The 72,089-nt window shown below is 44.7% G+C and overlaps 1 protein-coding gene across 1 annotated transcript; it reads left to right on the top strand.

Moving 5' to 3' along the window:
* Nucleotides 1–23,098: 23,098 nt before the first annotated feature.
* On the top strand, nt 23,099–52,191 carry LOC138301502 (keratin, type I cytoskeletal 47 kDa-like). The gene is made up of 8 exons (XM_069242015.1): nt 23,099–23,350; nt 24,111–24,616; nt 27,647–27,656; nt 41,670–41,752; nt 49,283–49,439; nt 51,069–51,230; nt 51,358–51,435; nt 51,955–52,191. Exons 1-8 carry the CDS (start codon nt 23,099–23,101, stop codon nt 52,189–52,191), a joined length of 1,485 nt encoding a protein of 494 aa, XP_069098116.1.
* The last annotated feature ends 19,898 nt before the right edge of the window (nt 52,192–72,089 follow it).

Here is a 72,089-nt window from a genome sequence, read left to right as displayed (position 1 = left end):
TCACGACCTGGGACGGGTATATGTTAAATTTATCCAAGAAATTACACACACTTGAGGACGACTGATACTATCTGTGGATGGTCCCATGAGGTGCCCAGCTAGCATCAAGAGTATGTCTGAGACATTGCTTCCAGTGCCGGCTAGAACATACTGTTTTATCCCTAATGTACATACCTCCATGCCATAAAGGATGCACCCCTTTTATCTGGGTTTTGTAAAGTTACATATCTTTACCCTGCCCCCTTCTCTCCAGACCTCTGCAAAATTTAGACATATTTTACTTGCTTCTTCCTCCAGACAGATACTTGTTGCATAAAGGTTATATTGTTTCTTGGTGGCACTATTTCTGTAATGAGATTTCTTTTATTGGCTTATCCTGTGATTATCTCGCTGTTTTGAGACCTTTCTTTCCTCAGGTACACTTATTTCTACTACATTATATTGGCTTTGAACTCTTGCTCGGCATTTGCTGTGATGCCAGCTGTCCTCAATGTCACTTGAATTATTATGCTGCCCATATATCATGGACTTTGCATGACTCCTCTGTATATGTTTATGGACTAAAATGGCAATAAAGAATTATATTAAAAAAATAGATGAAAGGGGGAAAACTGGATGGGATCAGAACTATAAAGGACTGTGGCATGAGGAAGAAGCAAAACAGAGATTTAGGAGTTATGCCTGCACTACTTATAGTTTGGAAACATTAAGGGAAATTATGTGCGAGTAGGAATCAGTCTTCCCTTGACACCAAGTTCATGGTTTAACATACTTATATTTCGCTTCTGTTCTTTGAAGGATGTGATCCTGTTATTCCTGGAGTTTATTTTGTTTGTGGGAATCATGCATATTTCAAATTGCCCAAGGGATGGTACAGTACGCTTTTTTTAGATGTGGTTTTTCAGAGGATTTATCATGTGGAGCAGTTGAATGATCCTATCTGGGAAATGAAACACAGATCCAAACAAGACACTGCTAGTGCTGAAATCGTGGGAGATATCGTTGGTGCAGTGATTCCATCTAGAAGGGTAATCTTGAATGATTTCAAGATTAGAAAATTGTGCACCGTAGTGGATAAGTTGTCCACAAGTACAGGTAGTTCCTTATTGGGCATACATACTGAAATGATTGCCAAAATCATCAGACAGCACGGACTAAACATTGTCTCCTATGCCAACGATACCCAACTGATCCTCCCACTGAATGAGGACCCATCAGCAGCCAAGAGAAACTTCCATAATGTATTGAGTGCAGTCGCCGCCTGGATGGAAGCCAGCTGCCTCAGGCTCAACTCATACAAGACAGAGATCCTTGTACTCAGCTCCACCCCCTCTGCCTGGGATGACTCCTGATGGCCAGCCGCCTTAGGAAACGCCCCCACAACCACGCACGCAATCTAGGCATCATCCTGGACTCCACGCTCTCCATGACACGTCAAGTCAACGGCGTCTCATCAGTCTGCTTCCACACCCTGCATCTCCTTTGGAAGATCTTCAAGGGAATCCCCACGAGACTAGAAGGATGGTCACCCACGCTCTGATCAGCAGCAAATTGGACTATGGCAACTCACTCTACGCCAGCATCACAAAGAAGCTAGAAGCAAGGATACAGAGAATTCAGAACGCAGCAACCAGATTCATCCTGGACATCCCCCACCACAGCCACATCTTTGCCCACCTCAGAGACCTCCACTGGTTCCCGATCGACAAAAGCATCACATTCAAGCTACTGACTCACACCTACGAGGCACTTCACAACATTGGACCAGACTACCTCAACCACTGCCTGACCTTGTACACTCCCTCCAGGCAACTCTGATCATCCTATCTTGCTCTCGCTTCCATTCCCAGAATTAGGAAAAGCACAGCCGGAGGCAGATCCTTCTCCTACCTCACAGCCTGGACATTGAATACTCTCCCACTCAATCTCAGACAGGCCGCATCACTGAAGCAATTCAGCAAAGAACGCAAGACCTGGATATTCAAGTGATCAGCACGTCCACAACAGCACCTTGAGCCCCAATGATGATATGCCGCGCTCTACACGTTCCGATTGATTGACATGAGATCCATGGTTTTGCAGAATCTTCCTGCGTTAGATATCCTTTGTGTGAAAGGGGGCAGAGTCTGCAAAGTATTAAACGTCCAGCATTGCTGCACCTATATCTCGGACAAGAGTGAGGACCTGAAGTATTACTGACCTCAAAGGTGATCTGAAGGAATTTGGAGCTACAGGTGTTTTGGAAGCAATTGGAGATGGCTTTTCTTGGATTGGTAGATGGTTTGAAAACCTATGAGGTGGAATATTAGGCTCTATCTTGAGACCTTTTATCATTATTGCTATCTATGTGATATCTCCGTTTATTAGCTTTAAGGGATATACATATGTAAAGGCAAGGAAGAAAAAACAAGATATGAAGGGATTGAAAATAACTAGAAGAGATTTGGAAATGGAGGAGAGTCAATGTAGATCTTATGATGACATGAAACACTTGGAAAATACTAGACCAAAGTTGCTGAAAACTCCAAGGCTTTGACTTGTTCTCAACTGATATGGATTCATATGTGTGTTATTGTGATGGTTAACATCGCCATCAGAGGGGGGATTCGAGCAGTGTAATTTAGGCTTAGATTTACATGTTGTCATTGCACAAATACGCACAAATATGCATTTATATTTGACATTATATTTTCTAATATTAACATGTGTAACTGTTTAAATGTATTAATGACATGTACCTATTGAGAAACTGAAAGGTTTATAAATATGTGCACTGTTTATTTCAGTTTCTTATGCATTCATCGTTCATGTTTTACAATTACATTTTAAGTTGCATCTGTTGAGGTAACATGCATTTCTTTTATTCACGTTCGTATTTATTTTGAAAGTTGAAAATGCGCATGTATACCCATGTATTACAAATGAGCATTTAATGTTTACTTAAAGTTATTCTGATTAAAGCCCTTAATTCTAAAATGCTTTCTTTGTTTGGTTATCAGGTTCTTTCTTTGCATGTGCATTTCAAGGCTTCAGTAGCTACAGAAAAGGAGTATAGTTCTGTGTATTAGAATTGCTGATAGTAAGGCCTGAGAAGAGAAATCTTGGCAAGAGACGTGAAGGATGAGCTAAAGTCTCCTATTCATCACGTACCAGGAAGGGGGGATGTTCAAGGATGCAGTCGATGTTCGAGTCCTGTTTGATGAGAATTTAAGTGATGGTGCAATTTCATATGACGGACAAAGAGATAATTAGTTCCTGAAGGGGAAGGAAAAGATACCACTGATGTTGAAGATTTTGTTTGTTTTAATTAATGCTTACACTGTTAGAAGTAGAGGCAGATTCCCTTGACTTTTGACAGGCACAAACCGCTCTGCTTCCTTTTCTTGCAAGTGTGACGTATTCCTTTTCTGAAAGACTTCTACTGAAGTCTTCACTAAGCTGACACCTTCTCCAAATTTTCTTAAACTGTCTTTCAAATCATCCTCATTCTATACTCAGAATTCTGACTATCTAATTTTAGAATTATTTCACATTTGGGAGAGAGAACAGACGTTGCTTTACGAACACCTATTCCTAATTCTAAGTTTCTGTACTGCAGTGGCTGTTATTGCTTTGTATCTTAAACTGTTAGGGGTGAACCAACTTCAATATTTCAGCATTCCAGCTGTAATCCTGTATCTTTGTAATATTTTCATGACGTGCATATATATATTGGATTGATTATTAACTGGAAATAAATTACCTAATTTTAATCAACGATTCCTGGTCCTTATTGTGTTGTCAAACGGGCTTCACAAAATTTGAAATGTTTTTTTTATTGCTAACTCTCTGTGTGTCTCAATCCACTCAAAAAGATCCATCAGATGAGAGATTGTACATCACGCCTTTCACAATGATGTGTTTGAAAAGGTAAAACAGTTGATTGTTACTGAACCTGCTCTTTCACCCTACTCAGCTGGTCAGAAATGCTTTGTCACTGTGGATGACAGTCACTGAGGGTTAGGTGCAGTTTTATCACAGTGGGTGTCTGGTAAAGAAAATACTATGGCTTTTGCATCAAGGTCTTTGAATCCGGCTGAAGTTCACAACAGCACAATAGAAAGAGAGGCTCTTGCTTCTTCATGGGCCAGAGAGATATTCAAAACCTTTCTATGGGGGGCCAAATTTGAGATTTTAACTGCCCATAAATCCCTGTCATATATTTTTTGGTAATGGGACTGGCAAAGCCTCTGGGAGGATGGTGAGGTTTTTGTCACGTTTACAAGAAATTAATTCTTCCATTAAATACATTTCTAGGAATGAAAGATCTGTTTGCCTTTCAAGAATGCCAGTACAAGCACTCTCTCAGAATGAAGACTCAGATTTTTTAGATTGTGTAGTGGCCACAATAGAAGATGTACTAGAATCCATTGGCATTGTACAGTATAGAGATTGGTTAGCTGTGATGGAAAAAAATTAGGTACTGTGAGCAGCCATCCTAAGGAGAGGTCCTCTCAAACCATATGCTCAGCTTTTCGATGTGAAAGGCATCCTTATGCATAGTGATGTTTGCTACCACCTGTGTTTTTTCATGAGACACTCAATGAAGCCGCTCAGGGAGGCCACCTTGGAGGAGGTGGAACTTCAAGAAATAGAAAACAACATATTTGGTGGCCTTCAAAGGACACTCCGGTATTTAACTGGATAGACAATTGTAACACTTGTCTTTTATTTGACAAACATTGGAAAACAAGTCACACCCCTCTGCATGTTGTGCCATTACCAGTAGATGCTTGGCATAAGGGAGCTTTAGATTTCACAAGACTATTGAGCTGTTGATAAAAAAATACCTTATAGTACTGATGGTCTTTTACTCCATGTAGGTCTATTTTGAGTTTAGGTTCGGCCCAATCTACAGTGGTTGTAATAAAATTCTTAAACAGAAGTTTTAACATTGAAGGCTTTCCTAAAGAGCTGGTGCCAGGCAATGGCACATACTTTTCTTTGGTGCATATTCAAGATTTCATTCAGTCACATCACATAAAACATTTGAAAGCAGCTCTTTATTCACCATCTTCCAACAGCTTGTAGAACATTGAACACATTTCTGAAGGAGATAATTCAGGAGGTTTTGGCAGTGAGAACTCCTCTGTAACTCTGTAGGAAAGTTTCTAAGACAAAAGGTGTGGTCATATCTAATCACACGATACAACACAACAGGCACTTCTCCATTTTGCTTATCGTGCAAAAAAGAATCATAGATCCAAAGTGTGTCTGGACTGGCTTACAAAATTAAATGGTAATAATGCTTGCTGTGCATGTGCAGATAATAAGAAATGTGCATTCGCTACTTCATGTTAGAAATGGGGTCTCTAGTTGGCAATCGGTTTGCACCCTGTCCAAGTAGGGACCCTCACTATAGTCAGGATAAGGGAGATACCCGCTCAGATAACCCCTACTCACCCCCTTGGTAGCTTGGCACGACCAGGCAGGCTTACCTCAGAAGCGATGTGTAAAGCATTTGCACATAACGCACAGTAATAAGTGAAAACACTACAAAAGGACACCACACCAGCTTTAGAAAAAGAGCCAATATTTATCTGTGTAAAACAAGATCAAAACAATAAACATCCAACATACAGTGTTAAAGATATGAATTATGCAAGATTTACTCAAAAATACAGTTCCTTGAAGTCGATAGCTCCACCTGGGGCTATCACGGCATCATGATCAACAAAACCAACAGTTCAGACTGACCCGCAAACAGTACCTTTGGAATTGCAGGGTGTTGTGATCCTCACGGTGAGCTCCGGAGAGCGGCGTCATTGGTGTCTCACTGTTGGTTCCAGAGTCAGTGCTGGGGTCATTGGGTCCTTGAAGTCACACACGTTGCAGATCGAACTCAGGGCTGATGAAGTCAGGAGCGCTGGAGTGGATGGCTTCTGGGCCGTGGTTCGAAGCGGGACGATGCGACGTGACGTTCCCACAGGTCACGGTGCAGGCAGCGGCTCGGTGATGGCGTCGAGTGGCAGTAGTGAGACCAGGGCTGTAGTGTGAAGCGGGATGGTGCGACATGCAGTGTCACCAGGTACTGGTGCAGGCAGCGTTGTCGTCATTGCTGAAATGCTGTTGTGGGTAGGCCCAAGTCAGCGGTGCTGGATGGGACGGTGCTTTGTGTACCTCACAAGCGGTATCCACAGGCCTCAGTGCAGGAAGCGACGCCGGTGTCAGCACGAATGGCATCGTCGGGGATGCCCAGGCTGCGGTGTGAGCAGGCGATGCCGGAGTGCAGGGCCCACAGGTTGCCGTGCGAGCAGCGGCTCAGTGAAGTAGTCCAATGACGGCTTCGGTGAGACCAGGGTCGTGGTGCGAAGAGGGAAAGTATGGCTCTGAACAGCATCAGCAGGTCACAGTGCAGGCCAGTGGTGTCATTGACGGCATCGCAGTGGTGTTTCTCCTTGAACAGCACAAAACATACAGTTCCCAGTGCTGGTGGAAGAGGAAACTGAAGTCTTTGATAGCCCTAAGACTTCCAACAGGAGGCAAGCTCTACTCCAAGCCCTTGGAGAACTTTCTCAAGCAGGACACACAGCAAAATTCACCCTTTGCACTCTTTTCAGGCAGAAGCAGCAACTGCAGGCCAGCCAGTCCAGCAAAGCAACACAGCAAAGGGATGGTGCTCATCCTCCAGCTCTTCAGCTCTTCTCCTGGGCAGTAGTTCCTCTTGATTCCAGAAAGATTCTAAAAGTCTGGGGTTTTGGGACCTCTTCTTATACCCCTTTCTGCCTTTTAAGTTGGCAAACCTCAAAGCAAAGTCTTAAGTGTTTGCAAGATCCTTCCTTGTCCAGGCCAGGCCCCAGACACACTCCAGGGGGTCGGAGACTGCATTGTGTGAGGGCAGGCACAGCCCTTTCAGGTATAAGTGACCACTCCTTCCTCCACTCTAGCCCAGATGGCTCATCAGGATATGCAGACTACACCCCAGCTCCTTTTATGTCACTGCCTAGAGGAGATGTGTGAACAGCCCATCTGGCAAACTGACCCAGATGGGGAATCCACAAACAGGCAGACTCACAGAATGGTTCAAGCAAGAAAATGCCTACTTTCTAAAAGTGGCATTTTCAAACTCACAATCCAAACACCAACTTCACTAAAAGATGTACTTTAAAATTCTGAGTTCAGAGACCCCAAACTCCATATTTCCATCTGTCCTCAAAGGGAATCTGAGCTTTAGAGTTATTTAAAGGCAGTCCCCATGTAAACGTAGGAGGGAGATATGCCTTTGCAACAATGAAACCCGAATTTGGCAGTATTTCACTGTTAGGACATGTAAAACACACTAGTACATGTCCTGCCTTTTAAATGAACTGCACCCTGCCCATGGGGCTACGCAGGGCCTACCTTAGGGGTGCCTTACATGATCCAAAAGGGAAGGTTTGGGTCTGGCAAGTGGGCACACTTGCCAGGTCGAATTGGCAGTTTAAAACTGCACACATAGATACTGCAGTGGCAGGTCTGAGCCATGTTTACAGGGCTACTAATGTGGGTGGCACAACCAGTGCTGCAGGCCCAATAGTAGCATTTAATTTACAGGGCCTAGGCACCTCTAGTGCACTTTACTAGGGACTTACTAGTAAATCAAATATGACAATCAGGAATAAACCAGTCAACAATAAAATTTACACAGAGCATATGCACTTTAGCACTGATTAGCAGTGGTAAAGTGCCCGGAGTCCTAAAGCCAACAAAAACTGGTCAGAAAAATTAGGAGGAAGGAGGCAAAAAGAATGGGGATGACCCTGCAAAAAGGACCAAATGCAACACAACCCCCCACCAGCCTAAAGCCAGGGGAGATCAATAAATACCTTGATGGACTTCCCTGATTGGGGCGATAGAACAGGGACCCTCGCCAACAACAGCAGGGGCAAGTTCCAGTTCTATGCCTTCCTGACTCTACATGGATCCCTCTGTCCATACTCTCAGGTGCCACTAGATTAACTCATGGGGAACTCTTCTCCTCACCTGGGGATACCATCTGTGCAGCACCCAACCTCACTTTGCTCACAGATGCATCCCATGGGGCAGATAGTACCACCAGGGCCAACACAGTGGTGTGGCCCACTCCACCCCGGGGTGTGACTCCTGTCTCCTCCACCACAGGGGCAACTCTGAACATGAGGATAGCAGGCCACAGTGGCCACTGACAGCTGTCAGGGATGAGAGCCAGGCCCCAGGTCTTTCAAGGCTCTCCAAGCACTGTGTCTGTGGAGAGCAGGGGGCTGTAGCCCCAGGTGCCTGACACCCTTGTACCACTCTCCCTTTTGCCAGATCAGGAATGACTCCCTGACACTGGTTCTCACATCTGGGGCTCTGTACTCTCCCCCTAGAAGCGGCACTCCCAGAGTCCAGAATTGCCAGGTTGCTTATGGAAGCAGTCCTGCACAATCCTCCCACCAGTGCAGGGGTGTTAACCTGCAACTGGTCTTTCAACTTAGGGTCTGTACCCTCAGGTTGGACCAAGGTCAGAGGTGAGGCTTCTCTCCCCCTGCCGTCCTTTCTGGGGTCCTGCACCCCGCACTAGGAGTGAACCCCCCAGAATCCAACATAGGAGGGGCACTGTTAGCAGTAACAAACACTCTAGGTCAGGGGGCACCCTGAACCTGGCCATTCAATCCAGGGTCTTCTGTACCCTTGAACTGATCTGCAGTCACAGGTGAGTCTCTCCCTCCCCTGCCCCTACTCCCAGGGTTCTGCACCCCCACACCATGGAGAGTACCCCTAGAAGTCACACGGGGGATCATTGGACAACCCACCCCCATCAGGTCAGGGCTTACCCTCTACAACTGACCATCCAGCCTAGGGTCTATACCCATAGACCATTGCCTGGCAGGCCAGGACTTCCTGGGGAGCAACCTACCTCCATCAGGTCAGAGCCTACCCTATGAACCTGACCATCCAACCTAGAGTCTCCACCCTGGGGCTGGACCACTGCCTGGCAAGCCATGACTTCCTGGGGGGCACACCTAACCCCCACAAGTAAAACACCTTCCCTAAGGGCCACATGAGAGTCTGGCTGCCACTGGTCCCCTGACCAGTGCCCACCTCACAGAGCCTGGATCCACCCCAACCCAGAAATTGTATCACCAAGGTCATTCCTGGGGAGCTCTGACCTCAGAGCTGACCCCTGGTCCTCCAGGTTCTCCAATGGGGCCTGCAACCCCCTCCTAACCCTTTGTCTGGACTTCTGCACCCCCTCACTAAAGGTGATACTGCCAGGCATCAGAACTGGTGGGACGCTGGCTAGCCGCCCCCAGGTTTTCCTGACACTATGGGGCCTTCCTCAGCAGATGGCCCTACGGTACAGGCTAGGCACCCTTCCTGGCGTTCACTCATGGAACCCTCCAGGACCTGGGCTGGGTCTCCTGCACTCTGGAACTCAGCCCACCCCCATTCCCTCTCTTCTGACTCTGGACATGGGATCCCTCACCCACCCCACTACACTGGGACCTACCTGGAATACTGCAATCCTTTCCCACCTCATCTGGTTGGGAAATACCTTGACCACTCCCTCAGGAGCACCCCCAAATGCCTCTTCAGACCCTGTGGTACTCACCCAGATGTCTGCCTCCAGTGCAAATTCCCTGGAGTCAGAGAACTCACAGTCCACCTGGTATTGGCATAGCTCTGGAAAACAAGGGCTGTACATATTCTCTCCAGCAATCACATCACACAGCCCCTCAAATGTGTTAACCAAACTACTCCTCACCCAACCTCCATTGATTCAGCCTTGAACAAGTACCCCACATCCCCCTCCTGAGACTAGTGAGACAGCACATGACTGTCCCTGTCACTCAACCCACACTCTTCTGGGGTGTTGCCACTTCTACCTGCGAGGCACCTCTCTCCCTGTCACTCTCACCTGGAGCCAGTAGAGTGTCCCTCCCACCACTAGGAATATGACTCCCCATGCCAGTTCCCGAATCCACCTCAGGGACCCTGTGCACTACTGGAGCTACCTCATACCGCTGAACTTCCTGGTGTGTGTTAGCCCCATCCTTCAGGTTGGACACCAAATCTCTGGGCATGTGCACTTCTTCAGCACTGAACATAAGATTTGTGCTGCCACCATCTGAACTGGACTCAGCCTTCATGGCTACCAGCTTCAGCTCTTCACAGCTCAGTTCATGAGCTACGGACATTCCTTTTTCCTTAGCTAAAGCTCTCTCAGCCTCAGCTTATCTTGAGCTGTTCATCCAGCTCTCTTATCCACTGCTCCTGGGCTAGGAGCCATCCTTCTCTCTGGTTCCCTTTCAGGGCCACTGCCCTCCTCCTCAGAGTGGTTCATCTCCTCAGAATTATCTGATAGTGTCTCCTGCCAGTGTTTCAACTCATAACAAAACAGAGCAGACTCAAGATCCTCCCTTCTGGACCTCTTCTTTACAGCCAGTCCCCTTCCTTGCAGAATAGGTTTAGTTCCCTTATTGCATAGATGAATAGGCGCCAGAAGTTGATTTCCATTCTGCCAAGGACTCACAGGTGCAACCCATAACCAGAGTGCAAGTATCAGCAATATATCCAGGAGGACACCAGAGAACAAAAAGGGAAAAAAAGTATGTGGTGACGTAATGGTCTGTGATATGGTAGTAGTGTACACCAATCACTGTAGGTCATGAGGAAAAGCAAGTCCGATCCTCACCGCTGACAACCAATGTTAGAAATTGTGTCTCTAGTTGGCAGTCGGTTTGCGCCTTGTCCAAGTGGTTCTAGTCAGGATAAGGGAGATACCCACTCAGACAACCCCTGCTCACCCCCTTGGTAGCTTGACAAGAGCAGTCAGGTTTATCTCAGAAGCAACGTGTAAAGTATTTGCTCATAACACACAGTAATAAGTGAAAACACTACAAAAGCACATCACACCAGTTTTTTGAAAAATAGCCAATATTAATCTGTGTAAAACAAGACAAAAAAACGTAAAAATCCAACATACAGGCCCTCATCATGACATTGGGGGTAAATCCCGCTTATTGCCGTGGTGACGGCCGCCAACATACTGCCACGGAGGCGAACATCGGTTCGCCAAATAATGTTACACGTACACACACCAATCCGACAGAATACTGCCACATACACAAATCCGCCAGCCCAAAGATCAGTGTTAAAGTGTTGGTACCAACAGCCATACCGTTACGCCAACAAAACTACGACCACCACATCATGACCCACGAATCACCACGGCAGACATTCAATGGTGCTAAACCATTGACGGTATACACCAGCGTGCTCAGAATGGACACCCAAATACTAAACTACACAACATTGGCCCATACCAAAAACACACACCTGACGATAATACACACACCAAACCCACCCACCCACAGCTCTATAAAACACACACCCACATTACCCACAACCCTTTACGAATACAAATTATTGCCACCAGGCTGACACCAGCAACGATAGATGGGAAGCTAGGGATGCACAATATGTCACAGACATGAAGCATAATACATCACTTCCATCCCCACATATGCCACAGCCAATGTCAGCAGAGAGGAAGTGCCACGACTAACCAGTCCCCCAACAGAAGATGCCCCCAGTGATGACAGTAACTCTGGACTTCTGGATCTGGATGAACTACCTGGCCCATCAGGGTCCACTGGTCAGTTGGTCACCCCAGCCCACTCACAGTCAACCACAGAGCCTCCCCCCTCTGTATCCAACACCACAGCAGCCACCTAGTGCCCCCACACCTCTATCCCCAGGACACGTCAATCAGCAGTGTGCCCACCTGTACAGGGACCCGAGTCCACAACTCACCCTCAAGACAATCAGGGACCTGGGGTCAGTGGCAGTGGGCACATCTTTCAGGGGACACAGGCACAGGGGAACAGGAACACTGGGAGGACCACTGTGTGCCAGGGGGAGAACAGGCCCAGGGAACTGACTCTCCAGGAGGCACTCACCAATGTCCTGGTGCCTTACTAACAATCCCAGGACACGATGGGCCAGATCCTTACCAATTGCAGGAGAAAAAGCAGTTGCAGGAGGAACACCAATAGGAGCTCAGGGAGGACTTGCAGGCCCTCAACACCACCATGATCTCCATAGCGGGGATGCTGGCAGGCAGCACAGCAGTGGGCCCCTACCACTAGCCAGTCTATTGACCATCCTTCCATTCCGCTGCAGCTAGTGGGCAGGAGACCCCGCCACAGGACCCACAGGCCACCAGCACCCCTCCCCATGCACCCACACTGCAAACGTTCCCTGCGACCCTGACAGAAGTCAGACATTTGCCAAGACCAAGACAACCACGAGGAAATGAGACTCTCCTGATTGTCCCCCTTGTGTCCCACCCTGTCACCTTGCCCACTTTGAACAGCCTTTGCTCCCCTTCCTATAGTCCCTTGGACACTGAACTTGAGCCACAGACTGGAACAATACCCTGGACTTTCCTCTACCATCATCCCATTGCATTGCACATTTGCCTCAATTATTTGCACTACAATAAACACCCTTGAACACAACTTGAGTGTCACTGTTTTATGTGTTGAAAATGTGCATTTATGGGAACAGTCACATCTAGTGCAAATGATCTGAACACTGTGATAGCACACACATAATGACCTGTAGCTGTCTGTAGTAATCACATCAGGACACTGTTGTCATATCACCAACATCTGTAAAATGACAAGCCACAGGTGAAAGTGAGTTGAGATGCAAAGGAAGTGAATGCCTTCATGCCACAGCCACACAGATAAAATCAATAGTCAGAGTAATGGTCAGTTCCACTGTCTCACCTGTGTGTCATTGGAAGTATTGACGCATAGCTGATGTTTTGTTGTCCACATCCTCATCCTCTGCCTCCTCATCCTCACTGTCCTCAGGGTCCACTGCTGCCACAGGGGCATCTACAGTCTCCTCCTCCTGAAGAAAAGGCACATGTCATCTGAGGGATAGGTTATGCAACATGCAGCATGCCACTACTTTCTGGCAGAGCTTCTCGGGTGAGTAGCACAGGGATCCACCTGCCAGATGGAGGCATCTGAACCTGGCCTTCAGGAGGCCGAAAGTCCTTTCGATTATTCTCCTGGTTCACCCATGTGCAACATTATAACGGTTCTCAGCCCCTGTCCTGGCATTCCTCACAGGGGTCAGGACCCACAATAGGTTTGGGTAGCCAGAGTCACCTGCAAGTATTGAGGGACAAACATTAGCCTTACACAATGGTATGGGGATAACACCTGAAGGCATACACTGACATACAGTGGAAAGGGACTCTGGCTCACCTATTAGCCACACCCTGTGCCTCTGTAGTTGAGCCATCACATTTGGGATGCTGATATACCTCAGAACAAATGCATCATACACTGACCTAGGATACTTGGCAGTGATGTGGGAGACGTACTGGTCAACCAGGCACACCATTTGCACATTCAGTGAGTGGAAACTCTGCAGATTCCTGAACACCTGTTCATTCTGGCGGGGGGGGACAAACGCAATATGTGTACCGTCAATCGCCCCAATAATATTGAGTATGTGTCTCATTGCATAGAATCCTGCCTTCACAGTGGCCAAATCTTCCACCTGGGGAAAAGCAATGTAGCTGCACATGTGTTTCACAAAGGCAGACAATACACTTGCCTGCACAATTGAGAACATTGGCTGTGACATTCCTGCTGCCAGGCCTGCTGCCACTTGGAAAGAACCAGTTGCCAGGAAAAGGAGCACTGACAGAACCTGCACAAGAGGGGGGATCCCAGTGGGATGACTGATAGCTGATATCAGGTCAGGCTCCAATTGGGCACACATCTCTGTGATTGTGGCCCTGTCCAGTCTATAGGTGAGCATTATGTGTCTGTCCTCCAATGTAGCCATGTCTACAAGAGTTCTGTAAACGGGGTTTGTCTCCTCCTCCTATTTATCCGCAGTGGTAGGTATCTAAGGGACACAAGAGTGAGTAGGCTGTCACAATTTGAACAATGGAACCACCACCTCAGTGTACATACAGCGGTAATGTGATAGGACAGTGAGAATGGCAGTGTACGTGCAATCCTCAGCAATGGCACATTTATGGAAGATCTGAATGTTTTTCCACCACCATAAATGGCGACCGCCTCTCCTGTAGCTAGGGACAGGTGGAAGTGAGGTCACTCCACCGACGTTGGCCGTCATGGCGGAAGGCGGTCTTGCACCGCCGTGCAATTCCTCATTGGTTAATATGGGGCTCTATGGAGTACAGTGGCCAATGGGGATCAGCGGCGGACGTGACTGACATTTTCCATCTGAATCCTCACTTGATTCCTGACTCTCTACCGGACAACACCTACGTGTGATGCTGTCCTGTGTCTGGAACCTACCATGGCCCATGTGGCCAGGGAAAGGGCTCCTGCCTTCACTTCGATGGAGTTGGAGCGCTTGGTGGATGGGGCCCTACCCCAGTATGGACTCCTGTATGGGCCTCCAGACCAACAGGTGAGAACACCTTGGGCATGATGCATGTGGGAAGGTTGCATGGAGATGTGTGTGCAGGCATCGTGTCATTTGGGGGGGATGTCTGGTGGTAGTGTACATGGTGGGCGCTGGGCAAAGTGTGTGTCAACGGATTTGGAGATGGGATTTGGGGGCCAAATGTGTGACAGGTTGGATTGTATGTCTAATGGTGTCCTCATGTTTGTATTACCTCTGCAGGTCAGCACCCATCAAAAGAAGGGATTGTGACGTGCCATCGCCAAGGACGCGCAGACTCTGGGGGTCCACAGCAGGTGGAGCACCCACTGCAGGAAATGGGAGGGAGGACCAGAGACGTTGGGCACAGAAGACCGCAGAGGCCCAGCTGGGGATGGCCTCCCAATGAGAAAGGGGTGCCTGTCGGAACCTGACCCCCCGATGGCCTGCAAACTGGCGGTGGCCTACCCAGAAATGGATGGGCTTGTGAGGGCATCAAAGCAGCCACAAGGGGGTGAGTACAGTGGGTTTTACTACAATACTTGGTTGGTGGCATGGGATCCGGGTGGTGGGTGTCAGTTAGTGGGTGCTGCTTAATGCCAGGACAGACATTGCAGCGTGATCCAGCTCAATGGTAATGGGTACATAGCAAATGCAGGTAACATAGCTTGGTTCCATTCCATGTCAGTCAGAGCTTTGTGGGTCCCAGGAGGGGTGCAGTTGGCGGTGGCTGGCCCTCATCTTGCTGTGGCATATAGCCAATTGAATGCCAGCGCAATGCATGGTGCTCAATCCGGATCCCTGTGTGTGACGGTACTGTGTATTCCAACTGTGGTCTTGGTGCTGTAATTGACCCAGTGCTCCCTTTGTAAACTTTGCACTTGTGTAGCGCACTACTCACCCGTTAGGGTCTCAAGGCTCTCTACGCATACCGCTATGGAACCCCTCCTGGCTTTTCCCTGTGAGGTGCCCACTCCTGGGCACCCCCAGGGTGAAGCCAGGCATCCAAGCGCTGTTGGGGCCGTTGTGGAGATTAAGCAAGCTATTGCCCAGAGTTACAGAGTGGGACCCATTAATTAGATTAGGTACCGAGCCGAGAATTATCTGGTCCAAGGGAATTGAACCCAAGACCTGCCGACACAGAACTTGAACCCTGGTCCTGGGCCAGATCTCTGCATCAGGGTCTGCCACTCTAACCATTGTGCCACACTTCTCCTCCCCCCCCCTTTCTCCTTCTGTCATCCTGTTCATGTGTGCATTAGCATCATCTGGCAGAGGAGCAGGGGCACCGGTGACAGAGGGAGCTGCATCCCACAGGACCCAGGAGGCAGAGTCCACCGACACAGAGGGAACCAGCGGGATGGAGGGGGAGGGGAGCACCACGGCAGAGACAGGAGGTGACAACACAGACTCTGATTTCTCCTCCTATGAAAGCTCCCTGGTGGTGGCGGACACCTCTGTGACCACCCCAGCTGCAGGTACAGCCGCCACCCCTGTACCAGCACTGCCCTCCCAGTAGCCCCTCAGCGAGTTGCCCGTGCCCGCTCACCCAGGAGGGTGGGCATCTCCTGTACCCCAGGCACCTCAGGCCCTGGCCCAGTTAGCCCTGCTGCCCTCAGTGAGGAGGCTATTGACCTCCTGAGATCCATCTCTGTAGGGCAGTCATCCATTGTGAATGTCATCCAGGAGCTGAAATCCCAGATGCAGCAATGCATTCCTGGAGGGCATCCACGGTGGATTGGCGGCCCAACAGAGATCGATTCAGGCTCTGGCCTCCTCTCTGATGACAGCCATTGTCCCGGTTGCTACCATCCCCCTCTCCAACTACCACTTCCCAGTCCCAGTCTCCTCAACCCCAACCCATCCCATGCACATATACAGATGAGCATGCACAAAAGACATCACACAAGAGTGGCACAGTCAAACACAGGCACCGCACTTCAGTCCACGAGCACTAACACAAACAACAGACAGTTACACACACATTCACATCCACTGCCTCCACAGTCTCTCCCCCCATTTCTCCTCCTCCTCCCTCACAGTCAAGTCCACACTCACACCTGCATGCACTGCTTCAACAGCCACCACCAGCATCACCACACGAAGCAGAACAGACACCTCACTAGCAGACACCTCCACAACATCCATCCACTCGTCCCCTGTGTCCTCTCCCACCCTGTCTGTCCTCCCTCATAAAGGACACAAACGCAGACACTCAGGCACCCAACAGCTATCCACCTCACATCAGCACACTTGACACCCAGTTCCCGGTGGAAGAGGAAACTGAAGTCTTTGATCTCCCTAAGACTTCCAACAGGAGGCAAGCTCTACTCCAAGCCCTTGGAGAACTTTCTCAAGCAGGACACACAGCAAAGTTTACCCTTTGCACTCTTTTCAGGCAGAAGGAGTAACTGCAGGCCAGTCCAGCAAGCAACACAGCAAAGGGACAGTACTCCTCCTCCAGCTCTTCAGCTCTTCTCCTGGGCAGAGGTTCCTCTTGATTCCAGAAAGATTCTAAAAGTCTGGGGTTTTGGGACCTCTTCTTATACCCCTTTCTGCCTTTGAAGTTGTCAAACCCAGCTCCCTTTGTGCCACTGTCTAGAGGAGAGGTGTGAACAGCCTCACTGTCAAACTGACCCAGATTGGGAATTTACAAACAGGCAAAGTCACAAAATGGTTTAACCCCTTCGCTGTCAGGCCTTTTCCCCTCAGGTGCCAGGCCTTTTTTTGGCTATTTGGAGCAGTTTGCGTTTAGGCCCTCATACCTTTTTGTCCACATAAGCTACCCACGCCAAATGTGCGTTCTTTTTTTCAAACATCCTAGGGATTCTAGAGGTACCCAGACTCTGTGGGTTCCCGAGGAGACCAAGAAATTAGCCAAAATACGGTGAAAACGTTGTTTTAAAAAAAATGGGAAAAAAGGGCTGCAGAAGAAGGCTTGTGGTTTTTTCCCTGAAAATGGCATCAACAAAGGGATTGCGGTGATAAAATCACCAGCTTCCCAGCTTTCAGGAACATGCAGACTTGAATCAGAAAACCCAATTTTTCAACACAATTTTCCCGTTTCCCATTAACCCAGCCTCCTTCTACTTAGTGATAGAAATGGGTGTAAAACCAATGCTGGATCCCAGATAGCTAAACATTTCTGAAAAGTAGACACAATTCTAAATTCAACAATGGGTAATTTGTGTAGATCCTACAAGGTTTTCCTACAGAAAATAACAGCTGATAAAAAAATATTGAAATTGAGGTGAAAAAAACAGCCATTTTTCTCAATGTTTTACTCTGTAACATTTTCCTGCAATGTCAGATTGTTTAAAGCAATATACTGTTACGTCTGCTGGGCCCTTCTGGTTGCGGGAATATACAGGGCTTGTAGGTTCATCAAGAACTCTAGGTACCCAGAGCCAATAAATGAGCTGCACCTTGCAATGGGTTTTCATTCTATACCGTGTATGCAGCAATTCACTTGCTGAAACATAACGAGTGAAAAATAGGTTTCAAGAAAACTTTTATTTTTCCAAAATGGGCACATTTTGAGACCCTCACGGGTGAGTAGCGCTCTATAAATGCCTTGATTGATTGATTGAAGATAAGGTGTTGAGAAACAGTGGTTGTTTGCACATCTCTTAATTCCGGGGGGCCCATACTAGAATGTGAACTACAGGGCATTTCTCAAATAGACGTCTTTTTTATGCACTGTCTTACATTTGGAAGGAAAAATGTAGAGAAAGACAAGGGGCAATAACACTTGTTTTGCTATCTGTGATCCCCCAATTCTCCCGATAAAACTGGTACCTCACTTGTGTGGGTAGGCCTAATGCTCGCAACAGGAAACACAACATGGACACATCACATTTTTACATTGAAATCTGACGTGCTTTTTGCAAAGTGCCTAGCTGTAGATTTTGGCCTCTAGCTCAACCGGCACCTATGGAAATGTACCAAACCTGGGTATTGTTGAAAACTAGACACCTAGGGGAATCCAAGATGGGGTGACTTGTGGGGTTCTCACCAGGTTCGGTTATCCAGAATCCTTTACAAACCTCAAAATTTGGAACAAAAAAACCTTTTTCCTCACATTTCGGTGACAGAAAGTTCTGGAATCTGAGAGGAGCCACAAATTTATTTTACCCAGCGTTCCCCCAAGTCTCCCGATAAAAATGGTACCTCATTTCTGTGGTTAGGCCTAGCGCCTGCAACAGGAAATGACCCAAAACACAACATGGACAGATCACATTCTCCCAAAAAAAACAGACCTTTTTTTTATAAGTGCCTAGCTGTGGATTTTGGCCTCTAGCTCAGCCGGCACCTAGGGAAATCTACCAAATCTGGGCATTTATTTAAACTAGACACCTAGGGGAATATAAAATGGGGTGACTTGTGGGGCTCTCACCAGGTTCTGTTTACCAGTATCCTTTGCAAACCTCACAATTTGGCCCAAAAAAACGTTTTCCTCACATTTCGGTGACAGAAAGTTCTGGAATCTGAGAGGAGCCACAAATGTCCTTTGACTCAGCGTTCCCCCAAGTCTCCCAATAAAAATGGTACCTCACTTGTGTGGGTAGGCCTAGCACCCGCGACAGGAAATGCCCCAAAACTCAATGTGGACACATCACATTCTCCCAAAGAAAACAGACCTGTTTTTTGCAAAGTGCCTAGCTGTGGATTCTGGCCTCTAGCTCAGCGAGAACCTTGGGAAACCTACCAAACCTGAACAGTTATGAATACTAGAAACCTAATGGAATCCAATATGGGGTGACTTGTGGGGCTCTCACCAGGTTCTGGTACCCAGAATCCTTTGCAAACCGCAAAATGTGGCCAAAAAAAACACTTTTTCCTCACATTTCGGTGATTGAAAGATCTGGAATCTGAGAGGAGCCACAAAGTTCCTTCCATCCAGCGTTCCCCCAAGTCTCCTCATAAAAATGGTACCTCACTTGTGTGGGTAGGCCTAGTGCCCGCAAAAGGAAATGCCCAAGAACACTATCTGGACATATCAAAATGATCAAACACAAAACTACCTGTTTTTGCGGGGGGCACCTGCGTTTTTGGTCCAGGGCTCAGCAGTCATCTAGGGAAACCTACCAAACCCAGACATTTCTGAAAACTAGACACCTGAGGAAGAGCGGCCTGGCTCCGGCACGTAGGTAACCCCCATGGTATTCCCTTTGGCGTGAGTGTGACTACAAGGGAAAACCCCTCCCCCCGGTTCTAGCCAGACCAGAGGCAACACGCCCCCAGCTCCGGGGCCTACCCCACCGTGAACTACCTGTTCAGGTAGGACACACACGTTTACTTTGAGCACCGTATTGATTACACGTGCTCCGACCCTGACGAATGCCCCTGACCTACCAGCACTTAGTGAGGGCAGAAACATGTTGGTCATGTACAACCCCTTTTAGACTCCAAGAGACATTATCCTCTAACGAGCCTTTCCCCTTAGTTTTAGTCTTACCAACATGCACCACTATTAAAATTAATAAGAGCCACCGGTGACATGTTAGGTAATTTTATTATTCACCCCCTCTGGATCACTGTAATTATCCAGTCAATTTAATTTCAGCACTCCCTCTGGTTCTTTTAACCAGAGGTCGAGTCCGCCTGAGTAGTATCATCTTACTTAGGTGGGGCTAGGTGGTCATATGATGAAGCATGACACTACTATGTGTGTGAGACCACCTAGTCCGTAAAGGAAAATCCCCCGTCATTCCTGTAGGTCAACACAGCACCCCTTATCCAGCAACCTTAAATAACCGGACACTGGTTAAAAGACTAACCCAGTCTTACCCCCTGTTCCCACTACCCCACACCTTTTGTGATTATCTAGGGAAACCTACCAAACCCAGACATTTCTGAAAACTAGACACCTGAGGAAGTCCAGGTAGTTGTGTGACTTCCGTGGATTCCCTAATGCTTTCTTAGCCAGAATCCTCAGCAAACCTCAAATTTAGCTAAAAAATCAAATTTTTCCCACATTTCTGTGTGGGATCACCGCACTGGGGCAAATTTCGTACCACCTAACATTCCTCTTAGTCTCCCGGTAAAAATGATACCTCACTTATGTAGGTGGGCCAAGTGCCTGTGACAGGGAAGAGCCCAAAACATGTTGAAATTGAGGGGGAACCATAGCAGGTCCAAAAGGGCAGTTTGAAAAAAAACATTTTTAGGCTGACAAGTGCAGCAGAATTTTTATCGGTATAGATGAGACAATGCTGGGTGGTAGGAATTTTGTGGATTCCTGCAGATTCCGGAAGGTTCCATCACAGAAATGTGGGAAAAACATGTGATTTCAAGCAAAGTTGGATGTTTGTAGGTCATTGTGGGTAGGAAAATGGTGCGGGGTTCATGTGAAGCACACCACCCTGGAATCACCCAGATGTTTAGTTTTCAGATGTGTCTAGGTCTTGTGGATTTTTCTACATGGCAGCGTCCCAAAGTCTAAAAAGTGCAGCCCTCACCATTCCAAGTGGGACAATTTTGAGAGTTAGCCAAGCCCTCATGGCCCAAATGTAAAACCAAAACCCAAAATAATCAAATGTTCTCTTGCTTGCCATGGGATAAAATGTTTTATTGTGCAGGGAGAGAGCTGAAAGACGGTTACCCCTTCAGTTGGGGTCGGGGCATAACCAGGCCCATACTGCTTAACAGCCACCACCTCACTATTTTTTTTTTTATTCCCTGGCATCTAGTATGCTTTCTGCCCCCGGGGAGTGGATCCGGGGTAATTGCCCGATCTGCCCACCGGTAGGCCCCATTTATTTGGGGTGGGGGTATGGCCATATTCCCACACTCTTGTTTTGGAAAATAAATCTTCCCTGGTTTCTGGTGGGCTTTCTGCCCCCCTCCCCCGGGGGCAGATGGGCCTTCCAAAAATAGGCTGATCTGCCCCAAGGAGGGGCAGATATGGCCAACATTAATGTTCCCCCCATGAGGAGTGAACCTTGCCCAAGGGGCAGCCCCCCCAAACAAAACACACACATACACACACACCAATCCCTGGTGCCTAAGTGGTTTCTGCCTCCCCCCGGGGGCAGATTGGCCTAATAAAAATAGGCTGGTCTGCCACCAAGCGGGGCAGAAATGGCCTAAAATAAATTTGCCCCACCACGGAAGAGACCCTTGCCTAAGGGGTCGCTCCCCATATATAAAAAAAAAGTAAACATAAAGAAAATATATCCCTGGTGTCTAGGGATTTCTGCCCCCCCGAGGGCAGCTCGGCCTAATTATAATAGGCCGATCTGCCACAGTGGGGCAGAAATGGCCTAAAAATAAATTGCCCCCATGGGGAGCGGCCCTTACACAAGGGGCCGCTCCCCTTATGCCATAAACAAACAAACAAACAATTTCCCTGGTGTCTAGTGCCATTTTTGCTGCCGGATCACGTTGCGATAGAGCAGCAGAAATGCAGAGAGAGACATGAAACGAGAGGAAAGGCCTTTACTCTACTTTCATGCCTCTCTCGCCCCCTCCACATGATCGGAGGATAAATGCTTTTCCATTTCACCTCCGATCCAGCACGGTGGGGGCAGCCTTTGATGAGATCAGCACGTGAGGGGGTGGGGGTGGAAGGGGAAGTGATTCCCTTTCCATCCCTGCCCAGGGGAGGGGTGTGCCAGGCCCCAGGGGGGAGCGCTAGCGCTTCCTCTGTGGTCCTCTGTCTGGATGTAACGGTTACGTCCTGGGCACCTGAGCAGTGCTGCCCAGGACGGAACCGTTACGTCCAGGGCACCGGAGGGGTTAAGCAAGAAAATGCCTACTTTCTAAAAGATGTATTTTTAAATTGTGAGTTCAGAGACCCCAAATTCTATATTTCTATCTGCCCTCAAAGGGAATCTGCACTTTATTTAAAGGCAGCCCCCATGTTAACCTAGGTGGGAGGTTGGGCGTGCAACAGTGAAACACGAATTTGGCAGTATTTCACTGTTAGGACATGTAAAACACCCCAGTACATGCCCTACCTTTTGAATATACTGCACCCTGCATATGGGGGTACCTAGGGCCTCCCTTAGGGGTGCTTTACATGTACCAAAAGGGAAGGTTTGGGCCTGGCAAGTGGGTACACTTGCCAGGTCGAATTGACAGTTTAGAACTGCACATATAGACACTGCAGTGGTAGGTCTGAGCCATGTTTGCGGGGCTGCTAATGTGAGTGGCACAACAAGTGCTGCAGGCCCACTAGTAGCATCTGATTTACAGGCCCTAGGCATCTCTAGTGCACTTTACTAGGGACTTACTAATAAATCAAACAAGCCAATCAGGAATAAAAAAATCAACAATACAACTTACACAGAGAGCATATGCACTTTAGCACTAATTAGCAGTAGTAAAGTGCCCAGAGTCCTAAAGCCAACAAAAACTGGTCAGGAAAATTAGGAGGCAAAAAAATTAGGGATGACCCTGCAACACTTCACTCGGCAATCACTACAAAAAAATGTATTTAGACAACAAACACAATGTAAGAGAATACGATTTTGAAACAAGAGATTGAGTAATGGTCAAATGTAATGATCAAAAGTCCTGTTAAAGTCCTGTTAAAGTAAAAAAGGGTGCTTCTATATTTTCTTCACCTGTTCAGGTTGCAAAAGTTTCTAAAGGTTCTCCGCTGTTAAAAAAAGAGTGTTGGGGAAAAGTGTGTCTGATTTAACTCACACCTGAACATGCCAGAGGAATCATGGAATGTAAAAACTTACAACATGTTGAAACGTTTGATTCTTCACACTGGTTCCATGAGAAACCAGGCTCCATAGCTAAGAATGTTACAGACCCCGATTTCTCAAATTCTAATTCTATTGACTATTATAGTTTTGGTAGTTTGAATGTACTCAATGACGACTCATCTGTTTCTCTAACCAGTGCATCAGCTGCAGGATTGCAAGATGTGCAATCTGGTGGGCCACAGTCTGTTCAGTCAGAACAGAATCCTGTAAGTGAACGGACTGGTCAAGGTGTTGTAAATGCTCAAACCAGAGTGTCTCGTAATGTCTCTATGCCCTTAAAGTATGAGGTTCTTTAAAGTATAAGGACTTTTTCCTTCTTATTTTACACCTAGGTTGCCAATGATTGACAAGTGTGCACTGCTGGTGCAGTGGAGTAGAGGCGAAAACCTTTGGGTGCACAAGAGAACTTCCAATGTCTCCACTCTGGAGAAGTGTTTAACCATACATCTGAGATAAAAAGTGCTACATTTAAAAAACAGTGTACAGCAATAGTAAAGGAGGGAGTTTTGCGTGGGTGTCAATGGTGGAATGCAGGCCTACCGCTTCCCGGTCTACTATCAGTATCAGGTGGGTGATCTTCTGATGTGGTAGTTGGGCTTGTTCTGTTTGTTTCCCAGCCACTCTGTGCTCCCACTTCCTTACCCGCATCTTGCAAAGAGTGGTCCTTAAGCTGTCGGCAGCTCTTATCATTTTTTTAAGCAAAAAAACATTTTCTTGCAAGGTGAGATTCTAGCCTTACCATAACTTCATAGGAAAGAGAAACCAAATGAAGGAGACATATTTCCAAGACAAATGGTCAGAGTAGATTGTATTAGGGGACAGATGCCTGTGTGGATGGACAGGAATGTAGTTCCTGGCGAGCCAGGAGGGGATGAGGACAGATTGAAATGCATTTCCCTCTTCTTTGGCTATAAAATGGACAGTCCAGGCTGGCTGCATTGTTCTCTTGTACTTTCTCCACACCAGGTACATCTGAAGCCCAGGGCCCTCTCACCAGCCGCCATTATGAAGAAAAGCTTTAGCAGCACATCAGCGAATAAAGGCGAGTCCTTCAGTATCTCTAGAGGGGTGGATAGCTCTGGCGAGGCTGGCCTTGGGGTGGTCTCTTTTGACGGTGGTGCTGGGGCTGGCCGTGAGGGGGCCTCCTTCGATGGGGGTGCTGGGGCTGGCTTTGGAGGGACCTCCTTTATTAGTGGTGTTGGCTTTGGGGGTGGCTTCGGCGGTGCTGCCGGTGGTGGTAGTTCTAGTTTCAGTTTCAGTGCAGGGAGTGGTGAGGGCGACATCCTTGGCAGCGGCGGGGAGGACCAGGCCACGCAGAACCTCATGGCCGCGTACCTGGACAAGGTGAGAGCACTGGAGGATGCCAACACTGAGCTGCAGATCAAGATCTGCGACTGGTACGACAAGCACAAGAGCAGCAGCAGCATGTGTGGAAACAACTACAGCAATAACTACGACACCATCGATGACCTGCTAAGCAAGGAAAGAGGGTGAGCAGGTACCAGCAGCAGCTGCACGCAGGCCACTGTCTGAGATCCCGGAAGTCCTTGTTATTTCATAACACTGTAATTGCTGAAGCCGCTTCTTGGTGCTAGGATGAGAAATACGTATGTGTAACTGACAAGATAAAAGGAGAGCAGAGGATGGGGAAGAAACCTTTAGGAAACAACGTGTGAAGGGTGATGTGAAGTTATGTTGGTGGAATAGTATATTACTGATTACATAAAACAAAGACATTTTAGTTCTTTCTAAAAACAGGTCCTTCGTCTCGATGAGTGGAGAGGGGCTGTTTCCAGCTCCCTCTCCTACTCTAGACGTGGGCGAGCCAACAAATAAGAGGGAGAGCCAAGCCAAGGGTCTCAGAAAATGTATGCTATGTAAATCATACCGAAAAACACCATGTAAAATATGATAAAGTCTCTCGAAATTCAAAAAAAGTGTATTTCTTTAACATGTGGAAGCCTTAATATTAATACATCACATTTTAGCACTGCACTAAGAAGCAACTTTTTTAAAAGTGATAGTTTTGAAAAAACTACTATCAGTGAACTAAGAAGCAAGACAGTTGTCATGTGAACCCTTTACGTGGCCTCAATTATTATAGAGCAACATTATAGTCTATCAAATGATACATCTTAGGTTTTTGTACAACTGGTATTCTGAACTCACATATTGGAAAGTGTTTTCATACGTGATGATGAAGGAAATGTTTGCCTAGGATGGCAGAATTTTTTTTAAAAAGTCATGATTTATCCAGGTTTCACTTTGTACAAATCGGTATCTATTTGTGATTCTTTATGATGAGGCTTTGTTTTTACTTCTTGGACATTTTCTGAAGTTTTTATATAGCACAAACTCATCCCTAAGGTATTGCAGGCTTTACAGGAGCAACAGTAACATTACACAGGGTCACATTCATTGTTTATAGGCATGGACAAATTAAGTGATGTGCCCAGAATCACAAGATGTTGAGGCGACACCGAGACACAGACCTAATTTCCCATTTCCAAAGTCAGCAGCACTGGTCAACATGCCAAACTCTGGGTAGAATGAGGGTGGCAGGCAGAAGCCACATGAAAGCTCAGCTTGTTATGGGCTCAGGGTTCCAACAGGACCTTGAGCCGAGCAACAGTCTGGCTTCTGGCTAGAGCCCTCAATGGCTCGCCCACATCTATTCCTTTTTCCCTCCCCTTCTCTTGTCTCCTCCCTCGTACCCCTGGCCCTAGGCAGTGCTGATAACTCTCCATATATCTCTCATTATTTCTCATGCCTCTTTGTACCCCTCTGCTCCTGTGCCACCCTTTATTTATTCCCTCTATATAGGGTTCTCCCCTTTTCTCTCTCCCTTACTCCATCCGTTTGCTTTACCCTCTCTGCCCAAACCAGCGTCACTGGAATTATATGATTCTGTGGCCATGGTGGTGATCTGCAGATTTTAACAAAACAAAATTGTGTCTAGATTAAACGGATCAAAAGTTACAAAAAACATTGTGATATGCAGGTGCACAATGCCGATTAGGCTGAACGATCCTTATCTCCCCCCCTTGTCTCCAGTAGCCCAGGTTTTAGAGTAAGAGTGGGCGAAGAATTCCACTCTGCCGGAGTTTTGCCCACTCCGAGCAGAGCTCTGAAAAACTTTGCAAAGTGACGAGCAACTGAGTTTTTTCTCTCGCACAGCTTGCCAGTGTGAAATTGGTGAGTGAAAGAAATCACTATGTTGGTGAACGAGATTTCTGAATGCGGGCGGTCACAGCAGTTCATGATCGCCTGCGTTGACAAAGCTGCCGCTCGCGTTGAAGAAGATGCCGCTCGAGTAGAAAATCTACTCCAGTGGCAGAAAGAAGTTAGCACCCTCAAGCGCTCCGCGTGATGTAGTTCACTCTGATTTTACAGCGTGGCTGAAACTCCCGGTGCTGAAAATCAGCCTGAACACTGTGACTTACCCAAACTCTGCCGCTCATGGAACTCCGCGTAACGTGGCGGAGTTTATTCAGCACTTTGCGTAGTTCCGCGTAGCAGAACACCACCCAGGCCTATTGTAGAGTGCACAGGCTGTTTGTCAGATGTCCTGCTCTGGGGCTCGGCAGGGATTGACGACAGCCTCATCCAAAGCACTTTGCAGGTCAGAGAAAGACCATTTATCAGTTCACTGGTCTTTGTGTGTTTTAATTCTACCAGCCCACCTGCTGTTCCCACTCATTATGGACTGCTGCTGCCAGAGGGAGAAAAGATGAAAGGATTTCATTTACAATATAAATATGGGCATTTGGCACCTTAAAGTAGATTGTATAGACATTGTTCTGGTTTGCCTCTAAGCTTCAAGACAGGAACTTAGCCCTATCTGTGGTATGTAATTCATCATTTATAAACGTGCCAAAGACTCACATTTCAAAAAGCATTTTTCTTTAACTTGTAATGGTTTCACTTAAGTACACTAAAATGAATTTCTGCATTGATTGACATTTATCTGAATTCACAGTTTCCAAACGAAAACTTTGAAATATTCATGCCCGTGATGAGGATGCTATTAGCAGGGCCACCGGAATTATGTGATTCACACGTTTTTAAATAAAATTGGAGCTGATGCATTTGCCACATAATCTTTCGGTCTGCTGCACAATCTGAAGATTTTGCCAAAAAATAGTTCCTAGCTCAAATGGTAAAACTTATTAAAACATGGTGATATATGTTCCTGCGCTCTAGAATGCCCTTCACAAAGGTTGAATGGTAAAATTTCAGTTGTTGAACGCTGTATTTAGATGTTAAATTAGTTTTATTAAGGGTGAAATCTTTCAGAGACAATGTTACCATGTAAAAATGACAAAATAATGAGGCACTTTTGTCACAGAATGTGCTGCATTATGCTGCATAATTTGCCTTTTCTTGAAGCATAATTTAGTCAACACTGCTGCATAATTTGGTCCTCATCTGCCGCATAATTCCAGTGGGCCTGGCTAGTAGTGAATCAAGAGGCAAGTCAGTTGTCACATGAACATATGGAGCAACATTAAAGTATGTTAAAGCATACAAAAGTTGAGTTTTTGTAGAGGGAACATCCTAAATTGAGTTTTTTGTAAGGTACTCTTCAAAGGGGCGATAAGAAGCATGGAGGCACAGTGAAATAAGGTGATTGCCTTGGGTAAAACAGATTTTCTCTAGCAGGTAAACCATGTTTGAAACCGGGTTTCCTGGTTTTGTGGTGCACAATTTAGCCACTGGATGAAGCGGTAGGGGCATGGTGAATGATATAAGGGTGTGGGTGGTTCCAACTGGACTTTTTCTAGAGCCAGAGCTCAGCATCTGTCTCTGGCCTTCAATGACTCTTCCACCTCTAGAAAAGTAACTTTTGGCATGTCCAGAAGGCTGACATTTTGTTGCATGATCAGCTTTGATAATTGCAGTTCAAATTATACCTGAATCCCCACTTGCCAACTGCCAAGGATATAGTGAATTATTTAATGTGTTTAGGGATACATGATCGTGTATTCACACGACTCACACTACACACGCACAGCTTCATGAGCCATCTTCAGCTCACACAGGTTCACTTTTTACTCTCCCCATCCACTCACAAGAGGATCTGGGCACCGAGTTCTCACACAGGCACACCACTCACCCTGCACTCACACCTTTCACCCTGCACTTACACAGGCATTCCTTTCACCCTGCACTCGCACTGCTCACCCTGCACATAAACCACTTACAGTCACTCAGCACTTCCAGACCACACCTCTAACAGAGCACACATTAAACCACCGAACAATGCAGTCACAGAATATCTGTCCTTCCCTCCGTACTAGATGCTTATTCAGTTCCATCCGTAACTACAGGTGCAACACAAGAGGGAAGAGGGTACTAAGACAGGGGGATGGTATGGGAAAAGACAGCTGGGGCTGTCAGGCTGGTGTGGGAGCCCGGATCAGTCTTAGGCTGTGGGGATCAGCCAAAACAGAGTGGTGAAAGCAGGTGAAGGCAATAGGACGGGTAGCAGCACAACAGGCTAAAGATGAAGCACTGCGTCTGTGGCAGTGATCTGGTGTGGGAGTTGACTGGTACTGGAGGCTGAGGGTGTGGTGCAGGTAGGGTAAGAACCTACAGCTCAAGAGGCACTTGTTGGCTCTGCACTGAGCCGCCCCACTGGCCTTCATAAAAGACACTGGGAAGAAAGGTGGGGTGGTCACCTGCGGCCAGTGAAGCTGTTTTTGTGGCTTCTGAAGCCATGAGGTAGACCAACATCCGAGCCCTGTTGGCCTGCATAGCAATAGCACTCTGGAGGGGCTGGTATCGGAAGGGAGAGCGTGCTGTGGCTACAGCTGGTGTGTGAGATGGGAGAAGTCAGTGGAGGAGCCAGAGAAGTTGAGAAGAGTGAAGTGAGGTTATAGGTTGGTGTAGGAGGAGGGACTGGGATGAGGCTGATGCAATGCAGGACAGCAGGCTAAGGCTGCAGTGTGCAGCACTTCTCGAGTAGAAAGAAGGTCAGGCAAGACACACTTTTTTGTTTTGAATGCCACTAATGCAAATGGGGAAGAACAAAAAAACAGGCTCAGATGCTGATGTATCATCACATTGGACATAGCAACTATTTCGGATGGGAGAAATCTCTGGTTGGTAAGCTCTATTCACCAGTACATCTACCAGTTATACTGCTGCTTGATCACAGAGCAATATTCTTAGCCAATGCTATCACATAATTGTGGAGGGGTCTTCTTCTTGCACACTGCCACATTATTGCTTTTTAATGGGGTAACCATCTTAGGTGAGGGAACACCACTCAGGAGTCAATAGAAGTGCAACAAGCACAACACAGGTTCTGCCCAATCAAATGCTGTAAACAAGGTAAACATATGGGAGGAGCCAAAGTCTCTGAAGGCTGTGTTTCTTAAATCTTTTTTCTGCTATCGTACAAGTATGGCAAAAGCCAGACCTAAAAAGTACATCTCAAAAGTATTGAAACACATTCAATACGGTGCCTAAAAACTCACAACATAGCACCATACATTAACTTAAAGGTATTAACACTTCGGGAATAACACAAGGAGTTACATCATGTGTTGTGGAGTACTGGTGATGATCCAAAAGTTGTGAAGTGGTTTTTAAAACACTATTAGTTTTATTCAAAAAATCTTTGTTTTCATTATTTTCCTTCAGTGCCTTTAGTGCCTCTTTCAACATTCCTACCTGAGTCCATTGTGCCCTTTACTCCAACTGAAAACTTAGTATTATGTGACTGAAACTGACTATATAGATTTAGGTGGCATACAGTGTATAGTTGGATACTCTGAGAACATATCCTTCCTGTCAGAGGGCATGTGTCCGATCCAGTTCTGGGTGCATGAGGCAAGCAGGAGCTACTGGGCCTTAGCCCTGTGGCAGGGGTGGTTTATCTTGGATGTCCCAGAGTCTGACCCTCAACATTTGACTCTCAGTGGTAGCACTTTAAAGCATTCACACACTTCTCAGGGAGGTAGAATAGGGGTATGGAAACTCAGAACTCAGGTCACCTAGCAGAATAATATGTTTGTCCAAACCAGTGTCCAAACGTACTTTAATAGATACGCTTAAAACTGTTGACTGCCATAGGTACAATAGTATGCACTGTCTCTTAGTCTACTGCACCTTGGGATACTGTCTTCACTGCGTTTCTCTTCTCTGTTTCACACGTCCCTCCTCTTGTGAGTTCAGGCAGGTCCCTGTTAGGTTAGTTTTGTGAGACATTAATCAAGGCTCAGGTGCAGGTACTCCTGTTCAATTATTGTTATTCTCAGTCTCTTAGATACAGCCTCACCACAATTCAGGTCTCTATGCATTTCAGCATCATGTGTCTCCAATGTTGCCTGCTTCTAGGATGAGACAGCGTGGTTGAAGGAGTGGCCTTCGTTCTGGGTAGGCCACATCAGGATGCGATAGCCAGAGCTGCAGCTGTGAGTCCTTCAGTGAATGCAGGTAATGGAAGTCAGTGAAGGCGCATGGCAGGCATCAGACCCGAGACCTGCTTCTGGGTCACTGGGCAGCAGATGGGCCACCAATTAAATGAGTGTCACAATAGCACACTAGCAGCCATGGGATGTCCTTTGTAAAAGATGCAGTGGTGACCGTCATGTGCACAAGCCTTGACTATGACTGTGACATCCAACATGGACATAGTTTTTGACTTCTGTGGCAACATCAGCCACAGGAACAGATATGGATTTTGGTGGCTACATTCACCATGGGCACAGCTCTTGATTTAGGCAGCAAGGTCAACCGTGATTGTTCCTTTTGCAAGGTTGGCTGCCTGCCTGTAGATCCCTCTTGGAACCGAACTTCTGGAGAAACTGCACTGACCCTCTTCAGACTTGCAGATCACTTTCTGCAGTTTTATTTTTAGTTGTAGACCCTCCACACTAGAGTCTGGCAGTTTCTGGCACTATCGAAGTGGGTTGAGAACCCATGTCTTTGAAGCTTACTTCCTAGCGGTACAGCTCCAGTGGACAGCTGGCCGATACATGGGTGAGGCTACAGGACTCCAAGGCCCTTTAGACATAGGGCCATATGTACGAACACATTTTCCCATAGACACAGAATGGGTAAAACCCTTTTCTACATCTGGCCCATAGTCACCATATGCACCCTCCTATTCCCAAGGTTGAGACTTGCCTCCCCCATGCCTTTGCAGGTCTCGATGGAACTCACCTGTATGCTGTGAGTCCATTGACTGTCCCAAGACAGACTATGCTGCGCATCTAATATCTCACTGGTGGGCCTCCCCCAGCCCGCAGGTCACTACACTGCGCTCTGCTTGGCGACGTGTTCAGCAAACGGCATCACCACTGCAGGGGACCTATACTTAGACGGACAACTACTTACATTTGACCAACTCACTGCAAATAGCGATATACCACCAGGGCAATTCCTTACCCATCGGCAGCTGCACAACACAACGCAGACACTATGGGGACCAGTACAACACTGAACCACAGCACCACCCTGTCATACAGACAATATATATCATGGACCCCAGCTGCCACCTTATAAACTGACTATATAAAGCCATAATTGACATCCTAAGTACCACCCTAACCTCTCTCAGACGCTAATGGGAGACAGATCTAGGCAGGGAATTGAGTGACAAGGAATAGGAGGTGGTGCTGTCCTATCCCAAGAGAGTCTCTTATTATTCCTGTTTCCAGAATATTCAATTTCACCTTTTACGCACGGCGTACCTTACATCAGCCCGTTTAAACAAATACTATCCCACGGCACACCTCACATGTCCATGCTGCACACAAGAGGAGGCAGACCTCCATCATATGCTCTGGGCCTGTCCAACACTTCACTCTTACTGGTCCACAATACCCAGAAGGAACTGCTAGAACCTCCCAACCTCTATACATGGGAGGCCTGCGCTCTTGGTATCTTCAAACGTATGAAAACATACAGAGTACGATCCCGCTTTGCAGCATTAGCAGTCCCACTAGCAATTCTCACGATCACCCTACACTGACGATCACCCACTCCGCCATAAGTGAGATCCTGGATAGGGGTCATGACTAATTAGGGGGCAGCGGAGGAGGAGGCCCTGCGTAGAGAAGAGATACGGGCCTCCATCACCATCCCATCTCAAACCATTGGGCGATTATTTTTTGCACACTTTAGCCATCGCCCCCAAGATGACACTATACCACCATGAGGCAGAGCAACCGCAATGGTTTGTTGCTCCTTCCATCCCCTTAGTCCCCAGACGCCACTCCTTACCACACAATAAAGAAGTAGAACTCTCAGCCTTTTAGGAGATTGTGTCCCCCCCAACCCCGCCCTCCCACAGCTGGCCCAAGTATCCCCAGCACATGTGCCCCTCACGGTTATCTCTATAATTTACATATTGAAGCCATGCAATCTGCTTTTCAGTGCAGGTCATTACCAATATGTTTAATGGCCGCGTAACCCATATTAACCAGTTTGAACTAGTTTTGGCTCACAGAGACATACTTTTTTCTATAGCTAACCTTGCAAACCATACACCAACTATTATGCAAGTGGGGAATAACACTCAGCGGCGCTTCCACACCAGTAGTGCTCAATGTTAGTGGACAGTAGCGTATGGTCTCCTGATCCTTGAAACTGCACAAAGTACATGGAGAATTCTGTTATAACATTGTATGCTGAATGTTTGTACCATTCTTTGAATAAAACAATAAAAATAAGTTTTAAAAAATCTATGAAAACAATCTCACCTACATCTTGTGCACAGGAACAGGCTACGGGCTACCAAATGGGACCTGCAGGCCTCCATTACTCTGGCTCACTCATGCACATACTGCATGTACTACACAAGCCACAAACACACACATCCACTTGGATGTTAGTACTAGGATCTAGGCTACACTTTGATGCAGAAATGTGCACATGTGGTGCCAGCTACACAGATAGAAGATCTGATTACGACTGTGGATTCATAAGACACAGTATCATGCCACCACCGCTGTACATGCTAAACCCATGACAGGGGCGGTAGCCCACTGTCAGCAAAATGAGAGCACAATTGGTGCACTGCTGCAGGTCACAAGACAGTTGTAGGACTTCATTTGAGTCCAGGACAGGGTAGGCCTCTCCACATGTTGTATTGATGTGAGCCTAGAGCCAAAAACAAAAACCGGTTGATAAGTGACTCCCAGTCAAGCACTCGGAACATAGCAACATGACTGCACACCCTGCAGTGAACATTCTCAGTCCAACAGCATATTTAGGCTATATTATGTTTTTCCTAAATTAGAATGGCTTATCTTATGGACTTTTCACTACATATATGTTTACATGACTCCTATAAATATGCTATTTTGTGGATACTAAACAAGTGCATATTTGTGTCTCAATGTATACTCCTTGATGTTATTTCTGGTCATTGTCCATCTCTACACAGTGCAGTGCATTCATGCAGGAATAGGACGCTCCTCACCCTCTAAAGGGTGAGTAGCTTGGATGTTTTGTTTTCTTTTCTTCACAATAACAATGAGTTGGTAGCAAGGAAAGATGACTGGAGCCAGTAAAGTTAACATTACTTGTAACCTGGTGGCTGCCTTGCTCAAGGGAGACCTGCACTATGTCCTGGGGAGCTTACCTACAGCATACAAAGCTCAGAGTAGACACAAGTCCTTAACATGGAGAAGATGTGGACAGAGAGAGCTGTTGAGGGGCCTCAGTCCTGATAAAAGGCCTCTAAGGTTGCAAACAACAGCTTTGCTAGAAGATTTCAAAGCAAAAAGGGTCCACCAGCCATAACACCTGAAGTGGTAGTACCATTGAGCTTCCTAATTCCTTGTCAGTACAGCGGAATGTCTTCTCGCCACTGGCCCTTCCTGTTTGGAGGGCACACCTGCCTGATGTCTCACCCACAATTTCACTCTTCTTGCATCCCTTCCCCCTGCAGAACCACAATTCCAGAAGCTCAATGCAGTTTACCAGATAACAAAACAGAAAAATCCCTACAGTCACTCACATATAATCTCATCAAAGCTTCATCAATGTTGCAAATGCCTGTGGGCCAGCAGAAATGCATCGGGCCCGTGTCAATGACTAGCTCTGCAGCCAATCCAGTCAGAACAGTCAACAACTCATTGAATATAGGTATTTTCCCAAAGGAATGCCTTACATAAAACTCTCTCAAACAATCAGGCTTTGAGCTAAGAGATCCTTCTAACCGCTGGTCAGTAACAGACCGTTTTAATCAAAAAGATTAAATGATTGGAAGATCTGTCCCAAAACATATACCTACATTCAAACAAAATAACCTGCTTTCAGATTTCCCAAACAGATTCTAGTATGGCCTTAGACACAGAATCAGCAGTAAGTGCCACATTGGATGATTTTAAAACAATAACAGTGGATTAAAACTGGAGTTCCGCCACACCTATTACTTGAACTCTCCCTTGCCTTTGATACTGTTCACCATCCCAAGATTTTACAGAGTCTTGACAACATCAGAGTGCAGGACACATAACTGAAGCAGATTGCATCTTTTCGCTCAGAGTGCTCATCATATCACATCTCTATTCATGTCAGCTCTATTAATTCACAACTAATGTCCTAAACATCTTTACCCCCTCTTTAACATTTGCCTTAGCTCTATATTGAACCGAATCTGCTCCTTCAATTTCAAATGTTACTGTTAAGCAGATAATAAATCATACTTAAGTAGGAAAACTCATCTGACATTGACTCATACTCAATCAGACAATTTCTCAACGTCAAATAATGGATGATATCTAACTACAGCAAACTAAACACGTCACAAATCAAAATTCCCATATGCAGTAAACGGATCTGTTGGAAAATGGATTATTGATAAGGGCAGGTGAGTACCTAAACGTAGCAATAGGGCACTAACCTCCACTTAGGTCTCAGTAAATTAAACCCAGCTCAACCCTTGGTAGCTTGGCAACGAGCGACAAGGCTTAACTTAGGAGACTAGTGTGTAAAGCATTTAAAAATCACAAAACAGTAAATAAGTAAAACACAAAACACAATAAAAATCCAACACCAATTTAAAACAATAGAGTATATTTTTATCTTTAAAATGAAACCAAAACGATTAAAATCGGATAAGGGAAACCGGAGACATTAATTTTTAAAGAATTACTATTTTCTAGTACATAGAAATGAAAAGCGCCAATCTGGTCCTCTGGTCACACCTCGACCAGGGCAAAGTCAATGTTTAGGGCCGACTACGATGGAGTCCTGCTTGGCTACAGCAAGTGGGAGGCCTTGATCAAAAGTTTACCTTCAAACTTAGTCGTTTTCTTGAAGATTTTCTTCAGCTGGACGAAGTCGTCAGTCTGATCCGACCTCCTGGAGCCCTTCCTCTGATGCACGTCGCAGGAGCCCTCGGTGAAGATTTCTACATTCGGACTTAGATGATTTTTCAGGATGAAAACCTTTGACCGGGCTGAAACTTGATTAGACGTCCCTGGAGCCCTCTTCGGATACACTGCTTGGGACATCCCGGTCAACTTTCTACGTTCGGACTTAGTCACTTTTTTGGAGATTTTCTTCAGCGGGTCGAACCTGCAAGTCAGGACCGGTCGTGGTTGAGGCATGCAGGCTAGAGCTGCCACAACGGGTCGGTCCCTTTATGGAGCTTTTTCCAAAAAGTTCTCCAATCTTCTCCAAGCTTCTGGAACTTCTTCCAGAAGCTCTATTTAAAGGTTCTTTTGGAGTCCACAGCTCACCCCAAGGTTCCAGAAGCTCTGAGTTGCTCCTTGAAGGTTCGATCTACAACTCCCAGAATGCACCTGGCTCAAACTCCAAAACGGCCACAGGACAGTGGTCAGCTGGTCAGTTTCTTCATGATATGAGGCAGGGGACTCTGGTTAGCAATTTTTCACCTGTAGCAAATAGGGAATCCTCCTTGAACTAGTTGAAGCCAGGCAAAGTCCTTCTTGCAGTGGAGCCAAAGTGTGCAGCTGGTGCTGTCCTTCAGAGTGCAGTGTCCAGGTGCAGGCTCGGAGGTTCAGTAGGGCAGGCCTTCTTCTTCTGAAGTTCTTCCTTGTTGGGATCTGGTAGGGAACTGAGGTGTGGGTGCAGCTCTGTCACATTTATCCTTGCTCCTGGGTGAAAAACAGGGGGATCCTGGTTCTCCAATAAGATGCAGGGTCCCTCCCCCTGTGATGAACACTTCCTTGGAAGTGTGGCAAAAATCAATCCCAGAGAGCAACATTCTTCAAAAATCCATCATGGCTGAAACAGATTTTTGGAAGTTACATCTGGCTGAGCCCACCCACTGGTGTGGCTAACGTTCTTAAACACACCCCTCTCCTGCCTTCTCCTAATTTAATCAAAGGGGCACCCAATTGTCTGGGGTTGCAGGATGTGAGGGAGGTGCTTGCCTACTCCAAATGTCCTTCCCTGCCTTTAAAGACCAGTTTAGCAGCCCTCCCCCTTCCTGCTGAGGTAGTTCTCTTCCCACAGGCACATTCCTTTGTGTTCAGCCCAGACCACTTCACACCTCATCAAGGAAGCCTGGCTAATCAGAGAAGGGCACTACAGAACTGAAGTTGGCAACTATTCAGGTAGAGTGTACAACTCTTTACCTGAACTAGTTATATTAAATTCAACAATTGTAAGTTGTGTGATTTATTATAACAATTAATTTGATATCAAACTTGAAGTATCTGAACTTAAGGGGACTTTTGTTATTTAAAATAACGTCTCCACCATTATAGCTTATAGAGACCATTCACTACAGTGATGGAACAACACATTTGGCTGTTTTACCTCACCAGGGCTTATTAAACTATTTTTAGAAGGCCCCTGCTTATAGTTACATGGCACCCAATCCTAGGGGCACATAGAGCACACCTTAGGGGTGACGTATATGTAAAAATAACATAGTTTAAGACTTTGGAAGTACTTTTAATTCCAAAGTCGAATTTGCATATAACTTTAATATAAAAGTAGCCAGCAAGACAGGCCTGCCTTTAAAATGACCCTGGGCACCTCAGCAGTGCACCACTACCTTTGCTAGGGTCCCTAAACCTACATGCCGTACCATATACTAGGAACTTTTAGGTAGGTTGACACAGCCAATTATAATTAGCCTAACTTGCATACTTATTTTGTACAAAGCACAGGCCCTAGGACTGGTTAGCAATACCCAGGGCACCATCAGAGTCAGGAAAACACCAGCAAAAAGTGAAAAATGGGGGCAAAAAGTTAGGGGGCCTCTGCAATCAGCCCTGTTTTCTCACATGATCAAAAACCGCTCATCAACAGTATGGCCTCGGCAAGTAGGCCTGCCACCATACAAGTGAGCCTAAGTGAGGAATCTAGAGATAAATACAGACTCCAGTCTGTGATTCATAATAAGGTTGTGTTTGTCTAATATGTTTCAACTGCCCTTCTTTCCCTCATATTGGCTATAAAGATAGCTCCACTTACATTGCTTGAAATTAGTTAGCTCCCTTCCCCGAAAGATGGGTCTAGTTGCTCCCCAGGTGACATGTGTTCCTGAGCAGTGGAAGGCCCGTTGCAAAATTCAACCTGTCACTTTTCTGTTGCTTATTGCTGTATTTGGCAGCTAAACTGGCAATAATGAGGTGAAATCTTTCCCCAGAGAGTTTTACCATGGGTAAACATGAAAAGAATAATGAAGTAATATTTTCACAAGATATGCTGCATTAAGCCACATATATTGCCTTTTCTTGCTCATAATGTAGTCTTCCCTGCTGCACAATACAAGTGGCCCTGCGCAAAACCTAGGTTGTACACTGTGCACCTGAAGAAACCAGGGATCTACAAGGGTCTGGAATTGTCAGCGGTGGATTGCACTTAAATAATGTGACCATGCACCTCAGTTTGTACAAATGATTCCAAATGGAGAGGCAAGGGACTATGGGAGTGGCCAGCGTGTTACAAAGGGCTTTAATTTGCTGGGTCCGGCCGGAGCTTAGCACCGGCAATTCTAAACAAGCATTGGCAAAGCCAATAGATCTCTTCCTATATAAGCAATATTGGTTGTGCCAATGTGTTTTAGCCATGTGTTTTAGCCATGTTGTGCACCATCGCGGCTGCTATTCAGTGTGGCTAAAAGTCAGTGGTGTAAGGTAGAGTGGTGTGGAGTGTCAGAGTGGAAAGGTGAAGAGTGGAGTACAGTGTTGTAGAGTGGAGATGCTGAGAGTGTCGTGTACTAGAGAGGCATAATGTGGAGTCATGTAGAGTGGCATGTAGAGTGGCATACTCTGGAGTGGCACAGAGTAGAGTGGTGTAGAGTGCATTGGTGTAATAAAGAGTGTGGTGGCATAGAGTGCAGTGGCATTGAGTGCAGTGGCACTGAATTCAGCGGTGTACCAAGCAGCATCGTAGACTGGTGCATAGTCAAGTGGAATGGTGCAGGCTGAAGTGGCACAGTGGGGGTGGGGGTGGGGGCGGGCACTACCAGACATCACCTGTCTTTGATGTAACCCTGAAGAGACTCCTTTCTTATGCATGCTGCCATGCTGGAACTAATCAGAAGATACGATCACTTGCTAGTGATGTGAAAGTGCACAATGTGGGCATCTGCCGTGGGGCAGGAGGGTTGAAGGGCAGAGCACAGGCTCAGGCTCAGGCTTTAAATGTAACAGATTTACAGTTATAACGATGCTGCATGGACTGCTGCTGCCAAGTATTACCAGCTGCTAGATCATTTTTCAAGCCCACAATAAATAAAAGTAAGTATTTTACAAAGAGTTTTGGTTAACATTTCTAATGGAGGTGTATAGTTGTTTCATATAATTATATTACAGAATTGAAGTACTTTTCACTATTACTTACCACAAAGTCATTGTTACTCATTTATTTTCTGCAGCTAACAACCACTGATAAAGCCAATAGTCTAGGCTACCTTTAAGTGCATGCTAGTTTTTCTATTATATATCTGGACACAATAGCAGAAACAGGCAGCAAAATACCAGTCAGGCAGCAAAGATTTTTATCCTGCATGATTAAGCCACGTCCTTTATTACATAGATTATGCCGATTTGAGAGAATCTCCAACCCCCAGTTTTTTCAACCCACTTAAAGCCATGGTGCTACATTAGTTTCTATGCTGTCATGAGAGGCACGTGCAGGGTGGCTTCAGTCAGGGGCGAATCACATCACTCCATTCACCTCAAATGAATGCCCCCAACACGATAACTCCAGAGACTGAGTCATCATGAGCTTCAAAAATAACTACATTTAGATGCTCCTTCAGAATTAGCATTACCCTGAAATGAAAAAGTACTATATATAACAAAGTCCAATGTCCTCTGAATAAAAGTTTGGATTCTTTGTACTCCACGTAATGATTGTAGAAAGCAAGATCAAATAATCAATTTTTTGCAAATTAACCAATCACAAGCATGAGCTTCAGACACATTTCTTGTGTTTTTTTAAGTATATGAAATGCATTCCCGGTTATGTAGTCCAGCATTCCAGAATAATACGCTGGCATCTTGTAGGTTTAATTTCATAGGTTGGCAGAAGAGAGTTCCTGCCTCATAAGGAACCAGTAGACAAAACTATAGCAAGCTTTTTTCGTGTACCTCGCATTGCAAAACTCCTCGCCTCTTAGCACCTGCATGAATTTGGGCCTTATTTTTAGTGCTCATGAAAAGAGCATAATTGTATGCACTGAGCACCCCCTAACAATCTCTGTGTTTTTTATTTTAAAAAAATACCGTAGAGGGTGAGAAGGTATGTCAAACCCTGTATTCATTTCGTCCTTGGCCTCCATTGTGCAACTGATAGTGTCTTTGGCAGTGGCTGCCGCAAATGTCAAGAGGGGTGGGGGATGATGGAGACAGGGAAAACAAATGATTAATAAAAAACACTTACCGTTCCACCGTTCCCACTGCTTCTCTCCTCATTCACTGGGACACCAGTACAGGCTCCCAGCAATCCTGCTCTGCTCTCATACTAAACCTAGCATGAAAGCAGCGTCAGGATTGGTCTGAGCAGCTTGGACTGCCACTCTGACAGTGCTCTGGGGTCTGTGCAGTTTCTCCAGCCCGGTTGTTCAACACAGCTGGGTTGGAGAAACCTAAGTGGGCATGTGTGTTTGGTCGGCCTAAGTCGGCCGGCGCTAATAGTTGGCACCGAGTTATCGTCCCTGGTATTCCTGGTTGCGCCCCCTGCATATTCTAGGCCACCACTGCTGAAACACACAATTCAACAAAATATGGCCACCTCCTCATTATTCGAATTGAAAACCATATGAAAAAAACTCGCCTCCATATTTACAATGCCTCACCTACTCGACTCACTTGGCTGCGTCCCAGCAATGTTAACGCATGATGGTGTTGGTTTATCTACAGCTTATTTGTTGATTATAACCGCCCATTGGCCACTGAACATCTGTCTTTTAACCAAAAAAGTAAATATTCCAATACCTCCATGTGCGCAGTATGGGGGTCATTATGACCCCGGCGATCGGTGCTAATGTGGCGGTAGTACCACCAACAAGCTGGCGGTACTTACCGCCACATTGTGACATTGACAGATTGGCTTCAGCCAACCCGCCAATGTACCACTACGGCTGCCATTGCGGAAGCAGCCGTCGGGCTGGAGATAAGAATCTCCAGCCCGGCGGCTGCCATTGTGCCACTGGCGGTATTGTGTCCCTGCCTACCGCCATGGTTTTCGTGTCATTCGTAACGCCACGAATACCATGATGGCAGGCCCTATCAGTGACAGGGAATTCCTTCCCTGTCACTGATAGGAGGCCCCCTAACCCAAACCTCCCCAGACACCCCACAACCCCCCTAGATCCACATCCCCAAAACACACACACACGCACGCAGACACACACTAATCTACACATACATTCACGCATGCATACATTCATTCATGCACACATCCGTACACACATCATAGCATAGACGCCGACACGCATACACATTACCATACATACACGCACTCACACACATTCATACACGCACTCACACACATTCATACACACATGCAAGCAACACTACACACATACTCGCATTCACGCACACACTCACACATACATGCACACACACAACACCCCCCACTCCCTCCCCTGTCAGAGACCCAACTTACCTGGACCCAGGGGGTCTTCCGGCAGGGGACGGGACGGGCGCTGCTACCACCAGCAGCGCCCACCAGCAGAACACCGTCAGGCCGTATTATTTGTCATAATACGGCTGGCGGTGGTTTACTGGCGCGGCGCTGCTGGTGGTATCAGCGCCACCTTACCGCCATCCGCCAGTATGGCCACAGTCGGATTTCCGCCCTTCTTGTGGGGGAAATCCGGCTGTGGTCATATTATGGTGGACGGATGGTAGCAGCGGCGACGGTCGTTTGGCGCCCGTTGCCGTGGCGGTAAGTGTTTTTACTGCCAATGTCAAAATGAGGTCCTATGTCTTTTGTAATGCGTTGCACTTGTAAGTGCATGACATCACCGGGCACTTCCGGCTTCCTGTGTATCACCATTTGTTACTATGCAGAGCACCTCTCTTCAGAAGATTGTAGTATGCACTTATACGGAACATCTTTCTTCCCTTCCAGATCCGAGCCGCCACCAAAGAAAACGGCAGCCAATTGATGGAAATTGACAACGCCAGGCTGGCAGCAGATGATTTCAGACTGAAGTGAGTCTGAGCTCAGTTGGGGGTGTGGAAATAATGGTGAACTTCCTCTAAAACTTTCTACCAATTCATGAGCTTGTTACTCCTACTAAGAAGAGCACTACTTTCAAAATAACTCATACAAGAGTTTTACACAGCTAGGGTGACAGTTCCCCACTCCTTCCCCTTACCTGGTCATTATGGACACTGTTTCCAGTCCTGGACTTTTGTGACATAGCCTATTTCATTCTGGGTGTTATAGTCTTGATTTGTTACCATTTAACCCATTAGAGGAGCACACCTGAGATCACCGACTTGTTGGTGACTATAGACAGTATATATACTGACTTAAGCGATGCTGTCATGGTACACACATCTGGCAGCTCACAGCACAAACAGACTTTACATAATTGTTGGCGCGTCTGACCTTATTTGGTTTCTTATCTTTAATTTATAAGGGGACACGTTAGAGGTTCAATGGAGCTTTTGACAGCGCTTAGAGTAATTCCTATCATAAATCATGAGTACAATACCAATCATCAACAATTATCAATCAACAGTATTAATAATCTTTGGAGTCAGTAATCTCATGCACCATAACCACTTTGGCCATGAATACCTGCACCTTCATGTAAAAGTTAGAAAGTTTTTTTCTCTAAATTAACAAGGCTAATGTCACGTAAATTAGTCTCAAAACCAAATGGTACACATACAAAAACAACACTGTGTTATGTTGTAGTATCTTAATCCAGGGTTTTAAGTATGTTAATTAATATGCACTGTCTGTGGGTAGAATGTGGTGAGTAGAATGCGGGCTCGTGGGGTGGAATGTGGAAGGTTGGGTGTGAGAAGGAAGGCGGTTGGGGAAGATGCCGGCAATACGCTGTGAGGTGGCTCTGTACATATTTGGACTTATATGCGAATAAACCTGTTACCAGCACCTGTTCTCAGCGTCAGTGTTCTGGGAACCACAACATAATTTTGGCGACGAGGGGGCGAGCCACCTCTGAATCTACGCATATTATTCATCCATGTTCGGCAAACAGACGATACGTCTTTGATGAATACATTACCCAGCTTGAAGGTGAGACTGCTCGTTGTGCCGCTGTTCATCGTGGATTTGTTCCGGGAATTATTTCTTGTTTCTAGCACTCCCTGAAGACGACGGGAGACGACGGCCGGCGCGCGGTCCTCACGCGCCTCTTTCTCTTTGTGCTTTCAACGTGGGCGTAGTTTCACGTCAATCAACAAACGCCAGCAAGACGTGCATGCGCACGCATTCTCTTTTCACAAATGGTACGCTAGCAACCAGCGCGTACCTTGGCAACCAACGTGTATCTTACCAACCATTTCTTTATATATAGATTTCTACGGCGAGACACGCGTTTCTGTGCTGGCGTGTTCTTGGATATTAGTTCTTATTCAGGTCACTGACTACGGTGTATCAATCCTACTCAGAATTGTCACTGAACATTATTTTGCAGGTGCTTTGCGGTGGGACACATTTGTATTCTGAACTATGCAATCCGTTTTGGCTCCTCCTCCTTTTCTTGAAACACCTGGGGAGCCACCTGTGCCGTGGTCTCAGTGGTTTGACGCATTTGAAACTTATTTAGGGGCCATTGGTGCATCACGTTTCAGACCTGAAAGGAAAAAGTTTTTATTGTTACATTCACTGGGATTTGAGGGCCGTGAGACGTTAAAACACCTTCCTGAAATTGATGTGTTAGAAGATGAAGAATTGGATGAGTATCAGGAGACTGTAAAAAAACTCATTTTGAGATTTGATAAACAACCTAGTCTGGTTGTACTACGCCACAAATTTTTTAAGAGAGTCCAGCTTCAAAGTGAATCTATTGATGAGTTTATCAGTGCACTTCGTAAGTTGTGTGCTCAATGTCAGTTTGGTGCATTTCGTGATCAACTCATCAGGGATCAACTCATTGGCAATTGCTTCGACAAACACATCCAACAGAGACTACTAACGATGGGGGATCCTTCTCTTGAGGATGTAATAAAACAGGCGAAGAGTTTTGAGCTTGCTCAAGCTTCTCTTAAGGAACTTTCGTACCAACGCAAGGAGGAAGAGAAAATTAGTGTCAATGTTGTCTCTTCGCATAAAGAACTCAAGACTAACAATAATCAATTTTTCAAACGCAGTAATGTTTGTTTTAGATGTGGCAATTTACCACACTCTAAGGACTCTAAGGGTTGTCCTGCTAGGAATGTAGTGTGTCACAGGTGTGGCCGAACAGGCCACTTTGCTAGAGTGTGTCAGAGTATTAGGAATGACAAGAATGTTCATGTCAGCACTGTGGCTAATACCAGTGATATGCCTAGTCAAAGTTTAGAAAGTGAATTGCGTGACATGATTCTTGTTGTCACTGATGAGCAATCCCGTTCAAGTGATGTTGAAAAGTGTGTGGATCCATATGTAGATATTTGTGTGGGTGGGAAAACTCTACATTTACTGGTGGATTCAGGCGCACGAATTACGATGATAACTTTAGACTTGTTCAAGAGGACGTGGGGTCCCAGAAAATTGTTTCCACCCGACAGAGCTCCGGTTTCCTATGAGGGAAAGAGGATTGAGCTAGAAGGTTTTATTGAAGATGTAATGGAGTTCAAGGGGCGCAAGATTAGAGGAAAGGTATATGTTGCTGTCAAGGGTCTCAATATCCTAGGTTGGTTCCATTAAGGTCTTTTTGGTATGGTTCTGAGGCCAGGGACTACTGAGCAAGTGATGGTGGTTACTGACTATCGTGACGTGGATCTGCCTACTCTCCATACGATGTTCCCCAATGTGTTTGAGAAAAAGTTGGGATGTATTAAAGGTTTTAAGCATGCTATTAAAATTAAAAACAATGCTATTCCTATAAAGCACAAATTAAGAGCGATTCCATTCAGTTTGAGGGACGACCTAAAATCAGAGTTGGAGAGATTACAGGTGTCTGGTGTAATTGAACCGATTGAATCTAGTTTATGGTTATCTCCTATTGTCGTTGCTCGCAAACGTAATGGTGAAATCCGCTTATGTGTTGACTTAAGAAGTCTCAACAAAGAAATTTGGGTAGATTCTTTTCCATTACCTAGGATTAATGACTTGCTTGAGAAACTTAGTGGCGCAGTCTGGTTTTCTAAAATTGACTTGGCTTCAGCCTATCATCAGGTTGTCCTGGAGAAAGACTCTAAACACTTAACTGCCTTCAATACACCGTTTGGCACTTTCCAGTTTTGTCGTATGCCTTTCGGTCTTGCTTCGGCTGCTTCGGTTTTCCAACGTATTATGTCCCATTTGCTGAAAGATTTGGAAGGTGTCCTGGTGTTCCAGGATGATGTATTGATTTTTGCCAAACAGTTACTTGATCACAACACGATTCTCAAGATGGTATTACAAATTTTTCAGGAGAATGGAGTGGTAGTTAAAGAAGATAAGTGTGAATTTTGGAAAAAAGAGATAGAATTCTTGGGACATGTTGTGTCGTCGGAGGGTGTAAAACCGAGACCTGGTTTGGTGGATGCCGTTAGTCATTGTCTTCCTCCTAAAAATAAGAATGAGTTGCGCTCTTTTGTAGGATTGTGTGAGTTTTATTCGAGGTTTATCCCAAATTATGCATCTAAGATGAAATGTTTGTCTAGCATGTTGAAGAAGAGTGTTGAATTCTCATGTGATGAGGATTGTCAAGACACGTTTGAGTTGATAAAATCTGAAATGACGGATGCTAAAGCTCTACGCTCTTACGATCCTGCATTAACATGCAAGATTATGGTTGATGCGAGCAAGTATGGTTTGGGTGCGGTTCTAGTCCAGGACACTCAACGAGGTGAAGCCACGATAAGCTATGCTTCTAGAGTATTGAGGGAGGCTGAAGTGAATTATTCTGTAATAGAGAAAGAATTGTTGGCCTGTGTTTGGGCAAGTGAAAAATTTAGGAGTTATGTTTGGGGCAGAAGATTTGTCATCATCACTGATCATAAACCATTACTCTACATTCTCAGTGGGGATAAAACCAACTATACTACCCCACGTATTGCCCGTCTCACCACTAAACTATTACAATATAACATGGAAGTTAGGTTTTTGCCGGGGAAGCTCAATGTGAGAGCGGATTTTCTTTCAAGATTACCTATAGATGGGTTAGATGATTTTGACGGTGAGGAGGATAGAGAGGATTGTTTTGTTGCTTCTATAGATCTCCCAAAATCCAAAGCCTACAACAAAACTGATTGGGAAGAGGCTTCTTTGAGAGATCCCATTCTGGCTCAGGTTAGAGCATTTGGGATCAATGGCTGGCCTAAGGAAAGGAATGTTTCACTACCAGTGCAACCTTTTTGTAAAATTGCAAATGAGATCACTATAGAAGATGATATATTGTTGAGAGGGGACAGGTGTATACCTCCATATAGTTTACGTTTGGGCCTAATAAATTTAGCACATGATGGACATTTTGGTGCCACTATGACAAAGAGAAGGCTGAGGGAGAGTTATTGGTGGCCATCTATGGACAAAGAAGTTGATCTTGCGGTCAAAGTGTGTCTGGTTTGCAATTCGGCTGAGAAAGGATTGAAAACATGTATTCCACCTTTACATCCTATTGAGATCCCTGCAAAACCTTGGTCTAAGGTGGGGATCGATATGATTGGACCGTTTAATTTCCTTCCTTATAATTTAAGATACGCGTTTGTTCTCATGGATTATCACAGTAGATGGCCTGAAGTTCGGTTTTATGCTGTTCCCTCTGCATCTAATGCTGTTAACTTCCTTAAAGAGATATTCATGAGAGAGGGTTTACCAGAGACCATTATTTCAGATAATGGGGTGCAATTTGTTAATGCGGAAATGGAGAATTTCTTGCATCAATCTGACATTAAGCACTTGAAAAGCTCTCTATATCATCCCCAGACGAATGGGCTAGTAGAAAGAATGAATAGGGTGATTGGGGATTGCATAAAATGGGCTAGGCACAACAATTTTGACATTTTTGAGGCCGTGAGCACCATGTTGTGGGTTTATCGTTCAACACCCCATTCACTGACGAATGTGTCTCCTTTTGAAGCTCTAAAGGGTCGTAAGCCAACCACTGTTCTCTTTCCTTCATGGTTATCTAATTCTTTGAAACCCAAGGGTTTGTGTGAAAGGAAAAGGGTAGAGTGGGAAAAGGTGTGGTTGGGCCAGCAACGTATGAAAAGAAGATATGATGTTGTTAAAGCAACCAAGTTGCATGTAGTTTGCCCTGGAGATTTGGTGCGTATTAAGAAAACTGTCCCTGTTACAAAAGGTGATGATTGTTTTGGTAAACCTGTCAGGGTAAAGAAAATTTGTGGGAGTGCTGTCATGGTTGAAGATGGTCGTTGGTGGAACTTATCCAAAGTGGTAAAACTTTCTGAGGTTTCTGTGTCGGGAGCGTGTGATGACTGTGACGGAGGGAAGGATCAAAGCTCTTTAACACGTGCCCAAAATTCAGGTGATATGATTACACAAAGGTCTGTTTCAAATTGTAAGGAGAAATTTCCTCGCAGATCCTCTCGTGAAAGGTTTTTGCCATGGAAACTAAGACCTGATCGATAATGTCCTCTTGGTCCTTTGTTGTGTTTGTTTAGTTTTTTATTTGTATATTGTTTTATAAATGGGGGAGATGGTATGTTATGTTGTAGTATCTTAATCCAGGGTTTGAAGTATGTTAATTAATATGCAGTGTCTGTGGGTAGAATGTGGGGAGTAGAATGCGGGCTCGTGGGGTGGAATGTGGAAGGTTGGGTGTGAGAAGGAATGCGGTTGGGGAAGATGCCGGCAATACGCTGTGAGGTGGCTCTGTACATCTTTGGACTTATATGCGAATAAACCTGTTACCAGCACCTGTTCTTAGCGTCAGTGTTCTGGGAACCACAACACACTGGTTGACCAAATCTTCTACAGAATCTCAATTTAACTAGTGCATGGATTACTACGCATCGAAGAGCTACAGTACAAATCAATAGCAAGAACAACTGCGCAATCGAAATAACATACATCTAGGTTCAGCAACTGAGCAACTTTAATTTTTATTACTAGCAACCTGTTAACATGTCAGGGTTTCCCTTACTAGCCTTCTGATTAGAATAGCATGTTTGGGCTTCATGCAAAACACTTTTAGTCAACATACATTTGGAAAACATCTATCTATGGCTCTATCAAAATGGCAGTTGGTCCCAGGAAACAAAAGACAAACTTATAACAAGAACAATGGCATTTTGTTATACCTCTCTTCAGTATGGATCAGCAAACTGCGATTATCTTCGTCAGTTGGACATCTGTTCGGTCAGCATCATCAATGGACCATGAAAGGGAAAGGTTCAGAAATGGGGACTCTAAGCTATCTGAACCATTTGGAAAATCATATCTAAGGGATTGGTAATCAGCATCAGAAGTTTAAGCAATAAAGTTAAAGGTAGAATCCTCTCAGCAGGAAATCGAAATAGGAATGATCTTGAATCTCTCAGTGCAGTCGGGTTAAGTTAAAATTGTCTAAAGGACTTCCCACGTTGCCATGGGTCAAAGAATCGTACATTTACTCTTAGTCCAATAAGGACTTATTTCTATATCTACGATATAACTAAACTGTCTTTCACATGTCGATGATTGGCTCCTCTTCTCCTCTTCTCCTGTTCCCACCGTCAGGCTCGTCAGGTAACATTTTTGTATCCAGCCGTACATCAGTCAGTGCATCCATTGTTAGCTCCTGGGAACATCGCTGTCTCACGCACTAAACTATACAATGTTTCTTTTACTAGTACAAGACATTCTATCAAGCAGTTCTCATGAGAAAAATAAAGACATCTGCTAATGTTTGGTCAACTCAGTGAAAAACAATACATGTATTCATTTCTTTAGGCGTACATTTCTCACGGCATCATTTAAACAGTACAGCTTAGTATGAGGCTGTGCAAACTAGGCCCAAAACCTCGCTAACTTAAGGCCTACAATTACTAAAGCAAAGATATAGTGCAAATTCATTAATATAGCACACTACTACATTAAACTAAACATAGGCACTTCATTAATTATTAATATGCATTTAATAAGGAAACTTTCTGATTAATGACGGCCACTCAAGTGGGCACACTTTCCATGTCGCACCTTATTTTCTATATAAGTCAAATCCTATGCAGATTCATAATCCAAAATACATGAATACTTATTAGTAACATTTCAGCGTTCACATACTCTTCTCGATTCTCTGGGGCTGGAAGTATTTTAATTGGGCACTCTAGGAATTGAGCAAGGTCTCCTAATTTTCACATCATGATCTACTCCATCCTTAGCAACTGTTTTCCTAAAACAAATTTCAATTCAGCCCAACCCCATGTCAGATAACATACACTCTTTGAATACATGCAGAGCCAGATCCTTTATGTAGAGTGATAATTCAATGCATTATATTTATATAGATTAATACATGCACACACACACACAGATATTCAACAGACAAGGCACAGTAGTGTACTATGGTAATGCCTGAGGTGTGCATGCTCTTGTGACCTAAACCACCTCCTCCCTTTGCTGTCCTTCTTCAGATATGAGAATGAGCTCGCCATGCGGCAGCCCATAGATGCCGACATCCATGGGCTGCGCAAATTCCTGGACGACTTGACCATGACCAGATCTGAATTGGTGATGCAGATTGAGGCCCTGAACAAAGAGCTGACCTACCTCAAGAAGAACCACCAAGAGGTAGAATGCAGATCTTGTGCTTTGTTTCCTGACCCATAAATAATACATTTTAGCAACATAAAAATTCTTGAATACTTCTTCACTTGGATGGTGCCTGATTCTTGTTCGGAAGTGTGGTTGGCCTCCAGTTCTGTTTTTTAGGACTCCTCAGTGTATTTTCCATCTATAAAATTTCTGCAAAAGACTAGTAATGAAGGTATAGTGTCTGCGCAGATGTAATTTACTGGGGAAAGAGGTGACCTTCTTGCAGAAGACTGAGCTCCTGAGAAAAGCCTGATCTGTTTGTTAGAGGATGTTAGGTCTGTTCAGCAGTATGTTCCACAGGGAGTAATGTGTGATGTTGTTGTTTGTTGTTTAAGAGGTAACACATTTTCTTTTAAGCTGTGTGCTCTCCTGGTTGAGGGACAGTTTTTTGGGCAGTGGTCTTTAGTGGGTGAAAATGTGATCAACTCTGAGACTGTTCTCTATTCTAACATGGCTTCTAGAGGTCGAGGCTGCTCTCTGTTTAGTTGTCTCTTGTCAAGGCTGCGGTCTGGTAGTTGTTTATATAATAGCATGCTCTAATGGCATAGGTTGTGATTTTAATGTGTAATCTGTTTTGGTGTCAAAAGGCTTGATCCAATCTGCCGTCGGATCTTACAGGCTAACTTGTTGTCTATTTTGGTTGTGAATTATACTTACCTAGTAAATTGCTTATTGAGGTCTGTATTCTCTGAGCGGAGGGTGTGATCTATACATTTATGAGTTCTACTGGTGAATGATGTAATCTTTGGTATTGTACAGCATCAGCTAAGGTAATAGTAAGTTTGTAACTAGTTGTACCAGAAACAAATTCCAGGTGCTGAATTGTACTAGACTAGTGTGTGGCCCATAAAGTTATAATATGTTTTATTGGACTCGATTTTGATCAGCAGAGCACATTTGTGGTCTAGGGTGTTTTAACTTGTGAAGTTCATGTAGAAAGAATACAAGGATGTGGTCTAAACAGGAGGCTGCTAGAATGGTGTGAGGGTTGTATAGTTGCACTGGTATGGTCTGCTAAGCTGAAGAGTGTCAGTCGCAGTGTGTAGATTCTGCAGGTGGTGTGTTGTCTGGTGGGAGGATGTTTGTTACGAAGATAAATTATGTTGTATTTTTTTAGGGGAGTCCCTAATTCAATCATAAGGTTAAGTCAAAAGGGCTTTAATGTGGGTTGGATCTTGGTGGAGGTGGTCTAACAAAAGGGGGTCTTATGTATGATGAAGTGTTATAGTGAGTGAAGGTGTGATCCAGTGAAGAGTGTGTTGTTCAGTGACAGGTTGTAGTCTTGTTGGAGAGGTGTGAACTAGTAGTAGATCATGTTATCTAAAAGGATGAGCGGTGATGTCATGTTTTGGGTGTGGACTTGTGAGAGGAGGCATAATCTAATGAAAGTCAATGTTTTCAAAGATCTGAAACTGTGTTTTCAGGGGGTAAAGATCAATTTCTTTAGGATGGATTTACGTTTTCTACAGATATATAATCCTAGTTCTTTCTAGTCAATTCCGATGGCATCCATTTTAATATCAAGTGTCCCCCAACCGTTTTACATGTGGATTTCGTTCCTGTTCATTATGATCTGCAAACCAATGGTCTTCATGCTCTGCCCAGGAAATGACGGTAGCAAGTGTCAATTTTTCTGGTGAAGTGAGTGTGGAGATGGACGCTCCTCCTGGACAAGACCTAACTGAAATCCTGAAAAGAATGAGAGGTGATTATGAGGTGCTGGCAGAGAAGAACCGAAGAGAAGCCCAGGCCCAGTTCCTGAAGGTGGTAAGAAGCTTGTTATAAATAGGCACATTGTGCAATGTAATATGGTGCGCAGTCAATTGTGCAGGCACATTTCACACTTGTTGGATCCTAACAATGCTCTCCTCTCTCTTTCAATCTGTTTTCTCAGTCTGAAGAATTGAAGGTACAGCTCAGTCGTCTCAGTCTCCAGAAATTGGAACTCGACCTTCAGACCACATTGGCCAAGGTATGTATGTCGCAGATACTGTGTGATTCTCAGACGTAGGGGAATACACTTTTAATCATATTAGTGTATACTTAAGCTTTTTAAGCAATCTGGATATATTTGCAATAATATTCCACAAATATCAGCAGAATTACTTAGAAGGAAGAATGCTCCCTCACTTCAGCAGCAGCTTTTTCCAAAAATACAAACCTGCCTATTTAAAATTCTTATCTAGAGAATATAGATGCTACAGCAGTATGTTAATGGACAGCACGCGGACAAACACTTGAAATAAGTCAAAGTTTGTTTTTTTACTGACCTTACAGCCTACCCCATTGAGTGGCACAGGAAATGGGACTGCAATGTAGACATATTGTTTCACTGTGAGAGGTGCATGGTGTACAGCCATGAAACACAAACGTATGCTCTCAACTAGCTGTGCCAACCAATGTGCACTTCATCAAACTGCTCTGGCTTTTCTGCCAGCCTGTTGGACATGTTTTTAGTGATCTGTAACATGCGGGGTTCATCTCTTGACAGAAACGATCTCTTGAATTGACCTCAGCAGAGACAGAACAACACTACGGGACAGAACTCATGCAGATACAGCAGAGGATCAGCGGCATGGAGGAGCAGCTCCTCCAGCTCTGCAGGGACATGGAGCTGCAGAGCTTCGAGTACCAGAGGCTCCTGGACATCAGGACCCGGCTGGAGATGGAGAGGGAGACCTACCGCCACGTGCTGGAGGATGAGTTTGAGTTCGGAAGACTTTTATAGATCTGTCACAACTCTCTTATAAGGGGCAAGAACTGTCCCCTGTAGGGATATCAATCACAGAGTTAACAATTACCCCTTAGACCTTAATAGATCGACACTGATTCCCATTTTCTGTGGTGGCCAGCCACTCATAATCTTTTCCAACTACTCTATAGACGTTAATGTGCTATATGTCAGACTATCAAGGTTAAAAATATAGACCTGTGGCCAAAATATAGATTAATAGAATATTGTGAAGGTGTGTGTGTGTTCCTATATAGAGAACCCTATAGCACCAAAGACACATTAAGGCCCTCATTTCGACCTCGGCGGTACCGAAGTGCTGAAGACCGCCAGTGCAGGCGGTTTTCCGCACAGTGTATTATGACTGCTGGCAGCCCTCCGTCCTTTTTCTGACAGAGAGCTACCAGCAGCCATACTGGCGGTCGGCGGGGAAGTGGAGGCTGCTCCACCTCCACCACCCTGTCATCAGAACACCGCCCACCGAAACACATCCCATGATTAGGTGTGGCAGTGTTCTGGTGACGGGGTGCTGGAGGCGGAGCAGGCCCCATGGATCCTGTCCCCTCCCGGAGGATCACCAGAACAGGTAAGGTGATCGTCCGTTAGGGGTGGGGGGGTCGGAGGGTGTTGTGTGGTGTGTGCGTGCATGGGGGTGTGAGTGTCAGTGTGTAGAGGGGGTGTGTGAGTGGGTGTATGCATGCGGGGGTTGTTGTGTGTTTGGAAATGTGTGTGTGTCTGTATGTTTGATTGTGAGTAGGTGTGCGTGTATGTCTGTATGTATGTGTGCGTGTTTGACTGTGTGTGTCTGCTGGAATGTTTGTTAGTATGTGTGCGGGTATGTGTGGTGGTGGTGTCTGTGTGCGTGAAGGGAGGTATGTGTTGATGTGGGGGTGTGTGGGTAGTGGGGTACTAGCACCTTTAGGGGGTGGTAGGAGGGTAAGGGGTGTGGGGGGAAGACTCAGGGGTGGGGGAGGGTGGCGGGGGAGACCCCTATCAGTGCCATGGATTTTGTGGCGGTTCCAAACCACATGAAATCCATGGCGGTATGCAGGGTCCTGATACCGCCGGCAGTCTGGTGACGGCTGCCGGGCTAGAGACCGAAGTCTCCAGCCCAGTGGTCGTCACCGCCCTGGCGGTCGGAGTGGAGAAGTGGCGGATGACCATGGTGGTAACTGCCATGGTCATAATTCCATTTTTTTTCCGCCGGCCTGTTGGCAGTATTACCGCCACTTCTTCCCTGTCTGCCAGGGTTGTAATGAGGGCCTAAATTTGTTCACTTCAAACGTCTGTTTTTCTAGCAAAGTTCTTAAGCATAAGATTAGCACAGTGCCATCCATGCCAAGCTAGAGAGGGGCAAAGTCTTATGGCATTTATTTAGCAAAGTCTTCAGACATAGGATTAAGTAGTGCCATCCATGTCAAGCTGTAAAATGGTAAAAGCCTTCTACTGCTCCAGTCACACTATTACAGACTTTTTTCAGGGTATCACCTTTCATCAGCCAGGCTAGCTTGAACCCAGTGGCACAGTGAGCCTGGGACCCACGCCTGGGCATACCTTTCCCACTTAGTGAGCCTACAGCAACACAAAAAGATGATGGATGGAATGCTGAACATTTTCAAACATTCACCCCCCAAACTGGGCCCCCTTCTTACTGTGCCACTAGATTCATGCTAGCCTGGCTGATGAGGGGTGATACCATGAAACGGGTCCCAGGATGTTTGTTGCAGGTCCATGGCAGACCTGGCCGGGCAGTTTGAGCTTGACTGTTTCCATGGGGAGCAGGGTCAAGAGTGATTTGCATATGGCTGGGCCCAAACTGGGCTGACTTTGTGAGAAAAAAAACAATGGATTTAACCCGGATCAGTTACTGGGGATAAATGTTTGAATAATGTTCAGCATTCCATCCATTATCTTTTTGTGTTGTTAAAATGGTAATGTACAGTATGCCATCAATAGGAAACTATGGCATCTGGTAACTTTTGTGAGGAGGGTCTTCAGTTACTGAAATAATTATGTTTTTTTTACCAGCGGTGCCAGCAAATCGTCTTTTCTGATTTCGTCTAGTAGAAGTTATACGGTATCCAGCTCCCAAGTAATATCCTTGTCCCAAAGTTTCACCACCGAAGTGAAATTGCAGACATCTTCAGTGGATTCCAAAAAAGGTGTGCCAGCATTTTCACATCATTAGGTTGCCTTTTTTCTCAATGTTCATGTTTCAAAGCAGTCATAGCTCAGTTGGCATGAGTTGTGGATGGCAGTGCATGCCTTCATATCGAGGCAGATTTCTGGGAATGTCTTAGCCATCACTTTCTTTACTCTAAACTGTAAATCTTGTTTGATGCTTGAGTGCAGGCATGTGTTCTAAGAAAGTGAGCCTACCTATCAAAATGGGACCACTACGGAGTAACCTGAAAATATATAAAAAGAGGTTTGAGGTAGTCTGTTTTCTATTGTAATAGAACAACAAAATATAGGGGATCTGGAATAGGCAAGAAGAAACTGAACAGGCTGGGGTGGACGGAGTATAGAAACCTTACACAAGAATAGTGGGATGTACAAAACCAACAAAAGATCCCTTGCAAAATGAAAGTGTACCCCTGCCTAAATAAAAAGATGAGGGAATAACAGAGGTGTCAGTATGACAGAAATAAGGGTGAAGGGTATAGGCTGGGAACATCTCAGCAAACAAATCAGAAAGAAAGCCACAAACAAGAAATTACCCCAGGCAATCCATAAAGTAAAAAGAACTTGTGGAAATATTTCATTTGTGTGAGTGGAAAAGGAATGAACCGCTGCACCTGCTGTCTTTCCTTAGAGGATGAAGTAGATATTTGGGAAAGCCATCCCATCTAAGGAAATGGAGCTCAACCCCTCCAGGAGGGTAAGGCTGACATCCCTCAGGGCGATCCTACTCAGTCTATGGAAGTATTTGGCTTACTAGGATGGGGAAAATGCTAAATGAACAGACTAAAAACAACTATACAGACCTCAGAAAAGGAATAGACCCACTAATTATTTCTTGTGTCTACAAAATGGACAAATTGCGGACTACCAGGTTGTTCGTTTGATAGTTGCACTTGCATGAGCATGATATGTTCAGCATGGTTTTCATATTGTAGACGTTGTATTGTACTTCTGCTGCACAGGAAACTGATGGTCTGCCAGAGCACATAAACTAGCTTTGTTTCCTAAACACTGTTCACTCTGAGCACTGCATAACAACAATGGCAGCAGCAGCCCACTTTACTGGGGGACAATGTCTGCATACACACTGAATGTAGGAAACAAAATTTAGAGAATGTGGGCCTCAGTTACAAGAATCTGACGCATCAGATCTCTGATGCATCAGATTTCTTGGGCTACCCTGTTTCCCCCTAATGACGCCATGGATGCGCTGTGTTTACAATACAGAGCTCCATGGTGCACGTTTACACAGATGCGTCAGAAATTCTTATTCATCTGTGGAGCTTAAGTCAAGCATTGCTGGACTAGTGTAAAAAAAATGACGCTACTCCAGCAGTGCCTGGAGGCCCCCATAGCTAAAAGCCCTTTGTCAGTTTAACACCTGCGCTGAGTAGGAGTTACATTTCTGACGCAGTAAAGGTGTAGAACAACGCAGTGAAATCTTGTAAATTTCACTGCACCAGTTCTGCATGACTTTTAACGGGTGAACGCCTCCCTTGCACACATTATATCTGGCACACGTAAAATGTGGCACAAGGCTTTACAAATTGGCGTAATGGTCCCATTACGCCAGTTTATAAATATGGCGCATTGTAGAGGACTGCTTTGTGTCACTGCTGCGTCAAAAAAAATGATGCTACAGTGGCGCAAGGGGCTTGTAAAAAAGCCCCTTTGTATTCTACTTGGAACTTATTTACTGCTATGAAATCACAAAACGTTTTATCTGTATTATCATAGTATTTCAATTGTAGTGTTTTTTATTAATGTAACATATAAGGCTCCATGGAACCTAAAAATAATAATAAGCATTTCAAAAAATGATCACAATTGAAGGTGAATTTGGAGGCACGTGGCGGTTATTAGGAAAAGGGGCTCCAAGCATATTCTAGGTTTGAGCAAACAGGAGTAAAGGTTTAGCACTCTTCAATACTCTGGACTTTGAAGTGCACACATCTAACACCAGATAAGAGGAGACATGTACGGATTCAAAAAAGATCCGTATACAGCCTCAGAGAGTTACCCATAATCTGCTTTTGATTGGCACGAAAATGACAACGTTTTTTTTTTTTTATTTGTTTTTTTATTAGCAGGTGCAGCTTTGCGTTACATGTGTATAAAAAATCCAACTTTTCTCATTGCATACATGACTGTTAAGACACAATAGCAAATAATATACAGTTACATATTTCATATAGTTCAAGAATTCAAAATTTGAAATGAATTGCTTCCTCTCCTTCCTCGACTGTCCCAGCTTTCCTCCTCATCTTCGGCCGGCTTACTCATTCTGGCCCCAATCGCATGATATCTTTTCATGGCTCCTATCCTCTGGGCATACAGCTTTTCTTTAGCCCTTGTGCATTTTCGCCTCCCATTGTGTGTATGTCGGGGGGGCTGGTGATTTCCATGCCTGCAGGATAAGTGATAAAGCTACCACTGTACCTACAAATACCATTTGTCTGGATGCGTTAGAGAGATTCATGTTCTGCTTCAAACCCCAAAGCGCAACTAATGGGCTAGGATTAATCACATGGCCTATCCAGGAGCTGAGCCTCTAAAAGATCTGCTCCCAGTACCTTGCTACAGAAATGCAACTAAAACACATATGTATCTAATCACCCTGGAAAGTTTGGCAACGTGGGCAGGAGCCAGATGTCTCAGGATGCATATTTCTTACTACAGCGTGAGTATAGTACATCAACCACCTGGAAAACAGAGCGAGCTTTTTAAAATTGGCCCCTCTAAGTGCTTTATGGGACACCTCATTGTGTTTTCTCCAATGTTGTATCTCTATCTTACATCCTGTCATGTTAGTTATTCGCACCAGCAATTGGGCGGTTAACTAAGTTGTCCCTGCATTCTGAAGAAATTTACACCATTTCCCAATACCTTGCTGGTTATTATAGAAGGCCTGAGCAATGTGTCTCTTTGCATTGTTCAATGGTTGTTGCATTAGATGCAAAAGGTGTTCAATTTGACAATATGAAAATGTTAAATTTTCTGGAACATTGCTTGCGCCCATTACATACTGTGCCCATGTTTTCAAACGATCGACTACGTAAAAATCCTCTAGGGTCTGGAAACCCAGCTCTTCCCATTGCAGAATAGTGTTTTGGCTTAGTTCTACTCCTAGACATCCAATGTCCCTTACTTGAAGGAATGAAAATGCCTCGTCAATTTGATATTTACGCTTTAACTGTAACAAAATTGTTGGATCATAGCTGGTAGTTTATACCTGACCCTTTTTGGTAGACGAGGAAATTTAAAAATAATGCGAGAAACGGACATTCATTTCTAACATCATCTGATTCAAATAAAAATTACTTTTTGGGTTATGTGCTGCCCTCGACACCCAATCGAGTACAGCTGCTTTGTAATAAGCTGCCATATTGGGAAGAGCTAACCCTCTGTTTTCCACTGATAGAGATAACTGACAAAGTTATGAGTACAAAATGCTTGTCACATTCCTACTTTTCTACAGTGTAGTTCTAATTTGCATTTATTGTTTCTTGTCAATATTTTAGATTCCCAACTAAACCAGGAAAGTGAATACCTTTGTGAGGAAGTTGACTCGATGCATGGAGGACCAGCAGTAACAAATAAAAAATAAGCACATGTTAGAGAAAATCTGTCTTTCCAAAGGACACAGAACGCGATTACAGAGAGAGCTTGGCTTGTCTGCTCTGATGAATATGAGATGACGTAGCAGACTGAAGGAGAAGCAACGTGCACACACCCCTTATCTCCCAGTACAGGTTACACAACGTCTCCACAGCAAGACAATGAAGAAAATATGAAGAAGGGGATATAAAAAGCCAGGGAAAGGTGTACTTGTGAGGCAAACTAGGATCAATGTCACATTCCCTCAGACAGAACCCTTGATTAATGAATAAACGTCTTTCTTAAAATAAGCGACTCAAATGCAAATAGAAAAAAAAAGAAAAAAGAACTAAGGAAAAAATTTGGATTTTTGACATTTTATTAGAAGAAGAAAAGTCCTACTCTGAAGTTTTTACTTTGCACAATTTTTAAGAGCTTCTACAAAGAAAAATTATCAGCTATTGGAACTATATACCTGCTTTTACCTTGATATATTATTGAACCCATGATTTCTTTCTCCCTTAGGACAGAGTATATTGTGTCCAAATTGTTCAAGATACCATGTGTTTTTCTGAAGTAACTCCCACTTTTAGATTTCTAAATATGTCATGGAAGGGGGGCCTCAGGCCCCTTCTTATTCAATGTAAGATCTCAGTTTTTCTTTGTGATGGAATAAATGCTCTCTTTTAAGTAACAAATGCAGTCCTTGTGTGTCTCTTCTGTGTCTAGGACTTAGAACAACAATCTGCCTGCACTCCTATCAGGAATGACATCCAGGTGTCACATAGAGCCTGATTACGAGTTCGGCGGACAGTTTAGGCCGTCCGCCGAACTTCCAACAGGGAGGTTTCCGCTGCGGGGAGGTTGCCGCCATAGCAGCTACCTCCCCATCTGGATCATTAAGAGTTTCCCGCTAGATCGGTGGCCGGAAACCTGAGTTTACGTCTGTTGGCCTAGTGGGAAACACCCTACAGCATTGTCTCTAGCTTGTAATCGAGCCGGTGGCAATGCTGTAGTATGCAGGGTGCACCATCACCATCACAATGTTCACTGTCTGCAAGGCATTATGATGGTTCTGGCCAGGGGGACCCCTGCACTGCCCATGTCATGTGTGGTGTTACCGCCATGACATTGCTGGCGGAGAACAAGGTCGTAATCCCCACGGATGCCCTGGTGGATTAGGGCCACCACAACCGCCAGACCGCCGGGATGTCTAAACCTGGCAGTGCTGGCAGTCCGACCATGGCACGACCGCCGTGGTCATAATGTGGCGCTCAGACTGCTGCACTGGTGGCAGTCCGACCACCAATGCGAGTCTGGCGATCAAGTGACCGCCAGACTCATAATGACCAACATAGTGTCTCCTGTTGCTATGCCTCTGTTATACAGGAATCTTCTCTGCTGCTATATCACTTTCATACAGGAATCTCCTGTTATACCACTGTCATGCAGGAGTCTCTCACTGCGGGGAATGGGTGTCTCATTTCAGCTCCTTTTATTTAGCCTCAGATGAGTCTATGCATGAAGATGTCAGTTCTATTGGGATTGAGGCCACAGCCACCCTTGAACTCACCATAACTGAAACCTTATCTGCTGTTAATTCACTCAAGCTCGGCAAGGCTCCAGGCCTTGATAAAGTAGCAGGGATCTCTATAAATCTAACACAAATATCTGGGTACCCTACATTAATACTGTGTGCAACGCGGTTACAGCTGGTGCTCCAATTCCACTCACTTGGAAGGGGGCTGAGATAGTGCCTATTTTTAAAATGGGTAATGAAAATGATCCATCCAACTTCCGTCCAATTAGACTGGTAGACAAACTGCAGAAGGTTTGTTGAAAGCCAATTTTAGACCGGTTGGTTGAATGGATTGAGGAGAGTGGTGCTATCTTACGTTTGCAGGCAGGATTTAGACCAGCGACTACAGCTCTAGATCAAGTATTTAGATTCTTGCAGATTAAGTGGAAGACTGTGGATATTGGTGGGGGGGATTTGTTTGTGGCTTTTATTGACCTTTGTGCAGCATTTGATTTAGTGCCTAAAAAGAAGCTATGGTGTACACTGCAAGAGATGGGGGTTACGTTAGAACTTCTTGGTCTCATTATTTGTCTACATCAGGGCACATTCGTACGGATCAGGAATGGAAATAAGGGAGAGCTAACAGACCCAGTTAGGATTGAGAGTGGGGTGCACCAGGGCTGGTGCCACTCTCTTTCTTTTGTATATTAACAACTGTATTGGATATTTGAATAGCTGTGTCAAAGAGTCTCTCATTTTGGCTGGGAAAAAAATATTGCGTTGTTTTATGCTGATGATACCCTCCTATTGGCAGAAACACGGAAGGGTCTTCGGAATTTAGTAAATAATTTTTGTACATTTTTCAAGGATTTTGGGCTGGAGATCAATGCAGTGAAAATGAATTTGATGATTTGCCCCAGGAGGAGGAAACTGAACAGTATGGTGACCCTGTTAGTTTAGAGAATCACGGAGTTCGATTACTTGGGAGTGAGATTAACAGACTCAGGTGCTTTGGGAGCTCAAATAATGGAAAGCTCACATACTATTAGCCATAGAGGGGGCGCGATTAGCAGGATGGAAAAAAAAGCCCAGTGCTGTCCAGTTAACCCTGCAATAGATATATGCAAAATGCAGTGGGTAGAAGCAATCTACACATCCTTGCTGTTAAAGAAAATAATTTTCTTAGGAATAGTATAGGGATAGGGAAGGGCACTCTTTTGGTGACTCTCAGATTAGATCTAGGAAGCCATCAAATAACAGATCTGGCAATCTTATGGATCTTACTTTATTGGATTTGCTTCTGAAGATCAGAGGAACTACAGAACTATAGGGCTGGGCTCAGTGATATACTGGGGCGGGCGAAAGCAGTAGAGAAGTTAGGATGGCTGAGGAAATTGAGTTCCATTTGGGCAGAGCTAGCTCTCTCACAATTTTGGGGCACTCCTGAAGTAATACCTTCAAAATGCTGTGCCGGATCTTTGTTCTTACAGTTTAGGTATGGCACTCTACCTACAGATGCTTTTCCTGCCTGCTGGTCCCCCTCGGGGTAGGGTGACAAAAAGTGCAAATTATGTTGCGTGGCTGACAAAACAGATGAGCATTTTTGCTCTTCTTTTGTTCCTAGATGAAGATGGACTGTGCCCCTTTGCAACAATTTTTAAATATTTGACTGCGCAATTGCTTTTAGAATATGTAAGAGGGATTCCTCCGTGGTGATAGGGACAGCAGTGTCCAAATCTATATACGCAGTCTGGACCATTAGGCAGAAAGTACTCATGGTATTAAATTCTATTCTGACAGGACCACCCGGGTTGCCCAAAAGTGGGCTGCTGAATAAACACTCTGGGACACTAAATGAGTATAATGTGCTGCTACCGTGTTTGAGAACTAGGGGCCAGATGTATCATTTTTTAAAATTGCGATTCCCTAATTGCAATTCATGGGGTTTCATTTTGCATTTCCTAATGGGTCGCAAAGCGACCTACCTCATTAATATTCATGATGTTGGTCGCAATTTGCGACCCATTAGGAAACACTAAGGTCACAGGGATGGTGGCCTGCTGGGCTCAGCAGACCAACATGTCTGTGATTGCTTTTAAATTAATCTTGTTTTTTCAAATGCATCCCGTTTTCCTCAAGGGAAAACGGGATGCATTTAAAAAAGAAAAATGAAGTTTTCTTTTCATTTTTTAAGAGTAGGCAGTCCGTGGGACCACTGCCTGCTCTTAAAAAATGTTTTTGCATGCATTCACAAAGGGGAAAGGGTTCCTTGTGGACCCCTTCCCGTTTGCGAATGGGTTACCACCTACTTGAAGTAGGTGGTAAAATGCAAATGATTTGCGAACGCATTTTGGTCACGGATCATTCCTGCATACCGCTGCGATTCGGTATTAGGAAGGGATGCCCTTGACACACCTCTTCCTAATACCGAATCGGTATGTAGTCGCAAATCCAATTTGCGATTCGGTAATAAGTTACCAAATTGCAAATTGGAATTCACACATACCAAAATTCATTTTCCGATCAGGCCTTTTGTGACTGCAAAAATGCATGATACATCTGGGCCCTAGATGTGGTATAATAGGGATTTTAACCAAGTCATTTTATTGATTTTTAAATGTTCTTATTTTATTTTTCTTTACTTGTTGTCAGCGGCAGCTGCCCCAAATGTCAAGGGAGTGGGTTGGGGGGGGGGGGGTCGACGAGGATGGGGGAAAACAAAAACAATAAATAAATAAAAAATAAAAACTTACCTGTTGCGCCATTCCCCCGACTCCTGCTGCCTCGCTTGTCGTATGGTGTCTCAGCATTCACTGGTGTTGTAATTTAGTAGCGATTAGATTAAGCATTAGCAGAAGTCATCTTGTATTTAGCAACTATTGTGAACATTTTGTGGAATCCATTTGTATTCATGCTGCCATGTGCTCGCCATGTGCTCTGTCCTACCTTCCTGTTAACTACTCTTGAAAATCTGTCTAGTGACAAGTTATATTTAGCATCTCCCACTTTCGCACATGCCCAGTAAGATCTGCAGCTGTTAGTAATTAGTAATAGACAGTAATGTGTCTACTAGTCCTTGAAAACTGTTAGCCCCTCCTACCTGTTGACTGTGCATTTCCATATGACCTTATATGTATATAAGTCTTGCTTCTATAATTGTACGACCTTCCTTTTAGCCCCTGCGTGGGTATAAAAGGACCATGCTCTCTTAGTTTAGTGTGCTACTTCAAACATTGCCGAAGGGTGCTGTTTGAGCTGTAGTACCACCTCTTGAGGTTTTATAAACTTTGTCTTTTATTTCAGTTTCTGTGCCAACTTCTTCCTATATGGTCTGAGGACTTTGTGCAGAGAAGGGCGAACCCCATGCACTAGTAGGCCTTGCTGAGGCTTACTTCGACACTGGGACACCAGCGCAGACTCCCCATCAATGCTGGCGCTGCTTTCATGCAAAACCTAGCATAAAAGCAGAGTCAGGGTTGGTCTGAGCAGAGGTAACTGCCGCTTAGACACAGCCCTGGGGTCTGTGAAGTTTTTCCATCAGCTGGGCTGGAGAAACCTAAGTGCGGATGTGTATTTGGTCAGCCTGAGATGGCCGGCCAAACACACATGTGCACTTAGGTGCACTCTCCCCTCCTCCCCCCTCCCATGTCCTGTGGCCCAGCCCTGCTGGATGAGTCAGCAGATGAAAAAAAAACAATAGTGTAGCTATTGTTTTATTTTTGATCTCCTGACTCTTGGCCAGGGGGACGACGCACCTCCGGCATTGCGGAGGAGCTGTCCCTGCTTGTTGTAATGATTTTTATAATGTATGACAATGGAATATTTACTTCGGACATCCAATAAACTTTGAACTTTGAGTCCCCGCTGTTACAATATCTCTCTCATACAGGAATCATTTCTGCTGCTATATCTTTGTCATGTAGGAATCACTTCTACTGCTATACATTTCTCATAAAGAAACAACATGCTGCTATGCATCTCTCATACAGGGATCACCTTTTCTGCTACACCTCTCACATACAGGATTCACTCCTACTGCTATACCTCTCCTACTACACCCCTCACACAGGAATAATTTCTGCTGCTATACATCTCATAGAGGATTCATCTCATGCAGTAACTTTCTCACAGAGGAATCACTTCCACCTGCCTCTCATAAAGGAATCCCTTCTATGCCATACTCTCATACTATACCTCTCACACAGGAGCCATTTCCGCTGCTATACATCTCTCATACATGTTGCACCCTTCATGCTTTACATCTCTCATACAGGAACCACCTCTTATGTTATACTTTGCTCATACAGGAATCGCTTCTGCTGCTGTCACTTTCTTCCAGGAATCACCTCTTCTGCTGTACCTCTCTCCTAAAGGATTGCACGTCTGCTACTATACCTTTCTCATACAGGACTCATAGTGTGTCTTTTTCTGCTATACCTCTATCCCAGAATGTTCCCTGCTGCCAGGGTTAGATTGAGATCATATTTAGGACCGGGCAGTCCCAAAAAAGTGGTCCACATTCCTGGACAGCGCCCTTTCATGAAACAATGTTTGCTTAGTCTCACTGGACCGTTATAGAGATATGTGATGGGGCGGGGAGGGGGTTCAGATGAAGCACACAGCTGCTATTGATCCAGCAACAGAAGGGTGGCAGCCAAAGGCCACAAAATCACCTCGTCCAGAGTCACCTCCTTCCAGCCCACCATAATTACAGGGCGATCGCCTGGCAGGGGAGGGGTTAAGAAAAACACTTTGCTGCACCTCTAAGGGGCTCAGGTGAAAATGACCCAATGGTAACAAAATCACCTGCCCGCCCCCCGGTCCCAGAGGCCCTGCATACAGCCATACCCTGGATGTAATGGCCCAGCAGGGGTGGGGGTCAGAGAAAAAATAGATTGCAGTGTGCCTGTTAACAGAGACCCTAAAAAAACGGCCCACGGTTCACCCTTAGGCATTGGCACATCGGCTAATGCCTGACTGCCCGCCTTACCAATCCGACCCTGCCTGCTGCTATACCTTTCCCATACAGCAATCCCATACAGGGTCTTCTGCTACTGTTCCTCTCTCATACAGAATTCACTTTCAGTTTTAAGTGTGCCCTCTGTGGGTTCCTTTTTCACATAGGAATCACCCTTGCTGCCCTACCACTCTCATACAGGTATTAAAGTGTGTTCTCTGCTGCTGCGGTCTCCTTAAGGAATCACGTCCGCTTATCACAGTGCATGCTTTGCAGCTGTACCTCTCACATAAAAGATTCAGACCTAGTTTTCAGAGTGAGTCCCTTGCAGGTATACTCTTCTCTTACAGAAATACCAGTGTGTCCTCTACTGTTTGACCTCTCTCATTGAGGAAAGACAATGTATCCTGGTCTACCAGTCTTCTGTCAAAAGGAATGATATCCGGATATCGCAGCGCGTCCTCTGCTGCATTCCCTCTTTCACAGCAGGACAACATCCAGCTATCGTAGTCTTTCCACCGATGCTATATCTCTCCCATACAGGAATGACATCCAGATATGACAGTGTCTTTTTAATAACCGTTCCAAGCACATTAAAAAGCTCCAGATGAAGAGAGATCAGATGCAGCCTTCTTCATTGTCTAAAAATGACATTTTTATTAACTGAATTTATCCTTAATAGTTCTCTTGATGATTAGATGCAGTTTCTCATGACTAAAATATCATATATGCCACTTAAACTATACCAATCCATAGCTCAATTCTGTTTTGTACAATTTTCCTCCATTCTTATTAGTAAACTGTTTGTACACTCAACCTTTCAAGTTTCATGAACAACTGCCATTACTCCCTACATGGAGTCTTGCCATTGAAAATATTTTCAAGGATCTTGAAGTTAAGTGCTTACTTTGATCTATGCAAAAACTTAAAAATACATTTTGTGCAAAATGTATTTTTTATTTTTTCAAAAATTAATAAATATCTTTTAAAAAGTTCAGTCCTATAATAGTTTATATATATATTGTTCAAGCATAAACTGGACAGTATTGTAACAATGCTGGGAATCCACAAAAAGTGTTTAATGGATGTGCATGCATTGAAGTGTAACCTCTAGAGTGCCCCTGTCCAATTTCGCATAGTTGGCAAATGTAATATCTTCATGCTTACTCTTTCAGCATGAATTTTGTCACTCACTATGCAATCAGGGAACAAGCAATTATGGGTTATCTTCGGAATTTAGAAAAGGCATAGGGTTTAAACATAGATCTACCTGTCCCACAATCTTCTATATATGTTGCATATAACCAATACAAATATGGAAGCGGTGTGCAATTGTGCAGTCCATATTCCTGTATAATCCTTCCATCTGACACCTCAGTGGGGTTGGCTCGGCCTATGCAAAACTACAACATAAACAAATAAATATATAATTAGGAGGGGGTCAAATAAAAAAGCTGAGTACAAGGAATCCCCCAGGAACCATGCATAAGAGAATGATGAATTCAAGAATATGAGTATAAATCTTAAAAACACATTTGATGCTTTGCACAGTTTCACCTTCCCTTGCAAATGGCCCCTTAGCCTGTGTCTCAAGGAGGCGGCACCAATTTTATTTCAGTCAATTGATACTCTGTATACTATGATAAAATTCATCCATTAAACAGGAATTCATTTATATACAATTCTTAGTATTTTAATATCCAGCATTTAGAATCTTAAATAAAAAAATTAAAAAAACATTTTTACATTATTACAACTAAACAGCTGTAATAAAGAACGGGTAGATAAACAAATTAGCTACAATTTGTGAGCAAACCACCAATAAGCTAAAATGATAATACTATCAGGAGTATAGGTAAAGTTCAAACCTTGTCCTAGCATGATGTGCATATTTAATGAATTTAGCAACTGCAAACACTACAACCTCTTTCTCTGTATTTCAATAGATTTCAAGGACATCAGAGACATGTATTTTGGACTGTTATCAATGGAAACAGGATATAACCAGCACTTTGCCTATTTCTATAGGGGACAGAATAGCAAAACAAATACCATGTTGTCTCAAGTACCTATCATGGTTTATATATATTAGAGGAGGCGCAGGTCCAATCAAAACCATAACGTGGTCTCCAAGAAGTAGGACATTTAATATAAATAGGGAATAAAGTGCATGAGATTTTGCATAGTACACTGTATTCACATATGTTTCACAACCTAAAACTGGTTTACATTGCCAGAGGTCCAAAGCAGATTTTATTTCAGAGAGCTAACAGAAGAGACTTCACACTAATGAGCTATATGTGCCTGGAGATTTTAGTTTAGTGCTGCTCAGTATCATCATGTCCTAGGAATGGGAGAGAGAAAAATTGAAATCCCATTCCTTACACCGCGAAAATCTATTTGAAAATGTTCACAGTGCCAGAACCAGTCAGAGCATTAACTGTGATTTTGTTTAGTGAAAGATGGGTTCTGTCTTTCCATAAGAGGCTGCGCCATATTTAATTGTGCAAGGCCTAGTCTCATCCCTAACGATCTCTGGTGGAAAGAAATAACTAAGAAGTAAAAATGAATTGACACTCAAAGTAGGAAAGTTCAATTTTCACCCAGTTCTGTACAGCCTTTTTCAGGAGTTGCTCAAACTTTCTGGAGTACTTTTCCTGAATAATGTTTTTTTAGTGCAGGAGAAAAGTGAAAACTCCCCTATTCAACTACTATCTTTGCAATAATCACACGTGTCCTCGTCACTGATTCTTATTCTTTCTGCTTGTGCTCATAATTAGACTCTACCTGCAATTCTCTATAGTTTAAACTTCTCTTTATTCTCCTTGCCACCCCAGTCTTCTCATCCTTCATGGATTATTTTCCATTTAAATGTAGTTTTCGTAGGATTGTGCCAAATCCAGTACTATTTTTGTGAGCGCGCTAGAGCCCTTGGTTTGGTGGTGCAGCACTATATGAAGAAGTGATATATATGAATGACTGAATAAAAATGTAACCTAAGCTGTGCAGAGACACTGAAGACCAAATAATTTGCAGACGTTATGAACATAACAGTAATTAGGTTTCCTGTGTAAATCAGAGAATTGTGGAGATATCCACCAGCAGCATCTAGCTCAGATAATATTAACACATCTGTGCCCATTGTGTGATTTCCTGATAAAGCTGGAACTCTTTTATCAACCCTCGCCAAGCCTGTGCACTAGAAAGCATTGCCAACTATTGGATGAAGTGACAAATTTAGTGAAAACTGCAGGGGTGCAAACGGTAAACGAGTCAAAACTGAGATTTAGTAATGTTACTTCTTACAGCACGATTTTTCCATTTTTTTTTAAATAGGCGTATCAATTCCCTTAGAACTTTTTGAGGTATGCAAACATTGAGAAGCGTTTTTTACAACTGCATACATTTCCCCCATTTTTGGAGCAGGCAATATTTATCCAGCTAGTTGTACGCCTTTTAATGGAAAGGACTAGAAGTTAAATTGTTTACGAGAGAACGTCCACATCTCTGGCAGGTTGAGAATGAGAGGTAATGCCTTTAGTGACCCATGTGATATTGATCCAAACTAAGGCATTTGCAGCACCCAAGGAGAAGCCTTTAAAAGAGACAGACAATTAACTTCCTCAGTGCCTGCTTGGTGCTCGAACGGGTAATGTCACCCCCACCCTTTAGGAGGCCTTTCTCCAAATTTCCTATGCAGATTTTCATTAAACGTCATGTTTAGAAATTTCTGAAAATGTGTGTTAAATTCTGTTAGGGAAAGGCTAGCAAATCAATAGGAAAGCGTGCACTACGTTATCTTTAAATGCTAAATGTTTGTATTAAATGGACCTTACAAAGGTGTACATAAGGGTTTGTACAAGAACAATCAGATTTCCTGCATTCTAAAACCATGGTGGCTACATTAATTTCTCTAGGAACTATCTGTAAACAAAAATTTGTAAGTGTCTAAAATTCTCTCAGCCCGAACCTTCCCTTTACCAGCTCAGGGGTGAAAGACTCGTGTACTTTCCTCTCCTTAAACAAGCCCCATGCAGACAAGAGACAGACAGCTGTTGATGCCTTCGTGTCAGGATCCTGTGTTTGCTTCCTTTTGATTTTTGGATACTTGTGGGCCTCTGGCATGTGAGCGTTGAATCCATTTCCAGTGCAATGAGGCGCCGCACTGAAAGATGCATGTTCCAATGGTATGCACAGAAAACATGAATATAAATGAAAAATGAAAAGAAGAAAACTGCTACCGACATACAAATACTCGAGATAAAAAACGATTTGAGACAAAAACGACTTCCCGGAATACTAAAAAAAAAACACAAGTACAATCAAAGTACTTGTTGAAAATACTGATCCATGGGAGCCTGGAGCAGGTCTATTTGATGGACGGCATATGACAAGTCAATAAAACAATCTCCATGTCTCCTAATGGACACATTCCTTTTTCATGGCTGTTGGTGAAGATAGTCTGACGCACTTGAGGTGTGAATTTGACTGAGAACACCAGACCTAGAGCTGACTGAAGAGTAGTTCCGAGGGAGACGTAATCGGTGATTCATTTCCTGGGGTGGAAAACTTTGTGAAGTTCAGGCAAGGGGACTAACACCCATATACAATAAGCATTTGTAAAGCCAAATTTATGGTGTTGGCTGAGGACGTTTGGATTTGTAAATGCTTGTTTTGTTATTTTTTTTGTGAAACTTTATTTTTGGAGAAGCTGTGGCCCCTCACCAATAACAACAATACTAAAAGCAAAAGTATGTTATCTAAAAACGCACATTGCCATAGAAGTCCATTATACCAAAGGGAGCTACTTAGTGTGAGGAAGTGCTCTTCGTGAAACAGCAAAATGTCATCACTCACAGTGAAGTTAGTCATTGGTTGAAGTGGGCTGACCCACTGCCCCGTGCTATAGAAGATGGAATTAAAGTGTAAATAAAACAGCAGCAGACAAATGGGTGAAGCGGGCTGGCTGAAAACCCCTATAAGAAGTGTATTATATGTGCCATTTTACTAAAATCAAAAGATACTGACTGACACCAGACCTAAACACTAATTTGTCAGGAGTTCACTGGAATTCAGACCAAGGAATCTGATGATAACCCCACTATCTGCCCTTTCAGTCAAATAAGATCTGTAATGAACTCCAGCATCTGATGTAACTGGACCGGGTGGAAAAGGGGAAGGGAGATAGAAAAGAAATGCTCTGCAAGGGTCTTGTCCAGCGAATCTCGAAGCATGGGCTGGTGGACAGTATATAACAAAGACCCTCTGTTTGCAATGGGCTGACTGGTAACCCTCATAATCCTAGAAACAAAGAATGAATAATCTAAATATACTCGTATACAGCAAGATACAACTGACAGTATCTGAAGAATCGCTTACCAGGGTATGGAAGTGGGAGGGGGTCTATGATTAGCTTCTAGACGACCAGGATACAGTTCTTGAACTGAATACGAAAGGGCGGTCGCCAGTATTACAGATGCCGGGATCTAGGGTGACTTGAACTGTTTAAGCAGAAATTCTGCAATGGCAGCAAGCAAAGCTCAGTATCTGTGGAATGAAAGGTTAACTTGAGCGCCCCCAAGCACCCAACTAGAACTGAAGGGCAGCAAAACAAAAAGGTGGAGGGAACAAAAACTGTGCAAACTGTGTGATAGCAACAGAGAACCCATCAACTGCTGTTGTCAGGCAAAGGATAATGCTGCCATTAGTGCTTAAATCTTCCCAGATCTATCTCACCAATGTGTCCAACATCTTCTGGTTCCTTCCAGAACGTTCCAGCTCTTCTGGAATGTTCTGCCTCTTTGCACCTAGCCCCGGCGGGGCTGATCTGTGTTACCTTGTAACTCCACTTTTCTGTACCTCAGCAGTCACCACTGGGCCACAGCCCCAGTCTCCAAGGCTGTCCCATACCAAGCAAGTATTGTGGAATTTGAACAATGTGACCACGACCCTTTAATACTAGACATGAGCCCTGGACTGAATGAACTCCAGGATTCTTGACAGCTGCGGGTAATTGCATTTTACAAAGGATGGAGGAAACCCCTCTACCAGAGCATCTGGGACCTCCTCTGTGACTGACGCATAGATTCAGACAACTTCTGATGTCACTTGCTAGCCCTCCAATGAGGGTCCGTTAATTAGTAAGGGAGCTTGAGAGCCTCCCTTTAGCACTGGTAAATAGGAAGACCCCTGATATCTGCTGTTATACTTCCAAAGTGGGCCTTTAGCAGATGTACATGCCCTCCTTAGCAGATCTGCTGTATGTATGTTCAAAATGTATGTGTGTATCTATGTGGTACTTGTGCAGAGGCAATCTAGCCAAAAAGCATCAGAGCATTATACAGGGTCAATGTCAAGGATACAGTCAAAAGGTGTTTTGAGAGGAAATTCGGGTTTCTTTTGAGTAAAAGCAGACTGTTACTTCATCCTAATGTATTCTTCATTAATGCTCTTTAGGAAATTGGAACAGGATTAAGGTACTGCTGGATTTTGTTCGAGATCCTGGGTGGATTAATGGAGATGGCCTGTGTTCTAGTATTTTTCTTTTTGCCTGTCCAGGCAGTGGGTGTGCTGATGGCCATCGTTTTTTGTGTCTGTGAGCTCGTCAGCCAAGGGCAGGGGGAGGGATTGCATGTTGTGATTGCTACGTAGTCCTGGGTTCTTTTTCCTGGTTTCATCTTTTACCCCACCCCTCAAACGTCCACCTCTTTTAAAATGTTTAGACATACAGGTGGGGCAGAGTAAAGCAGCCATTTCTGGCATTAAAAAAACATAATTTGAGTAACTCTGGAATGCAACCCAAGATAGAGTGTAAACTGGAGGCAAGTAGATAAAAGTTCCTCTTTCCAAACTGTTTTTATTGCAGAATTTGCACATAACAAACAAAGAGAAGTGCAGCATCTCTCCAATAGTAGTGTGAGATCATCACATAAACGTTATTTACCTACAATGGAGTACATAAGAGAGAAAGAGAAAGAAAGCATCATATGCAGTGCAATGAAGATAGGGGATGGTTGGTGATAAGGGTGGTAGGATTGGGGGTTTCAAAAGGAATCATTAATACGGGTAGAGAAGACAGGAGAGGTTGAGGAAGGGACCACAACCTTGTACGCCACTCACTTTCAACAAAAAGATACATTATCTCAAAGGTTTGTCCCAAATGTCCCCATCTATACTAGGTATCTCGAAAAATACTGAATAACTGTAAGTTTTTGTTGAACTTTCAATGTGGTGGTGTTAGACCTGTCAGCCTTGGGGAGGTAATTCCTCAAACATTTTGCTTTTCCCCCTCCTATTTTTACTGATCTCATTTTGTTGGCTCTAGAACTCTGTGCACCTTACCACTACTAACTAGTGCTAAAGTGCTTGTGCTCACTCCCGAACTGTAGAATTGGCTTGTACTTAATTGGCACACTTAATTTACTTGTAAGTCCCTAATAAAGTGGTACCCCGTGTACTCTGTGTCTGTAAATTAAATGCAAATGGTAGGCCTGCAGCACTGATTGTGACACCCACCAAAGTAGCCTTGTAGAAATGTGTGTCAGGCATGACATTGCAGCCTGTGTGTGCAGTTTTAAACTGCCCTTTCGACCTGGCAAAATAATCCAGACCCAAACATTCCTTTTTAATATATATAGG

Source organism: Pleurodeles waltl, chromosome 6, assembly GCF_031143425.1.
Source record: "Pleurodeles waltl isolate 20211129_DDA chromosome 6, aPleWal1.hap1.20221129, whole genome shotgun sequence".
Lineage (NCBI taxonomy): Eukaryota > Metazoa > Chordata > Amphibia > Caudata > Salamandridae > Pleurodeles > Pleurodeles waltl.
Note: the sequence above shows the minus strand (reverse complement) of the source record. Positions and strands in the feature narration are given on the sequence as shown.

Bases quoted from the DNA above. Each gene is read 5' to 3' on its own strand.
- LOC138301502 (XM_069242015.1), top strand. From the start codon at position 23,099: ATGGAATGTAAAAACTTACAACATGTTGAAACGTTTGATTCTTCACAC. The intron at 51,231-51,357 runs GTAAGAAGCTTG...CTGTTTTCTCAG, and splicing joins AGGCCCAGTTCCTGAAGGTG to TCTGAAGAATTGAAGGTACA. The intron at 51,436-51,954 runs GTATGTATGTCG...ATCTCTTGACAG, and splicing joins TTCAGACCACATTGGCCAAG to AAACGATCTCTTGAATTGAC.